The following is a 69,469-nucleotide window of genomic DNA, read 5'->3' on the forward strand; positions in this document are numbered from 1 at the left end:
CTCCCCTGTGTGGGGCCCAAAACCTGGTGTCTTAAGTCCCATTTCTCTGCTGCCCTGACACTTCTCCTGTGACTGTGGTAAAACATAAACACCATTTTCTTTCCCTGGATGATGAATGTCCTTTTACTGAGGGAAAGGGTTGCTGCAGCATGAGCTTCTAGCATGTGCTAGCAACAAGGGTATTTCTCCAGGGACCTGGAAGGTTCATACAGTGCTTAGTAGCATGCATGACATCGATGTGACCATTTATAATTTTGGCTTTCTGACACAATCCCATATCTGCTAGCTTATGCGTCATTGTATTCAGTAGGCAAGACATTCTTCCGTGGGCTGCTTGTGCATCATAGCAGCTACATGTGTCCTCTTCTTTGGACCAGTGTGAAATCTCATTCATAAAAAGAAAGGCCTCTTCCTAAACACACTATATTCTCCCCTAACAACACTTACATTTTATCTTGAGGAGATAAACAGTTGAGACAATAAAGCCAAACAAAACCACCAGCATCACACACAGCATCACCATCCAGGCGTTCACCCTTGGGAAAAAGGGATCTGAAAAACAGGATGACTGGGACTCGCAGTACTTTGCAACTGGTGATCAAAAGCAACTTATTTCCATGATAACACACAAACCAACCTGATATAAAAACTGCTGGTTCCTTCACTTGGTCCAGTAAGCTGTTCCTGATCCACCCGGACAAGTTCTGGTGCGAACGGTCATTTCTAATGAGCATTTTCTGTTTCAAACAGGCTGTTCTCCCTCTGGGATCTCGTTTCAGAAAGGGGTGATAAATCCTGTCCACTTTGGTCTCTCCACAGCACTCTGGGCTCAGGGACCAACTCAGCTAAAAAAAATTTGTCACGAGCACTTCACAAGCAGCGGGACCAGCTAAGGAAAGGTCGGAGCCCCTCTGTCAGCCTCACCTCCTCCTCCAGCCTCCGGTGCAGCGGCTCACTCCACCCCACATGGACAGTGGGAAAAAAAACTAAATTAGGACATTTAAATTTTGCAGTTTAAAAGCAGTGGGGCCAGCTGAGGAAGGCTGGAGCCCCTCTGCCATTGCAGGGTTGGACTGGGAAGTGGGGGAGGAGGCAGAGCGGGGTCGGACCCAAAAGGAGGGGAGCGGGGTTGAAATGAAGAGTGGGGAGGGAGGGGAGCAGGGCTGGACCTGAAGCAGGGGGGAGTTGGGGAGCGAGGTTGGCCTCAAAGGGCAGAGAGGAAATGGGGAAATGGGGTCGGACCCAAAGTGGGTCGGACATGGCGGGGGTGCGGGGTCGGACCCAAAGTGGCAGGTGGGGGAGGGGGGCGCAGCCCCTTTCCACGCTCCAGCCCCGTCATTCTTGATGGGCAATTTGCTGGTATATTTTACATTTCCTTTCTTTCCCTAGTTTGTTGCCTGAAATAAACATATTTTCTTGCTCTCCTTGATTTAACTTTAATTCTTACTTTCCACATTTCCAATTGCTGTATTTTTAGGGCTGCTCTTTCAGAGACAGGATATTCACTTTGCCCCTTTTCCACAGATGGTGACGTTGTCCCGCCTTGTCCGTGAAGCGGCAATAAGGGGGGCAGGAACAGCAGCAAGCAGTGGTTGAGGTGGAGCGGGCCCAGCCTGCGATAGTGGCAGGGGCTTTGTAGCCAAGCACGGCAGCAGCTGTGTCTGGTGCCTCCCAAGTCTGGGGTGGGGGGCACATTTTGTGGGCAGGCCCTGGCGTTGGCCAAAAGCTCTCCTGGGGGCCGGCCCGGTCCCCCATGCCGCAACTTAGTGCCCCCCCCAACATGCCACCACCTTGTGTGGCAAAACGGGCCCCCCAGTACTTTTGGGTGCCAATCCTGGGGGGGGCGCATGTCCCCCCTACCAGGTGCTTGGGCATAGCAGGGAGTTGGGAGACCAGGAGGAAGGCAGGCAGGACCTCGCAGACAGCTCTGCAGGAGGCAGGCAAAGCAGGGTCTGGAGGAGCAGGTGCAGTCCCATGCAGATCCAGTAGTGTCATGGGCTGCCACATCTCATGGTGTGCTTTGAAAATCATGAGGATGTGGGAGTCCTGCCCTGAGGAGTGACATCCCCACCCACTGCCAGACTGAGGGAAAAGAAGGATTGTATCGTGTGGGGCATGGACACACGTGACGCTTGGGGTAGAAGCACAGCCTCCACTCTACGGGGGTGCTTTGGCAGCTTGAGGGGTTTGAAGGGCCCAGTTCTCATCCCTTCAGGCCTCTGAGGGACCTGCCTGGTTTTCTTCACATATGGAAGGGCCTGGGGCACATCAGTGTCAGTGGGGAAAGCCGGTGTGTGTCCCGATGTGAAGGCATGAGACTCAGGGATTTCTGACTGCCTCATGCCTTCACTTCAAGATTGATGTGGCCCAAGGCCTCCACCCTGGGGCCCGTGCTGGGTCTACACTGACCCATGCCTCATGCAGAGGAGCAGACCAGTGTGCATCCCAGTGCAGGGGCACAGCAGCTGTAATCTCCGGTACCCCCTGCCCCCATGCCTGCACCGTGCTGAGCCACGCTGGAGACTGCTTCTCTCCTGAAGCCCCTCTCCCTCCACCACGCCCTGAACTGCGCCTCCACTTGAAACACAGGCCCGCGTGGGACCTGACAAGGGGGAGCAGGGAACCAGGGATTGCCTGGTGTCCGTGTCACCGCAGGACCTGATGTGGAGCAGGAGGGGACAGGGAGCACATTGCTATTGTCCCGAATCAGGCAGGAGACCCAATGTGGTGTAACAGGCAACGTGTGTCGCTCATTAAAGCGGATTAGTTCTGGTGTGACGTGCTAAAACCGATCCCCTTCAATCTGGCCAGTCATGGGAATTAACTAGTTAATTAACTAGTTAAAAAGTTAAACAAGTGGCTAACTTTTAACTAGTTAAATTAGTCAGCTGTCAACTTTTAACTATAATTAGTTAAAAAAGGTTAACCTTTTTAAAAGTATACAAGTATACTTTTTTTAAAGTGTAAGTTAAAAGTTAAAAAAAAAATTGAAATCCAGCTTTCCCAGAGTTTTTCCTGACACAGCCACTCTCTAGGACTTACATGGAACAATATTTCCTTATTGAAACTCTAGGACTTGTTTGAGAGACAGAGAGTAGTAGTGTGCCTTCCTATGAGCTATGGTGTTTTAAGAACTACAAGTCCCTGAGCTCCTCAGTTCAGACTGGCATTTTCTGTGCATTTGCAGAAGTCAACAGGGCAGCCAGCTGGCTGCAGGAAAGGAAACAATCACAAGCAAGCAGAGATATTGATCCCAGGAAGAGCGGGAGCAAGTCGTGAGGGGGAAGCAGATGATGAATTTTAATTTTAATGAAGATCTGAACCAGGGCGCAAGAAGTTGAGCATTACTTCTCATCTGTGCGAAACTTATCTGAGATGTCACCTAATATGAAACAACTATTCATCCGTTGTAACACAAGCATTCCCTCATCAGCACATGTAGAGTGACTGTTCAGTAGTGGGGCTTAGTTTTTGCAAGACAGAAGAGGACAATTATCAGATGTAAATTTGGAAATGCAACTTTTGCTAAAGTTCAAGAAGCACATTTAAACAGTTTCCGCTATGCAACTGAACAGTCTTTTTCTCATTTAAACTGATTTTCTCATTTCAGTCAAATTTTGATTTTCAGACACTTTCATTATTTCTAATTCTGATGTATTTCATACCCTTTTGTTACCTTTTGACCAATAAAAATTGGAACAAAAAAGGTTTTCTGGGGAAACAGCTTTCATTTGTCACCTGCCTATGAGTATCTCCTTTCTGTTATGCTGGTATACCTATATGATGCATTGGCTTTTACAAAGTACTTCACATGGAGAAGGTGAGAAGGATTTAATATTACATAGGTATTGGTAAATTGTTTTTCTGAAAACTGTACAACAAGTATAACATTGTTTTCAGGTAGAGCAGGGTGAGTTCTGAGTAAATCAGTGTGCTTTGGTGGGCTTATGGAAAAGAAACCCACTTGTTGCATTTGAAAATAAAAAATGCTAAGGGGCAAGTCACCATGTTTCACACACTTCTCACAAATCAACTTAACTTTTAACTAGTTACTCTCTTTTCAACTTACCTTTTAACTAGTTGAAAGTAGAAATATTTAACTTTTAACTTAACTCAAGTTAATTTTAAAGGCTACTAACTTTTAACTTTAACTAGTTACATTTTCCATAATTTTTTCCCATGACAGCCCATGCCCATACCTTCTTCCCACCCCAAGCCCAGGCTGACTTACCCCAGGATCAATCTCAGGTTTACCTGTGCCCGGGCTCGGCCTTCCAACCCTAGGCCCAAATAGGCTGCTCTCCACTAACATGTCTTCATGCCCCAGAGCGGTCTCCCCAGCCCTGGATCTATATAGGGCTTCCAGTCCCAGCCCCTCGTTTTCACACCCAGATTTTCCCCGTGCCTTCTCAGCCATATCACGAGTGGATCCCAACTTTCTGCTCTGTGCACGGAAGCACGGTCCTGGTGGAAAGACTTGGGGATGCTGGGGCAGAAACAACCTCCCTCAGCCTCCCAGGGGCCAGGCCAGCATTCATCCAGGGAAGGCACCATGGTGTGGGGCTGCAGCCCTTTAAACTCTGTGCGCAATACAGCAGGATCCTGCCCCAACCCAGCCCCTAACACCCTTCCCCTTGGATGCAGCGATCCTGCCCGTGATGGGTAAGGGCATGTGCAGACCAGGCTCATGCTCCTTTCCCCTTCTCCAGATTCATCGGCCACCCCTCCCGCAACCCCCGCAGCAAATGTCTGTCTTCGTTTCAAGGACATGGCCATGATCATCCAAATGTTTGGATTGTTTAGGAAACAAATGTTTTTTCCCCTCAAACACATTGTCTGTGCGCTGGTTTGAACCTCACCCAGTGGTGCTCTGCTACCTGCCCCAGCCCCAGCAACACTGGAGAAAGTTTGCAAGGGCCTCCATCATGACATTGCCAGGATGGTGATGGTGCTCGAAAGGCTCAGACCTGGGGGCCAGGCTAGTGTCTCGGCCTTGATCTCCTTGAAGGAGATGGGCAGAGGAGTGACACTGGGGTTATGAGGGCAGTTCCCTCCAACTCTACGAGCTGTCTCCAGAGAGCAACACGGTGACCAGGTCTGGCCCCTGCCACAGACTCTGCTCTGCAGTGCAAAGCGCAGGGGTCATTTCACTCCTGGGCTGTCTGGGTGGCCTGGGATCGCTGGGCTTTGGACTGGGGCCTGGCAGTGCAGAAGACTTTCTTGGGTCAGGTTTCTCACTCACTTGCACATGAGTAACCCTCTGCCCTTTCCTCCCTGTGCAGCGATTCCCAGCCCGGCTGGCAAGAAGCTGGAGGAAGAGGAGGATGAAGAGGAGGGGGAAGGTGGAAGGTCCCCAGAAGAAGCTGCCCTCCTCCTTGTAAAGAAACACTGCAGGACCCAGGGGAGGTATGAAACTCCACAGCGGAGCCGGCACCCAGTCAGTCCTGCGCTCCCCCGTGTGGCCCATGGGAGGCGGTCACCCCGGGACCGGGATGCACAAGGGGACGCACTCAGCTGCTCGATGTGGGTGTTTGTGAAGCCCCAGCTGGGGCCCTCCCTCCACGGACACTGCCCTGCTCTTTACAACACCTGCCCCGAGGAGATGCATCTCAGCACCGTGGGGTCAGAGGAGGCCGGAGTCCAGGAGGGAGTTTGGGGAGGAGCAGGAGGCCCCTGGCTAAGAGCCTGCTTTAGCCCTGGTCTCACTCCTGCTAGATGCTGGAGGGGAAGGACAGGCAGCGCTTCCTGCTGGCCATCGTTAGCCTGACCATCGCCGTGGACCAGAGCAGAGAGGTGGCCGTGGAGCTGGAGGGCCTGAAAGTGGCTGTGCTGGAGAGGATCGTGGTGAGTAGCACAGGATGGTGTGGGGAGAGGGAAGGGATGGAAATACAGTCTCATGAGGCTAGGAAGGAGGGGAGAGGTGGAGAGGGATGAGAGGGAGAAGGACAGGCGTGCCTGGGCCTGGGCGTTGGGCAGTCCTGCATGTGGAGGGCAGGGGAGGGTGGGATCAGGAGAGGTCTGAGTGCCATGCTTGCAAGGCCGTGGGAGGGAGAGGGCCAGCCCCGCTGGGTGGGTGGGAGGGGGTCGGTTGGGATCCTGCTGCCTGCGTCTGCAGCACTGCGTGGTCTCCCGTGGGGGATGTGGCTGTTCCTTACCTCCCCCTCCCCTTTGGGTCTCACAGGAGCTGATGGAGAACATCTCAGTGGTGGCCAACTGAAAACACATCCTGGTGTACAGCATTGACGCCATCCGCTGCCTCCGGTACTGGGACCTCTGCCCGCAAAGCTCAGTCTGATGCAGGCTCCTCTCTCCTCACAGCAACCTGAAGCTCAGCTGGAGCCAGCACTGGAGTCGCACCTCCTGCGGGCTGCCGTGGAGACGCGCTTCCTGGCCATATGGCGTGAGACCCATCGCAACCAGGTAGGTCCCCCTGCCACTGCCATGTCCCACAAGCCACCCCCTGGCAGGAGTGGCCCCAGACTCAGTAGCGCTGACCCTCGGGTCTGCCTCCCCTTCCAGGTCATGTAGTGGCTGTACGAGGAGTACCTGGAGGGCCTGCTGTGCTGCGTCTTGTCCAGAGCCCCCAGCCTGGGCAAGCTCTGCTCCATCTGGGAGGTGAGCACCATGCAGAGGGGCTGGGCTCATGCCGGGACAGCTCCTGGCCTGTGCACTGCAGCAAGCCGCTCTCAAAACGTAAGGTCGAGCTTGAAACCCAGGCCCTGAGGAGGAGGATGCCAAGGCTGCTGGGTTCTGCAGGGCACATTACCGTTGATCTTAACATCTTCCTCCCACAGCACTTTACATTGTGTATTGAGGCACCAGATGCCCAGCACCATGCACCGGGCATGAAGATCATCACCAGCGTCATTGCCTTTGCTGTGCATCTCCTCCCATAATTTGAGGTCAGTGACCCTCAGCCCCAGTGTCCTGGTCCCCTGCCATTGCCAGGGCCCTCCTGGGAGAGTGGGGTCACAGCTGGACAAGGAGCTTCACTCCAGGGCCTCAGTGGTGCCTCTGGCTCTTTACGGGTCTCTTTTCCATGGCCTGCTCTGGGCATGGTCAGCCCTGGACATGGGGCCTTACTAGCCCTGCAGCATGAGGCACAGGAGCCTGGAGCAGGACCCTGAGCTCCAGTTCCCATGGGAAGAGAGGGGTGTCATGCTCTGACACTGTGGTCTCTGTCTCCCTGCCCTCTGCTAGGTAAGGGTGGGGAGGTGGAGAGAGACAACTAGGCCTGGGGAATGTATTGGGGAGGGAAGGTGGGACATGCATGGACTCCCTGCTCCTCTCCCCCTGCTTAGGGCTCTCTGGACATACCAGAGGTGGGGACATGGCAGCCTACCTAGGTCTGATGATCAGTGACTCAGAGGAGACCATCAGCTACAAGGCGAGGGTGGGCATGTTTTGCCTTGCTCAAATCCTACTTCACCAGAGGGGTAAGGAGACCCAGCTGAAGTACAAGGCTCCAATGCCAATGGTGTCCCTCCAAAAGCCTGGTCCCAGGTGCTCAACCAGATGCTGTGTCCCCCTCTGTCCATTTGCAACCTGGGAACAGCTCAGGGTGTTGGCATAATAACCTTGTCCTTTCCACCTCAGCGCCCAACTGTTGCCCAGCTGCCTGTGCTAATGCACCAGTCCTGGGTGTCCCATGGGGGCACCAGGGAGCCCATCCCCAAGCCCCCAGCCCAGACTGGTCCCAGGACGCCTGGTCCTAATTGGCTCCTGCTGAACGATGCTGAACTGCTGAGGCCCTGCCCTTTACGGTGCCAGAAGGGCAGCTAGAGCCCCCCTGGGCGGATGCTGAGCACCAAAGCCAGGATGGCAGCTCAGACCCAAGTCTCTCCACTTCTCCTAGGCCAAGACATGCAAGGGGCAGAGGAGCTGCGGTGCAAGTGCCAGATGGAGCAGAGCCAGGTCCAGATCTACAGGCACATGGCAAGAGTGGGAAAGGTGAGGATGGTGTGACGAAGGGGTGCGGAGAAAGGCCTCATGCTTGTCCCAATGCATGGATCTAATCTTTTGCTGCTTTGTCTTATGCTGTGTAGCAACACCTGGAAACCACCTTGACCCAGACAGCACCTCCCTGAGTGAAGACGACTTCCCCAACCTCACCGGGAGCCCGGTGGCTACAGAGAAAAGCTGCAATAGCGCCGAAGCCACCACACACATCACTGACTGGGAAGTCATCATCCAGTCTGAGCTGTCCTCCACAGCCACGCCAGCCTCTGCAAAGAGAAGCAGCCTGAGAAACCTTCATGGTGAAGAACTGAACATCTTCTTCCAGCCTGGCCCTGCAAAGGGCTGGGGAATGACCAGGGCCCACAAGTTTATGATGCCCAGGTTGCCAAGTGGAGGACGCTCTTGTTGTGTGGACGGCATTATGTGACCCCTGCCTCAGGGCTTTGCCCGGTCGCCGTTTGGGGCCTGGAAGGAATTTTTTCCCCTTCATTTACAGAACCAACTTCTGGGGGTTTTTCGCTTTCCTCTGAGGCATTGGGACATAGTCAAACCATCCCGGCATCTGTTGTATTAGTAGCCCACCTGTGAATCCATCAAGGGTCATTCAGGTAGAGAAGAGAGCAAAAGCACAAACTATGTGTACTGTTGAACACAGATTTAGTGTAATATGTAATGTTGAACATAGATGTCATAGAAGTTAAAAGTAGATGTAGGATAATAAAGTTAAGCTTTAGTTTCCTTTTCTTATAAGAGTTGGTGTTCACCTCATATTCCTGTGTCAAATACAAGCTTATGACATGCAAGGAAAGAAAGAAGACAAGACAATGCACTGCTGTAGAAAACAGGGTCTGCAACACACAGGAGAAACCTGGTATTTTTAGCTCATAAGCTCAAGGTCAACCTGTCTGAGAAGCTGCTTATACTGTTCAGTGGGGAAACACCTTTGCTCATTAGTGAGTCAACCTTGCATGGTCAGGGAGGTGTTTCAAGAAAGTTGCAGCTGGAAAAGCTTTTTCTGCTCCAGGCTGCCAAGGTGCTTTGGGTAGATGTGATATCTCTTCGGAAATACAGTTGGAAAAAATGTTCTTTGCAATCTTTTGAGCACAAAGGCCCTCTGCCACAACAACCGTTCTCCATGTTGGTCCTTCTGTCAAGACCAGAGGGAGAAACAGAAGAGAGATGGGGAGCATGTAGCAAGAACAAAGACACTGTGGTGCTCAAGGCACTCCATGGGAAGGGAAGGGCCCAGCTGTGAATTGCTGCTAAAACGCAGGTTTCTCCGGAGTCTTTTCATTGGAATCAGTAGTGCCTTTGGGAATAAACCCACGTTTATTCCCTGGCACTCAGGACTAGGTCTGGCTTGCAGGGATCCACCCAGTATGGATCCAGACCCCCTCTCCCAGTCGTGGGGAGCAGTGGCACCCACAATCGGAGCAGACCGGTGTCAGCTCAAGGAGCCTCGGGGTGAACGCAGCCGTCATTTACTCCCCAGTGCTGGAGCGCATGTCCATGGCGGCTCCATACGCTGCAATTCAGTGGTGGTTGCTCACCCACTTGTCCCGCCCCAAATCCCTGGCCCCTCCAGGAGCCCTTTAGACCAGAGGACATGGCTCTGGGGACTCAGCTCACAGGCCATGCTGTTGGCATCCTGCTGGGAGCTGTTCTCACCAAGCTTTGACGTGCTGCTGTGCTTATTGGCACCTCTCTCCTCTTCCCCCCTTGTCCCACATGCGACCCCCAGACCTGGTTATGGCTCCTGACACTGCTCTCACCGACACTGCCCAAAAGACAACATCACTGCCCACCTCTGTTACTTTTACATCGTCCAACATCCCCAGGACATTTCCTCACAGCATCGCACTGGGAGCTCTTGGCTGGTTGTTTGGACCCCTGACCTCAAACACTTGTTCACAGTCACTGCTCTTATGTGACATGTGAGGAGCAGGGGTTCAGTGCCCACCCAGCCCTGTTCAGACCCAAGACCCAAAAAGAAGGGAATGGAAGAACTTGTGGTTGCTATCCAGGCCAATGCAAAATCTCTAGTATGCTGCTATTTTTTCCCAGCATATTTGCACTGGTCCAGACAGATGGTGAATGAGCACGGGGAACAGTCCTCTGCACCTGAGGCATTGCAGCAAATACAGGGCACACCGTGCACTGGTCTCCAGCATCGGAGACTGCAAACACTTTCTCATCTCCTCACTGCAGCAGCCTTGCCCTGGGCTCCCCGGCACTGTGGGTGTGAGCAGTGTTTGTGGGGGAGGAGGAGGACGTTGCTGAGGTTCTGCAATGTCTTGACACAGGAATTATATCTCTGGGCCCACATTCACCCCAGCCCCGTGGAGGGGCTCTGCCTGCCCCAGGGGTGTCCTAGTGCCCAGCCTGACACCTCGGGGCCACAAGGGATGTCCAACCAGCCCAGCTCAGCAGGGACTGACAGCGGCTCTCAGCCCGGCTAACAGAGGCTGGGCTCCCTGGACGTGACATGCGTGTTTTGGGGTCTCAGTCCCGGCTCTCCCAACACGGGGCACTCCCTGGCGCTGCACTGAATGGTCATGTGTGCCAGCGTGACACCGGCATCTAAACCTCTCATAAAACGCTGTGCTGAGGGGATGTGGAAGGGGAGACTGGAGCCTGAGACTCTTTTCCTCAGAGGAGCAAACAAGAAGGGCCCTGACAAAAGCTTGGCACGTGATGCACATGGGGCTGTGGCTACATGGCCCAGCCCTGCCCTAGGGGCCAGCGGTGCTGCTGAGTTTGGCGTTGCCCTGCACTGGGCAGCACTGGCTGCACGGGTTCTTCATTTCAGTCCCTGCAAAGAGGACTTCTATGGAGGAGCTGAGTCCCAGGGGTTGGATGTTACAAACAGCCCACAATTGGCCAAATCTGGGCATCCAACATCATTTTGCAACAAACAGTCTACGAGAAGCTGTATGGGGGTGGTCAAACACTGGAACCAGCTACCTAGAGAAACTGTGGGATCTCCATGCTTCGAAACTTTCAGAACATGCTAGACAGACACTTGGCTGGGATGGTTTAGTGAGGGGTGCTTCTGCCTTGAGACAGGGCTGGACTAGATGAGCTTGTGAAGTCCCTTCCAGTCCCGCTGTCCTATGATCCTAAGGGACTCGCCTATGACCAGTACTGAGCCCACTCCCCTCTCCCAGTCTCAGAGGGAGATATTTTAAACAGAAAAATGGGAAGGGGCTCTAATGGATGACTTTCCTAAGGTGAGAGTAAGTAGAGCCCTGCAGGCTTGTGCAGAACTGACCTGTGTAACAAGCTGCTCCTTTGGCGCTGTGGTGGGAGAAGTGTCTGTACCTGCTGGAGATGCATGGCCCGTGTCCCTGAAGAGCCGGGCGTGGAGGAATGGGGCTGCCGCCCAGGGGGTGCTGCCTGCCTGGTTTGCTTGATTTGGAAGTTGTGGTGCGACAAGGGAGGGGGGTTTCGTCTTGGAGGATCCATGCACTCGCTGTCAGAGAGCAGGTCCATCGGAGTTTGGATTTAGCGGGCCAACCCTGGGCACTGGAGCAGATACACTACCCCGCCAACAGTTGGACCAGGCACTGCCCATCTGCACTGTTGGGGAAAAAGATTGAGCACCACTGACTTGTGAGAATCAACAACAGTATGATTACAAACTACCTGAGGGTCCAACACTATACCAGGGAAGGAAATGGGTATTTTACCATTGGTTTCTCCATTTCCAACAGCAGACTATAAAAATATAGTGCAGAGGAGTCCAAAAGTCAGAACTGTGCACTCCTCTAGCCCCTTGTACTGCATCAGTTATCTAACCAGAGCTATTCCCATAAATAACTACAACCATACGAAGGACACTTGATGCTCAAAAGCTCACACAGTTATACTGTTGCTCCAGTAAGAGATACCACAAAATTTCAGGAATAACAATTTTCCCTACTATATGAAGTATGTGCTTCCTAGTGGTTAGAAGGAGTGTTTGGGGGTTACTTTGGTTACCACACAGTATTGCCCCCCACCCCACCCTTTCTAATGATATGACATGCAAGACATCCAGTAAATAACTTTCTTTCCAGCTAAAAAACTGTTTCCTTTCACAGGTTTCCTTTAGTATTATTTTAGTTAACAGCTATTTAAATCACACAGTCAGATTTTAAAGCAATTAGAAAGCGATGGAAGTTGGTGCATAAAATTATGGGAATGCATTTAGCTCCACACGCTCTGGGCATGTATGGTTTCAAAGCTGCATCTCTACTGCCTTCTTGCCAAAATCAAGCTGCGGCTGAGGAACAAGCCCACCAGCTCACTCCAGGAACGAGGCAGCAGAGAGACCTTCACCAGGCCTTAGCACGTACCCCTGGCAAATCCATTCTTCTGCTCTCTGTGAAAAACTGACACTTTCTACAGAAATATTTGATTTGATAGTAAACCCGATGTCTAAGAGTCTGGCAACGTTCAGACTACTCCTACAGCAGAGCTGCTCCAAGAGCAATGGATCGAGTTTAATCTGCTTTCTGCCAGCCCACATTTGAAAGCTTGGAAACATGAATTGGATTGTAGTTTGTAAAGCATTTTGAGAGGTGCCAATGAGTGGTATTACTATGATAGAGCTGGATAAACGTCTTACTGGAACAACGGAAGAGAACATGGGTTTCCATTGACTTTTACAGCCAGGCTGGGACTAAATGCTGTCCCAAAATGCAGACTTCAAGCAAAAGCTGGAGACAAGGGTGGAAAAAAGGGTCCTGGACATGTCTGCTTGTTCCCTTTGCTTGCCAGTTTCTCTGAGGTAACTCAGCAAAAGTCTGATTGATGCTGCACTGGAAGACCTGAACTACAGTCTAGGGCACCCTGCGTATTATACAAACTTCAAAAAGTTCAGGTGGGATCTCAAGCACTACACAACTTCCTACCGAAACCGTTCCTGCAACAATGCCCTGAAGTTGTGAAGTGATTGCTTATGCTCAGGAAACACCAGACAACTTGAATTTGAATGCAGGTGGCTGGCTCCTGAGTCAGAGCTACAAATTCCCTCCCCCAAAAGGAAAACAGATCCGTGTCCCAATAGCCAGGCATGGCCCTCTGCCAGACCACTCGCCCTCCCCCTCCTCTGCATTGTACACCCATTTCTAACGGGCAATCCGCGGTGATCAACACACTAATAAACGACTTGCGGAGAGCCACCGGGCTCGGCTTACTCGCAGGGAGGAACTCCTGCAGCCAAAGCCTGGCTTCTGCCCGGTTTCCGGGGCGGTTTGCTGTGACGTCCAGAAGCAGGAGTCCTGCAGCGCGAGCGACGCAGCCGCCTTGCGCCGGGACCGCGTCGGCCCCGGAGAAGCGGGCTCCGCCCGGGGACACTCGCCGAGAGCACCGCGCCGGCCCCGCGCTCCCCCGGCCCGAGCTGCCGCCGCGTCCGGGCGGGAAACGTCCCCCCGGCCGCCGGGCCTGAGGTGCCCGGCAGGGTCGGCTCCCCGGCGGGACGGACGGCACGGCAGGTCCCGGGAGCGGAGGGGCCCCGGCCCCAGCCCCGGCCCCGCTCCGCCTGCCCCCGGACTGCGGGACGCGGAGAAGCCGCAGGCGGAGCGGCCCGGGCCGACCCGCCTCCCTCGGGGCCTCGCGGAGGGCCGGGCCGGCCGCAGGGAGACAGCGGGGGCGGGGGCTGCAGGGCCAAGGCGCGGGCCAAGGCGCAGCCCCAATGTCGGCCCCCGCCCGCGCTGCGGACCCGGGGCCGCCTCCCCGGACACGTGGGGCCGGCAGGGCCGGGGCGTGTGGAGCGGCGGGGGCGGACAGCCCGGGTGGCGCCTCCCCGGGGCCAGCCCCGGCCTCCCTCCGCCGGGGAGACGCGCCCCGGCCCGGCACAGCCCTGAGCCGCCACCTGCCCCCCCAGCCCGGCCCTGCAGGCCCCGCCCGCCGGGTCTGAGCCAGCGCCGCACCCGCGGGGCACCGCCGCCGCACGGCCCGGGAGAAACCCGCGGAGCCCGGGCAGGAGGTTTCCGGGAGCGGAGCAGGGCTGACAGCGAAGCCGGTTTCCGGCAACCTTCAGTACAGGGACAAGGACAGCACAGGAATGTCATGCTTGTTTCAAGAAAACATGGCTACATCCCACAACAGATCGTGGGAGGCGCGTGGCCCTGCAGGCAGGGTCAGCACAAGTCGGGCAACGCTGTGAGGCAAGTGGGGACCCACTCTGCCCTTCACCTATTCCCCCTGTCCCCGCTTCCCACTGGGAACGGTCTTGGTCTGTATCTGGTGCCAAGATGCAGGCAGAAGAGCAGGTGCGAGACAGCAAACTTCGGTGTAACTTCCTAAGGAGACTGTTGTTAATCCAAGCCCATAAGATCGTGTGTAATAGCCAAGGGCCATATCCAAACCCCAAATAGACCTGCTCTCTGACAGTGAGTGCATGGACCATCCAGGAGGAAACCCCCCTCCCTGCTCACACCACAACTTCTAAATCAAGCAAACCCGGTGGGCAGCACCCCTAGGCGACAGCCCCATTCCTCCATGCCCAGCTCTGCAGGGACATGGGCCGTGTGTCTCCAGCAGATACAGACACTTCTCCCAGCACACTGCCAAAGTAGCAGCTCGTTACACAGGTCAGTTCTGCGCCTGGCCACAGGACTCGACTTACTCTCACCATAGGGAAGTTGTCCATAGGGGAGTGGGCTCAGTACAGGTCACAGGCAAGTCCCTTAGGACCACAGCAGAGCAAGACTGCAAGGGAATTCACACGCTCATCTAGTGCAGCCCCCTGCTCAAGGTAGGAGCACCCCTGATTAAAACATCCCAGCCAAGTGTCTGTCTAACCTGCTCTTGAAAGTTTCCAAGGATGGAGATCCCATAATTTCTCTAGGTAGCTGGTTCCAGTGTTTGCCCAGCCCCATAGGTCTTGTTGTACACTGTTGTAAAATGATGTTGGATGCCCAGTTTCAGCCAAATGTTGGCTATGTTTGTAACATCCAACCCCTGGGACTCAGCTCCTCCACAGAAATCCTCTTTGCAGGGACTGAAATGAAGAACCCGTGCAGCCAGTGCTGCCCAGTGCAGGGCAATGCCAAGCCCAGCAGCACCGCTGCCCCCAGGGCAGCGCTGGGCCACATAGCTGCCACCCCATGTGCATCAGGCTTTTGTCAGGGCCCTTCTTGTTTTTCTTCTCTGATGAAAAGGGTCTCAGGCTCCAGTCTCCCCTTCCACATCCCCTCAGCACAGTGTTTTATGGGAGTGTAACAGGAATAACTCGCTGGAGCCTTTCTGTTGGTGGCTCCGCCTTCCTGTCTTGGGCTAACTGCCTGCTTACTCATCTGCCATGCCTTGATCTTAATTGATTAAGTGATGTAATTAGCAGGAGGCTGCCCACTTTATATGCCTGGTGTCAGGGGGCGTTATTGCGGCTCCTTTTCCTCCCCTACTCTGCAGCCCAAGCCTTGCAAGATGGTACCTGACATGGTTTGCCCTGTGCCTTGGCCCTCTTCTTTACTTCTGGGGCCCCCCCCCACTGCCCCCTCCCACTCCAGGGCTCCCTGCTGCCCCCTCTCACTCCGGGGCTGGGGCCAATGCGCTCCCAAACAATGCTGCACCCTCTCCGGGGCCAGGAAACCCCACGTTACTGCGGCATCCCTATGAGGCATACAAGTCAGGTCGGAGGGACCTTGTAGATCTTCAAGTCCGACCCCCCGCCTGGGCGGGAGAAAAAGACTGGACTCAAATGAGTCCAGCCAGGTAGTCATCAAGCCTCTTCTTAAAGATCCCCAGGGTAGGAGCCAGCACCACTTCCCTAGGAAGTTGGTTCCAGCTCCTAGCCACCCTAACTGTGAAGTAGTTCTTGCGGATGTCTAATCTAAATCTACTCTCTAATAATTTGTGTCCCTTGTTCCTTGTCATGCCAGGGGTGCTCGGGGAAACAGTGTCTCCCCCAAACCCTTCTGGTCCCCCCTAGTGAGTTTATAGACAGTCACCAGGTCCCCCCTCAGCCTTCGCTTGTGAAGGCTGAACAGGCTTAGGTCCCTCAGTCTTTCATTGCAGGGTCTGCCCTGTAGTCCCCGGATCATGCGGGTGGCCCTCCGCTGGACCCTTTCAGTGTTGTCCACATCCCCCCTGAAGTGGGGCGCCCAGAACTGGATGCAGTACTCCAGCTGTGGCCTGACCAGCGTCACATAGAGGGGGAGGATCACCTCCCTGGCTCTACTTGAGATGCACCTGTGGATGCACGACAAGGTCCGGTTAGCCCTGCCAGCCGTGACCTTGCATTGTCGGCCCATGTTCATCTTGGAGTCAATAATGACTCCAAGATCCCTTTCTGCCTCTGTGCTCTCAAGAAGGGAGTTTCCCAGTCTGTAAGTGTGCTGCTAGTTTCTACTGCCCATGTGCAGCATCCTGCACTTGTCAGTATTGAAACGCATCCTGTTTATGTCAGCCCACTCCTGTAACCTATCCAGGTCTTGTTGCAGTCTTTCCCTCCCTACTAGCATGCTCACCTCACCCCAAATTTTGGTATCATCAGCAAATTTAAACAGGTTGCATTTCACCCCGTCATCCAAATCGCTGATGAAGAAATTGAACAGAGCAGGCCCCAGGACCAAGCCCTGGGGGACTCCGCTGCCCACTTCCCCCCAGGTCGAATATGACCCATCCACCACCACCCTCTGAGTACGACCCTTCAGCCAATCTGCAATCCATCTGACTGTGTAGGCATCAATGCCACAGTCACTTAGTTTTTTTAATGAGGATGGGGTGGGAGACAGTGTCAAAGGCCTTGCTGAAGTCCAGAAAGACTACGTCCACAGCAACACCTGCGTCCATTGCCTTTGTGACCTGATCCTTGACTTCAGAAAAGCCGACTTTGACAAGCTCAGGAGGCTTGTCGGTCAGGCCCTCAGGGACCATGACCCCAGGGAGATGGGAGTTCAAGAAGAGTGGTTGCTTCTCAAGCAAGCGATCCTCAGTGCACAAGCTAAATCTATTCCAACACGGAGGAAAGGCAGCAAGAAGGCACAGCAGCCCCCCTGGCTCTCCAGAGACCTAGCGGACCTACTGTGGCTAAAAAGGAAAGCCTACAAAGGATGGAGGGCGGGATTCACCTCCAAGGAGGATTACTCCACGCTGGTCCAGTCCTGCAGGGACCAAACCAGGAAAGCCAAGGCTGCAACTGAACTCCAACTAGCTTCAGGCATCAAGGACAACAAAAAGTCCTTTTTCAGATATGTGGGGAGCCAGAGGAAAAGCAAGGGCAACACTGGACCCCTGCTAAACCAGATGGGGCAACTGACAACTGACGCCCAGGAAAAAGCCAACCTATTAAATAGGTACTTTGCGTCAGTCTTTCATCAGTCACACAGGATGCCCATGCCTGCTATGGGACAGGGAAATCTGGGTGAGGGGGATCCCCTACCCTCCATCAATGCTGACCTCATGAAGGAACACCTTGAGAGGCTGGATACCTTCAAGTCAGCTGGCCCTGACAACCTGCACCCCAGGGTACGCAAGGAGCTGGCGAGCGTCATAGCCCAGCCCCTGGCACAGATCTTTGAAAACTCCTGGTGCTCTGGTGTAGTGCCCGAAGACTGGAAGAAGGCCAATGTGGTGCCGATCTTCAAGAAAGGGAGGAGAGTGGATCCGGCTAACTACAGGCCCATTAGCATGACTTCTATCCTGGGGAAGATCTTAGAAAAGTTTATTAAGGAGGCCATCCTTGAGGGACTGGCCCAGGCTAGCATCCTAAGGGATAGCCAGCACGGGTTTGTTGCGGGTAGGTCTTGTTTGACCAATCTCATTTCCTTCTATGACCAGGTGACCTATCACCTGGACGAGGGAGAAGAGATTGATGTCATATATCTTGACTTCAAAAAAGCTTTTGATCTGGTATCCCATGGTCACCTCTTGGCCAAACTGCCCAGTTGTGGCCTTGGCTCCACCACGATCCGCTGGCTGGGAAATTGGCTTCGTGGTCGGACCCAGAGGGTTGTGATTGATGGCAGTCACTCATCATGATGCCCTGTGACCAGTGGGGTCCCTCAAGGCTCTGTCCTGGGACCCATCCTGTTCAACATCTTCATTAACGATGTGGACATTGGAGTCAGGAGTGGACTGGCCAAGTTCGCCGATGACACCAAACTTTGGGGCAAAGCATCCACGCCAGAAGACAGCCGGGTGATCCAGGCTGACCTGGACAAGCTCAGCAAATGGGCAGATGAGAACCTGATGGTGTTTAACACCGAAAAATGCAAGGTTCTCCACCTTGGGAGGAAAAACCTGCAGCACCCTTATAGGCTCGGCAGTGCTACGTTGGTTAGCACTACAGAAGAAAGAGACTTGGGGGTCATCATTGACCACAAGATGAACATGAGCCTCCAATGCGATGCTGCGGCTAGTAAAGCGACCAAAATGCTGGCGTGCATCCATAGATGCTTCTCGAGCAAATCCCGGGACGTCATTCTCCCCTTGTACTCGGCCTTGGTGAGGCCGCAGCTGGAGTGCTGCGTCCAGTTTTGGGCTCCACAATTCAAAAAGGATGTGGAGAAGCTTGAGAGAGTCCAGAGGAGAGCCACGCATATGATCAGAGGTCAGGAAAACAGATCTTACGATGACAGGCTGAGAGCCATGGGACTCTTTAGCCTGGAAAAGTGCAGGCTCAGGGGTGATCTGATGGCCACCTATAAGTTTGTCAGGGGTGACCACCAGGATCTGGGGGAACGTCTGTTCACCAGAGCGCACCAAGGGATGACGAGGTCGAACGGTCACAAACTCCTGCAAGACCGTTTCAGGTTGGACATAAGGAAGAATTTCTTTACTGTCCGAGCCCCCAAGGTCTGGAACAGTCTGCCAGCGGAGGTGGTTCAAGCACCTACACTGAACACCTTCAAGAGCAAATTGGATGCTTATCTTGCTGGGATCCTATGACCCCAGCTGACTTCCTGCCCTTTGGGCAGGGGGCTGGACTCGATGATCTCCTGAGGTCCCTTCCAGCCCTAATGTCTATGAAATCTATGAAATGATCATAAAAGGCAATCAAGTTGGTCTGACATGACCTCCCCCTAATGAAACCATTATGGTTGCCCTTGAGCATCATCCCTGAAGCCGGCCCATCACAGATGTGCTCCTTGAGGATCTTCTCAAAGTTTCCCAAGGATAGAGGTAAGACTGACGGGCCTATAGTTGCCCGGGTCCTCCCTCTTCCCTTTTTTGAAGATGGGGACCACGTTAGCTATCTTTCGGTCATCTGGCACCTGGCCCGAGCACCTCGAGCGCTCATAGAGCCGTGCCAAGGGCCCTGCAATAACCCCAGCTAGTTCCCTCAACACCCTGGGGTAGAGAGCATCTGGACCCGCTGACTTGAACACGTCCAGCCCCTCCAGAAGCTCTCTAACCCGGTCCTCCCCAACCTGAGGTCTGGAGGCGTCCGCCTCCAGAACGTCTGGCATCACAGCAGGGAAGTCCCGGTCCCTGCACAAGAACACGGACGTGAAGAATTGGTTAAAGAGTTTCGTTTTCTTCTCACCCGGTTCTCCGGTAAAATAGTAAACACAAAACACAAAGCCCTTGGACTATAACGTAAACTAAACCGCCCTGTCAAAAACATGTTCTGTCCCCACCAGGAAAATACTCCAACTCAGCCGCAACCAGGGGATGCTCCTGCAGTCTAGCTTCCCCTTTCTCTCCGCACTGGCCGAGTTCCCCCCTCCTTGGCCACCAGAGAGGACCTGCTCTCCTGGCCTTATGCTTGGGCTTAAGAAGGGGCCAAGCCCTGCCCCTTCCTGTCAGCTGATCCCCTTGGTTCCCCTAGCAACCAGCACCGTGGTGCCCCGGTGACTGGCAGTTGAGCCTCCCCCTTCTCACCACTAGGGGTCTCTCCTGAGCCGTTTCTGCCTTTAGGCGGGGGGCACCCCAGTGCTCTGCGACAAGGAGGTTCAGATGCCGGTGTCACGCTGGCACACACGGCCATTCAGTGCAGCGCTAGGGAGTGCCCCGTGTTGGGAGAGCCAGGACTGAGACCCCAAGACGCACATGTCACATCCAGCGAGCCCAGCCTCTGTTAGCTGGGCTGAGAGCTGCCGTCAGCCCCTGCTGAGCTGGGCTGGTTGGACATCACTTGTGGCCCCGAGGTGTTAGGCTGGGCACTAGCTCACCCCTGGGTTCGGGGTAAATATGCACCCAGGGATATAATTCCTGCGTCAGGACATTGCAGAACCTCAGCGACGTCCTCCTCCTCCCCACACTCACACCCGCAGTGCCGGGGAGCCCAGGGTAAGGCTGCTGCGGCGCGGGAGGCTAGTGTGCTGTGGATTTGCTGAAGTGCCTCAGATGCAGAGGACTGTTCCCCGTGCTCATTCACCACCTGTCTGGACCAGTGCAAATGTGCTGGGAAAACATAGCAGCATACCAGAGATTTTGCACTGGCCTGGATACCAACTTGCTCTTTTCTTCCCTTCTTTTGGGTGTCTTGAGTCTGAATAGGGCTGGGTGGGCATTGAAACCCTGCTCCTTACATGTCACATAAGGTCAGTGACTGGAATGAAGAGTTAGGGGTCAGAGAGGGCAAACAATTAGCCATGAGCTCTCAAGATGAAGCTGTGAGGAAATATCCCAGGGATATCCAAAGATGTAAAAGCAATAGAGTTGGGCAGTGATGTGGTATTTTGTGTAGCGTTGGTGAGAGCATCTCTCTTCTGTTTCTCCCTCTGCTCTTGACAAAAAGACCAACTGGAGAACGGTTGTTGGTTGTGGCAGAGGGCATTTGTGCCCACAAACTTGCAGAGAACATTTTTTCCAACTATTCAATTGCTATCCTAAGAGATCTCACTCCCCCCCAAAGCACCTTCCTAACCTAAAGCAGAGAAAGCTTTTCCTGCTGCAACATTCTTGAAACACCTCCCTGACCACCCAAGGATGACTCACTGATGAGCAAAACTCTTTCCCCATTGACCAGTATTAGCAGCGTCTCAGACACCTCAGCCTTGACTTTCTGAGCTAACAATGCCAGGTTTCTCCCGTGTGTTGTAGACCCTGTTTTCTACAGCAGTGCATTGTCTTGTCTTCTTTCTTTCCTTGCATGTCATGAGCTTGTATTTGACACAGGAATATGAGATGAACACCAAGTCTTATAAGAACAGGAAACTAAAGCTTAACTTTATTATCCTACATCTAGTCTTAACTTCTATGACATCTATGTTCAACTTTACATTTTACACTAAATCCATGTTCAACATTACACATTATGTGTGCCTTTGCTGTCTTCTCCCTGAATGGCCCATGAAGGACTTGAAGGCAGGCTACTAACACAACAGATGCCAGGATGGTGTGACTATGTCCCGATGCCTCAGAGGAAGGCAAACCCCCCCCAGAAGTTGGTTCTGTAAATGAAGAGGAAAAAATTCCTTCCTGGCCCCAAACGGCGACTGGCCAAAGCCCTGAGGCAGGGGTCACAAATGCCATCCACACAACAATAGCATCCTCCACTTGGCAACCTGGGCTGGAAGAAGATGTTCACATTCTTCACCATGAGGGTTTCTCAGGCTGCTTCTCTGTGCAGAGGCTGGCGTGGCTGTGGAGGATGGCTCAGGCTGGATGATGACTTCCCAGTCATGACATGTGTGGTGGCTTCGGTGCTGTTGCAGCTTTTCCCTGTAGCCACCGGGCTCCCGGTGAGGTTGGGGAGGTCGTCTTTGCTCAGGGAGGTGCTGTCCAGGTCAAGGTGGTTTGCAGGTGTTGCTACGCAGCAGAAGACAAAGCAGCACAAGATTAGATCCATGCATTGGGACCACGATACAAGGGTGTGATGTGAGGAAGTGCGGACAGAGCGTTCCCAGGCCACAAAGGCCTGAACATTTGAATGAGGGAAAACACAATAGACGTTGCTTAGCCTCCTTCATGGAAGAAGCTGAACGTCTTTAGGCATCACAGCCCAGCCATGTTCAAGATGACGTAGCTGCTCTGAATGGACAACCCCAGCCCCAAAAAGCCATGGCTGAGAGAAATACAAGCAAGGGAAAGCAGGTCTCCGACTGTGTGAGCCACAGCAGCATTTAACAGGAGGCAGAGGGTCCCGCCTGTCCTGGGCTTGCTCAGGCGCGTGGGAGAGCTCCCAGGGCTCCTTCATGAAAGATGGTAACACCCTGCAGGCCCACCCATGCCACCCGGGCAGAGGGGAGGTTTCCTCAGGGGCAGCAGGGTACGAGGAAAGGCTCGTGCCAGTGAGAGGAGGAGAAAGGAAAGGCCTGCGGTAGGCCGGCGCTAGGACAGGACTCTCTAGGGCAGAGGGGAGAATTGCCCACACATGGCAGAGACCAGGTTTGTGTTAGTGCCAAGAGCATCCCCCTCCCTGCCCACTGATTCCTGCTCCCCAGGGGCAGAGGGGACAGGACAGTACCTGCAGGAGCAAGTGTGGGCGGCTGGAGAGAGGCGAGGGCGCCGGAGGAGGTGACCAGCACGCTGTGCCCTTGCAGATCTTTAGGCAGCTCTTTCAAGCAGGTGATGATAAACAGCTTATTCAAGACCCTGATGGGGATTTCTTTCTCCTGCAAGGGCACAAGAGCCAGTTAGAGCCTCTGCTGCCCCAGGGAAGGACGGGATGTGCGGAGGGATCCTGTGGCAGGGACTGGACTGAAACCAAGGGGTTTTGGCAACAGCCCAGGGAAATGGGGACAGGTTCCCGGAGGGACCTTTTTCTGAGAGTCATGGTGAAGATGGGCGTGGTGGCCCAGGGCAATGGGGCAGATCAGCAGTGCCAAGTGCCTGAATCCTCCCTTCTCCCTAAAGCAGGTGTAGACTCGGGGGCAGCAGGAGAAATGTAGCCGTGTGGGGCTCTGGGAGCTCCTAAGGACTCCTGGCCAGAGGCTGGGAAGGGGAAGCTTGTCCGGAGTGGACACACACTATATCTTAAGGCCTGGCCAGAGACCTTGACCCTCAGGGGCATGACTTGTGTAAGGGACAGGCTGGTGCCATCCTGCCCAGGCAGATTAACTCATTCCTTTCTCCAAGGCACTTGGCAGGGCTCCTGTTCTCCTCAAGGCCAGTTTCCGCTGAAGGCAGGGGAGATTTGCACCTTACAGACAGGGGCAGGTCATTAATTGAGTCTGTGAGGTGCAAATGGACCCCGCCATGAACTAGAGCTCAGACTGCAGTGTGTAGTGACCTCTCTCTGCTCCATGCCGTCCCCAGGCAACAGGTGGTGATGGGACGACAGTGACTTTACGTGGCAGAGGCAAGGAGCCCTGAGCTTACTCTCCTCCCTCCCCTCACTCCCCAGCGTGGCTGCTGACCTTGTGCCCCATCAAACGGCCGGCTTCCCCCAGGATGGCATACAGGAAGACCAGCCCAGCTTAGCTGATGTGCATTGGTCCATTGTGAACTGCATGAAGGGCCCTCTGCAGGAAAGATCTCCTTCGCTCCTCCAGCAAGATCTTTCTTAGCACCTGCAACAAGAGCACACAAGGCTTGGCACATCCCACAGACAGGCTCCATCTCTGGGGCTGGCACCACATCCCCCTGGACACTTGCAAGGTTGTCACCCACCGCAGGAAGACCCCTGTGAGCTGGAGACAAGCATCAGGCCTTTCTCCGCACCCCTTTACCACAGCATCCTCACCTCTCCCACTCTCGCCGGGTCCCTGTAGATCTGGACCTGGCTCTGCTCCATCTGGCGCTTCCACTGCAGCTCCTCTGCCCCTGGCATGTCTTGGCCTAGGAGAAGTAGAGACACTTGGGTCTGAGCTGCCATCCTAGCTTTGGTGCTCAATGTCTGCGCAGTCGGGCTCTGGCTGCCCTTCTGGCACCGTGAAGGCCAGGGCCCCAGCAGGGAGGGCATCGTTCTGTGGGAGCCAATTGGGACCAGGCCTCCTGGAACCAGTCTGGGCTGGAGGCTTGGGGATGTGCTCCTTAGTGTCCCCATGGTGGACTGGTGCATAAGCACAGGCTGCAGGGCCACATCTGGGCACTGAGGTGGAAAGGACAAGGTCATTATGTCAACACAATGAGTTGTTTCCAGGTTGGGAACAGACAGAGGGAGACACAGCGTCTAGCCCAGCACCTGGGATCAGGCTTTTGGAGGGAAACCGTTGGCATGGGAGCCTTGTACTCCAGCTGGGTCTCCTTACCCCTCTGATGAAGGAGGATTTGAGCAAGCAAATACATGCCTGCCATGGCCTTGCAGCTGATGGTCTCCTCTGGGTCGTTGACCCAGGCGGGCTGCCATGTCCCCCACCTCCAGTATGTCAGGGGAGCCCTAAGCAGGGGGAGAGGAGCAGGGAGTCCATGCATGTCCCACCTTCCCTCCCCAATACATTCCCCAGGCCCAGTTGTCTCTCTCCACCTCCCCCACATACCCAGCAGGAGGGCGGGGAGACAGAGACCACAGTGTCAGAGCATGACACCCCTCTCTTCCCATGGGAACCTGGAGCACAGGGTCCTGCTCCAGGCTCCTGTGCCTCATGCTGCAGGGCTAGGAAGGCCCCATGTCCAGGGCTGACCATGCCCAGAGCAGGCCATGGAAAAGAGACCTGTAAAGAGCCAGGGGGCATCACTGAGGCAGCAGCAGAGAGCCTGGAGTGAAGCTCCTTGTCCAGCTGTGACCCCGCTCTCCCAGGAGGGCCCTGGCAATGGCAGGGGACCAGGACACTGGGGCTGAGGCTCACTGATCTCAAATTGTGGGAGGAGATGCACAGCAAAGGCAATGATGCTGGTGATGATCTTCATGCCCAGTGCACGGTGCTGGGCATCCGGAGCCTCAATCCGTGATGTAAAGTTCTGTGGGAGGAAGATGTTAAGATCAATGGGCACATGCCCTGCCGAACCCAGCAGCATTGGCAGCATCCTCCTCAGGGCCTGGGTTTTGAGCTGGGGCATGACCATCTGCCTTGCTGCAGTGCACAGGCCAGGAGCTGTCCCGGCCCGAGCCCAGCCCCTCTGCATGCTGCTCACCTCCCAGATGAAGCAGAGCTTGCCCAGGCTGGGGGCGCTGGACAAGACGCAGCACAGCAGGCCCTCCAGGTACTCCTCATACAGCCGCTGCATGACCTGGAAGGGGAGGCAGACCCGAGGGTCAGCGCCACAGAGCCTGGGGCCACTCCTTCCAGGGGGTGGCTTGTAGGACATGGAAGTGGCAGGGGGACCTACCTGGTTGCGATGGGTCTCACACCGTATGGGCAGGAAGCTCTCTTCCACGGCGGCCCGCAGGAGGCACGACTCCAGCGCTGGCTCCAGGCTGAGCTTCAGGTCGCTGTGAAGAGAGAGGAGCCTGCGTCAGATTGAGCTTTGCGGGACGGGGGTGGCACTGGGGGGGCAGGAGACAGCCTGGAAAGCTGGGCTTGAGCAGCAAGATCCCCCTGGCCCATGGTAGAGCGAGGACAGTCAGGCAGAGGTCCCCGTACCTGAGATAACGGATAGCATCTATGCCGTACACCAGGATGTGTTTTCGGTCGGCCACCACTGAGATGTTCTCCATCAGGTCCTGTGAGACCCAAAGGGGAGGGGGAGGTAAGGAACAGCCACATCCCCCACGGGAGACCACGCAGTGCTGCAGACGCAGGCAGCAGGATCCCAACCGGCCCCCTCCCACCCACCCAGCGGGGCTGGCCCTCTCCCTCCCACGGCCTTGCAAGCGTGGCACTCAAACCTCTCTTGATCCCACCCTCCCCTGCCCTCCCGATGCAGGACTGCCCAACGCCCAGGCCCATGTGCGCCTGCCCTTCTCCCTGTCATCCCACTCCACCTCTCCCCTCCTTCCTGGCCTCACGAGACCGTATTTCCATCCCTTCCCTCTCCCCACACCATCCTGTGCTACTCACCACGATTCTCTCCAGCACGGCCGCTGTCAGATGGGGCACAGCCACCTCCTTGCCCTGCCAGTGGTGCTTGAAACCCTTCCCATTCCCTGACCCCCCAAGCTTGGGTTGCCCGAGCTGCCTCCAGCCAGGTGACCAAAACATCTTCAATGCACAAAGCTGGGGCAAACCCCTGAACCCCATCACTGTACCCGTATTCAGGTCCATGTATTTAGCACAGTAGCAGGGGTGCTATCAGTTGGCAGCCTGGTTGGCCCAAGAAGTATTTCTATCTATAATCCTAGCCCAAATTCCTGCTCCTAATTCAAACCCATATACTTAGCACCGTGGCTGGGGTGGTTGTCAGTTGGCAGCCTGGCACAGTCAAACCGTGTTTTGGGCCGGGCAAGACTCTGGTCAGAGATGTCCAGGAGAGTCCCACAATACCATAGTCTCACGGTTTTGGGTGGACCAAGAAGTATTTCCATCTCTGATCCCAGCCCAGAAACCAGTTCTTAATTCAAGTCCATATACTTAGTACAGTGGTTGTGGGGGGATCGTCAGTTGGCAGCCTGGCACGGCCAAAGCATGCTTTGGGCTGGGCAAGACTCTGGTCAGATATGTCCAGGAAAGTCCCCTTGTGTCACAGAGCCATGGTGTGGGGTGGCCTAAATGGGTTTTCATCCAGAATCCCAGCCCAAAAGCCGGTTCCTTATTCGAGCCATCACACTTAGTAAAATGGGCACAGTCAAACCACGCTTTGGGCTGGGTAGGACTGTGCTCAGGCTCTTTGAGACATTTCCCACATGGCATTGAGAGGAAGTTTGGGGTGGCCCAAGAAGTATTTTGCCCCATAATCCCACCCTAATCTGGCCATCATTTAGGGCTCTGTACTTGATGTGGGATATTATTTTACATATTAATTAGTACATAAGCATAGGTAATGAAATTCTCTCTCTTTAGGATGTGTAATTCATTAATAACAAGGTTTTATTGGGTCTAGATTAGTTTTGAAAAAGGAACCGGCAACCAGGAATAAGGAACTGGGTAATAAGCAACCAACTTCAGCCTCATCTGAGATCAGAGGGAGCATCTCCCTCCTTGGGTCTGGGATCCCCAGCTCTTTTGCAGGGAAGTGGTCTGTCCTCCCTGCATGGAACACCTTGGATGGGCAGGAGTGGGGTGTCCTGAATGGGAGAGTCTCGTTGCAATTGTCAGCATCAGTTTCTCCCTTTTTGCATCTCTGGGATCTTGCAAAGGACAATGCCCGAAGTGAGCTTCAGCCCAGGAAAGCTTGTGCTTTACTTATAGCTTAGTTAGCCTACAAGGTGCACGTCTACCCTGCCCGGCGAGCTGGACTCCAGGCAGGAACAAAGAGCTCCTGCAGGGCAGGAGAAACACTTCCTGCTGCAGGGGACAGGTTTGGATGTGACACTGCCTGTGTGTGCCGGAAACCCTGCAGTTTTCTGTAGCTAAGGGGCAGGGGGCTGGCGTGGGGCTGGGGCGGGCTGGCACAGTGATGCTGCCCTGCGGCCTGCGGGTGCCAGTCGCTCACATCCAGACTTCTGTGGCTCTTGTGCCCGGGGAAGCCAGGCTCCTCCTGTCCCTCTGTTTTTCTTCCTGGGTCAAACACTGCTGCCTCCTCCATTGTGATCTGGGAGCCGGGGCTGAGCAGCTGCTGGGGAGAGCGCTGCCTCGTGGCCAGCCGCTGTGCCCAGCCTGGGGGCACTTTTTCTGGCAACCCCAGACCCTGCCAACACCAGCTGCTGAGCCAGAGGCTCCAGGTAATGGAGAGAGACCTGGGGGAAAGTGCTGGGGGTAGGCAGGACAGGGACTTTCAGCACACGCGGCAGGCCCAGCTGTAGCAGCACTTAGAAATCTGTTGGGATTGCAGCTGTGGGTGTTTTAGGACTAGTCCTCATGTAGCTAAGGGGCAGCCCCTGGTGCAGTTCCTGGGCATGCACCTTGAGGGGCTAGTGCTGCATGAAGCAGATGCTCTGACTTTGCCAGCAGTTGTGCCAGGGGCTGCTCCATCAGCCAGACCAAGGTATTCGAGCAAGGAAATGGGGAAAGGGAAGATGGACTTCAGGTGGGGCCTGAATATGACCCAGTGGGGTTTTCCCCTTTGCCTCAATTGTCAGGAAAGGAGGGGGATAAAAATAAGAGAGATGGCGGAAGAGAGAAAGGGGAGGACAGAGAAGGTGACATGGAAAGGAGGGGAATATGAGTTTGTGTTTAGGGTTATTCTTCATTTAAAGCATGTTATTCTGTATCATGATATAAATCAGTGGTGGGAAGGAGGTATCCTTTTGATTTAATCAGAAAGGGGTAAGACTTGGGTGGCGTCGATCCACGAGACAGATCTGCTGTGGAGGGACAACCTAAGACAGGGTCCTGGAATACAGTACATCCTTAATTATCCTAACCCCTCTGCTGAAGAGCCATTGGGATCGCTGAAATCATTCAGATAAATCAAAACTGCAGCAGCATGTGAAAACCTGCTTGTGCTAGCTTCGGATGCACAATGCAAAACCATCCCAAACTCACCAGTATAGATGTTAAACACAGGAAAGCTTAAAAAGAGAACAGCAGCGTATAAAATAACAGCAGTTACAAGTTACAGAAATACAGTTGCCATTCAGATAAATCAAGGTTCAGATAACTTTGGTGTACTGTAATATAAAGTGTAGTGTGCAACACTGTCCCTAGAGACTAGATCCTAATGTATGTGTGCACAAGTATCACGAATAAGCTGTCCAGAGACATGTGAGTTAGTGCAGCTTAAGTATGTGTGCCTGATGGAACCACCCAGCAGCATTTTATAGGTTTTGTGAGTTATAAGGCTATCTAAATTCCTCCAGATTTTGCAGCTATTCCATATCATTTTCTAATATGGCAACATAATCGCCATCAGTTATGCCCCTTTTCTTTACAGTAGTCAAATACTGCTCTCAATTGTTCCTTTGATTTGATTTGGATCAATTTAGACTTGTAGAATATTAATTTATTATTTGTGCATAGTGTACTTTCTATGAATACCCACTTTTGATATAAAGCTACCTTAGATGTTGCCTTTTTTATTATTACTAGCCACATTGGGTAAATCTCAGTGTCCTCATTTTTTCTCTCTCTTATGAAACAATTGCATATCACCTAAAAAATTCACCCATTTCTCAACTCCATTAACCATTAAAATATTTCCTCAGTTTTACAGGAGAATGATTGCCTTAAATTGCCGAGTTGATTCTGGGATTCACATATTGGGTAATAAAAGGCTGTCTAATCTGTTGAAGGAAAAAAGCATAACAAAAACCAGCAGCTGGAAACTAAGCCAGACAAATGCAAATTAGAAGTAAGCTTTCCATTTTTAACACAGGAGGGTGAGACGCTTTTGGAAGAAACCGGCAGAGGAAGTGGTGGCTTCTTTGTTTCTCAATATCTTCGGATCAAGGCTTGCAGGAAGACAGGCTGTAGTCATACACAGGTGAGTGAATGCTGGGACGAGCAGGTGTCGTTCTCTTGCCCGTGTGACGCAGGAGGCCAGACTAGAAGAGTAGATACGCCCTTCTGGGTACTAGATAGGGGAAGGGGATTAAACACAAAGTTTTCTTCCTGACAATTGAGAATCAAAGAGTTTCCTCCATATATCATAGCTTACCCCATTGGAGGGAACGGTATCTCTCAGCTGTTAAGGGAAGAATCAGCCAGTTTTGGTCGGGCAAGGCTGGATGGAGGGGTTGGGGGACAAGTCCCCTGTTCAGCTTTGCTGATGCTGCCCTGTGCATAACAAGCTTCCTTCTCCTCCAAGCAAAATCCAGGTTACCTAAACCACCTCCGCAAAAAACCCTCCATCCCTTACCACAATGCTACAGCAGTAACTAGCCCTCAGCAAAGGGGTTCTCCCCAGACGGTCCTTACAACCACTGACAAATGGCCCATGTGGTGGCCACTTTCCCTGCCTTGAGTGTCAGCTGTTCTTGGCGTGAAAATGGGGCCACGGTTTTCTGCCAACAGCAGAGCAGCACAGCAAAACCATGGGTGAGGAAGGGAAGGAAAATCTCTAAACTAAGATTTCCAGCCATACATTATCCCAGGGTTGCTCAACCCTTAAGCCCATGGGTCGGATCTCTCCTCTGGCAATGTATCATCTGATCTGTAGGACTTCCCATACATCGCTGGGGAACCCCATGGGCCATGGCCCTGTGCTGGGCCCATCCCTGGCGTTTGGGGGCTGAGCCAAGGCAATGCAGGACCCTGGAGCCTGATCCCAGCACGCATGACCTGGGCAGAGCTGGTGTGGGTCTTTGGGGCCGGATCTTAGCCAGGCAGGGGTAGCTTGGGGCCACAGGGCCTGATCCCAACATAAAGGGGTAATGTGAGTCCTGATCCAGCCCATGGACCAGATCCACACTATTCTGTCTGGCCCGTGGAGCCCAAACTGTGAGCACGGCTGCTTTACCCCATCCCATGTACTGCCCAGGCAAGCTTTCTGCACCAGTCCACTGCCCTCCATTGCCGCTGCCCCCTCCCGAGCACCTCAGATCCCTCCACTTTCCTGCCTGTCTCACAGCAATGCTGATCAGGGCTCCCTACTGCCCCAGTCAATGGGAGGGATGCAGCTGAGGAGAAACAGGGAAGGGAGGGAAGATATTGGGGCGAGGAGACCTGGAGAGAGACCATAAATGTGAGGGGAGGATGGGCAGGGAAGTGGGGAGATGGGAGAATGATACAGGGCAGGAGGGTGTTGCAGCTTCCCTGTACTAGGGGGTGGGAGAGGGTGTGGAGCACCCAGCAGCTAGAAGGGAGTTTTGGTGCCAGCAGTGCTCCAATATGCATTGGTGGTGGTTGGGTACACGACCTCCTCCTGAAGTCACACAGGTGAGAAGTCAAATCGTCCCTGTCCTCCCAGTTTGCTGAATGTTTGAGATTGACAATACTGCTCCTGGAGTTACCCTCCTGGGACATCTTTCTGTGTCAGATCTGTATCTAATGTCACCAGCACCAGTTCACCATCACTGTAAGCGGCACAGAGGAATGACCCTGGTGGGAAGCAAATGAGATCAGTAGCTATCTTTCCATCCTGAAGGGTTGCCAAAGGTATGGTGGAGTTTGTTTCTTTAGCTGCTCCCTTCCGATGGCTCTGGTTATTTCTAAGAGGAAGTTGCTTGCTTTCTTTTTACTCAAGGCACTACCTAGCCCTCTTGGATGGAGCTTCCTAGATTAACCAGGTGCTGTCTCTTCTGTCGTGCTCTGGAAGCCCTGAACAATTGTTGGGTTGCTCTTGGTCTTCCTTCCACAATACTCGGCACAGGGAATGACTTGCACTCAGCCTTTACCTCTTTATTTCAGCAGATGAGGAGGCCATGAGTGACAGTGAAGAGAAGACTCCAGAGCAGGAAGGCACCAAGCAAATGGAAACACAAGGAATGCTGTTGGGAAGATCAAAAGGGAATGTTTCCCAGACTTATAGGTCAGGAAAAGTCTGGGGGAATCGGTATAGCCCAGAGAGGCCTCTGGGATCACCTACAGTAGAGGAATCCAGGCTTTGTGGAGGGAGAGGTAAAGATCTCCATGGAACCACAGCCCAGCAGAGAGGCCACGTGGAAGAGAGAAAATACGCATGTGCAGAGTGCGGAAAAAGCTTTAATTGGAGCTCGCACCTGATTAGGCACCAGAGAACTCACACGGGGGAGAGCCCGTATGAATGTCTTGACTGCGGGAAAAGCTTCAATCGGAGCTCAAACCTTCTCAGACACCAGAGAACCCACACGGGGGAGAAACCCTACAAGTGCTTTGACTGCGGGAAGAGGTTTATTCAGAGCTCCGAGCTCATCACACACCGGAGAATCCACACGAGAGACAAGCCCTACAAATGCCCCGACTGTGGGAAAAGCTTCAGCCACAGCTCCAACCTCATTAAGCATCGGAGGATCCACACAGGGGAGAAACCCTACAAATGTCTCGAATGTGGGGAGAGTTTCAATCACAGCTCAAACCTGACTAAGCATCGGCGAATCCACACAGGCCAGAAGCCCTATAAATGCCTCGACTGCGGGAAAAGCTTCAGTCAGAGCTCAGAGCTGATGATGCATCAGAAACTTCACATAGGGAAGAAATCCTACAAATGCACTGAGTGTGAGAAAAGTTTCAATCACAGCTCAAATCTTATCAAACACCAGCGTATCCACACGGGACAGAGACCCTATGAATGCTCTGACTGTGGGAAGAGTTTCATTCAGAGCTCCAACCTCATTAAACATCAGAGGATCCACACAGGGGAGAGACCTTACAAATGCCTCATCTGTGGGAAGAGCTTCATCCAAAGCTCAGACCTTATTTCACATGAGAGAACCCACTTGGGAGACAGACCATGAATGTGGGAGAAGCTCCTAATTGGATGAGGCATCGTCAAGGGCATGTGGCTTCATGCTTAACATTATCCTGTGTAATGCCTTCCATGCAGAGCATACTGCAGGAGGAGATCACCTGTGAGACTGCATCATGAGCCGAAATCCTACTGAGGGCTTGGTCAAAGTTAAAAACAAATGCATTTCCTAACTGCGCCACACACCTGTGGCACTTGTTTCCCAAGCACCTCTGGGTTGAGGATACAGCAGCATCTGATCCTGAGCTGATCAGTGACCCTCCTGCTCCCCTTGGGATGAGCAAACCCCAGGCAGAGAAGGACAAACCCTGATAAGTACCTGTTGCTGCCCTGACTGCTCAACTAATTTTTTCTGCCTTCTAAGGATACCCCCCTCCTACTGCTTCTTTCTGCCTTCCTGTGCACACTTCCTCTTCCATGGTGGCTGGGACACATGGACCAGGCCTCTAGATACCTGTTGTCATCTCTACCAGCTCCTGAGCTTGACCTTGTCCACTTATCCGGAGCTGCTCCCTGCTGGGTGAGTGTCCCTGACAGCTGATAATCCTTTCCCAACACTGCCTTCCCCAAATCCCCTTGCAGACAGGGTCATGGCAGGATCAAATGCTAGAGGACCAGAAGGCAGGGAACTGGGGGACTGAATGTTTGGGGTGCTGGAGAGGGACAGCCAGAGAAAGAAAGTTACAGGGATTATTGAGCATTTGGGGATTATGGCATAGGAAAGGACAAAGTTATGGTGGCTGTGTCCCCTTCCCAGCTCTCATTAAGTCTATCTTAATGATACATTGAGAAAGCACCACTAAAACAAGACAAAGGTGTAGAAAGGCCAGGGAGCCTAGAAATTCCACTTCAGCCCCAGCCCCTGAGGACTTGCCTGGATCAGGAAGAATGATGGGCATCAGCTAACATATTCCCCCTACCCACTACTCTGGATACCCACCATTTTTCCTAGTCTAGGATGACCCAGAGTATTGTTATCTGGATATTCCCTTTGTTAGTAGAGGGATTTTTGAGCTGTTGTGTCCCCACTTTGGGTTCCCATTGCTCTGGATAGCACTGAAGGCCACTTATTTTTGTCCCTCTTTTCTTTTATAAAGCATGGTGACAAAGACAGTAAAAAAGCTGGGGTATTTCTGAGTTTCTTTGTTACCTGAGGTTTTTAGCATGGATGAGAAGGTTTTTCCCTGAATTTCCTCCTCCCATACGTTCCCAGGCAGAAGCATCTCCATGGCCTGAAAAGCCTTCCCAGGGGGTCATGTGACCAGGTAGGGAGTCATATGACCAGGTAGACTCAGTTCTTTATGTTTCGGAATCATGCTTTTAATTTATTTGATCCTATATCAGACTCGTGAGGATCATAGCTGTGCAGTAGGATTTTGAATACATCACAAACGCAGGGTATGTTCACACATGCACTTGATGCAGGACCAGTTTACTTGTGAGTAAACTACTAATAAGTAAATGCTCCCAGGCAGGTGTCTACATGTGCAGAAATGTGAGAGCAGATTTGCTGTTCCCAGTAGCAAACTGTTGTCATGACCTGTGCCCCTGCGATGGGCCTCTGTCACCACCAGGGGCAGTGCAAGACAGAAAGAAGCAGCTGGCAGCCATCTTTAAAAGCCAGCCCCACTCCCTGCTCCCTGGCCAGCCACTTTCCTGGCCACGAACAGTATGCATAACACAGGGGCAGCATATGGCAGCTCTTTCCTTGCTGCCTCTGCCTCCCCTCACCATGGCTGCTCTGGCCCCTGCCCCTGGCAGTGATGACCAGTACCCTGAGCTACTGCTGGCCTGCTGCACCGACCTCTGGCTAGCCCACAGCCATCTGGCCTCTTCTAAATCCCCGATGTGCAGTGACTGCCTGCTGCACCACTGCACATTGTCCTAAGGCCTCCACAACCATGCACCAGCCATCTGGATCCCATCCAGCTGGCTGGACCCTGGCAGGGATGAGGATGATGCACTCCATGATGCTGCCTCTGGGGCTACCTCACCCTCCTGGGCCTCCACCTTTGCTGCCTCTAGGCCCGCTGGGTCAGCCAGGACTGATGGCTGCACGTCGTTCAGCACACCTGGGAAGTTGAGCAGTGGCTGGCAGCATTCAGGATGACTCAAGTCACCTTCCAGGACCTCCTGGGGCAGCTCCACCTGCATCTGGAGCAGGCCACCTATTTGGTGTGGACAGTGGGGAGGCCATCCTGGAGAGGTGCAGCACCTTCCAGGATGTGCTGGGGCACACGGTGCTCTGGGTACACAACCCCTTTGTGGTGGTGGTAGGGTTCCATGCCCTGGGATTCCCCCAGTGCATGGGGCCCTGAACGGAACCCACATCCCTGTCACCTGCCCGCCACAAGGTGACCAGCCCTGCTAAAGCTGGAGGGACTTTCACTTGGTGGTGCTGCAGGTCGTCGTGCACCACCGTGGCACCTTCACCAATGTGAGCATCAGCTGGGTGAGTAGTGCCCATGATGCATGCGTGTTTCACAACTCTGCCCTGCCAGTGCTGGTGCAGAGAGGCCGGTTCATGTTGGGGGTGCTAGACCTGCAGCTGGGTGGTCCTGCCCCTCCTCATCAGGAACCCGGCCTACCCGCTCCTCCCCTGGCTCATGTGGGCCTACACTGGCCAGCTGGACCCCTCCCAGGCACACTTTAACTGATGCCTGGCCAGACCTGGACCCTGGTGGAGTGTGCCTTCAGCCATCTCAAGGGACTGCCGCAGCCTCACCGGCCACCTTGTTCACTGAAGACAACCTCCCCTGGGTCATCATTGCAGCCTGCGTGCTGCATAACATCTGCAAGGCCTGGGGGGAGCTGTTTCGCCTGGCCTGGGTGGAGGAGGTGCAGTGAGTAGAGGAGGCCTGGCAGCGGGAGCACCAGTTGCAGTGGCAGCAATAGCGGCAGCCACCCCCCTGCTGAGGCCCTGGGACAGCCACACACCTGCCAGCAGGGGCCAGGGCACCGGGTGCAGAAGGTGCTGTCTGACTTTCTCCAGCACTCCCTGCTGTAGCCTGGTTAAACAGCCACCTACAAACCCCCCCAAACTCCCCTGCCCACCCCCAGCACCACGCTCACTGAATACACATTTCCAAACAGCAGTTTTTATTTCCCTGGCAGCAAACAAACCCCCCTCCCTGCCCCCTCCCCAACAAACAGAGCCCCCTCCCCCTTCTTCTTCCCCTCCTTCTCTAACAACACAGCTCCTCCACCACCCATCCCACCCACCAGCAATAAAACACCCTTTTCCCTGTGCAAGCTATTTACAAGTGGAGTGCTGTGGTGTGTCTGTGTGCCTTGCTGGCATGGGTTGCTGTGGGATGGGGTGCCTCGGGGCAGAGCCCAGGGACAGATGCACCCCAGCATCTCTCTGTTCCCCCATGGGTACACATGCCACGGCGAGTCCAGTGGGTAGGAATCCTCGCCCAGGGACGACAGCTGCTGCTGGTCCCCTGGCACGGGCAGCTGCTTCTCCAGCAGCCAATGGCCAGGGCCATCAGGGCTGGCATGTGGTCCTGGCCCTGCTGAAGGCAGCTTCAGCTCCAGCTCCATGCCTGTGTGGGGCTGGGGCAAGTGGCAGGCCTGGGCCCAGGCATGGGTGCTGGGTGGCAGTGGACCTGGGACGGGCCGGGACAGGGGTCCTGGCTGTTGGAGGTGGTGCTGGACCTCTGCCCAGGCCCTCGGGAAAGCCCGCTGCTTGGTGGTGTTTGACTGCCAGGGGGCAGGCGGGGCTAGGGCTGGGGCTGGGGCTGGGGCCGGGCCCGGGGCCGGTCAGCAGGAGGCACGAGGGCGACTGCCAGGGCCATCAGGGTGTCCAGCACCCTGCGGTTATCCTCCATGGCCTGCACTGCCCTGCCCAGGATTGCACTCTGCTCCCGCAGGGCCTCCACCCACTCACGCTCCAGGGTGAGGAACTGCGCCCGAAACTCCCGTTCTGCCTGGTCCCGCGCCTCCTCACGCCGGTCCCGCACCTCCTCGCGCCGGTCCCGTGCGTCCTGGCGGGCCACATCTTCTGCCCGCCACCTGTCCTGGCGAACCACATCTTCTGCCCGCCACCTCTCCTGGCGGGCCACATCCTCCACCCGCCAGGCCCGTGTGTCCACCAGACGGTCCTCTGATGCCGTAACCAGCCGGTCCAGGCGGAGGGTCCTGTCCTGGGACCTCCTTTGGCGGAGCCGGCGCATCCGCAGGGCCCCGGCTGTGGGCGGTGGTGACTCTGAACCCACATCCTGGTTGCCACGTGCGGCCTCTCCGCCACATGCAGCTGCAGGGCCTGCAGAGCCATGAGAAAGAAGCTGTTTGAGAGATTTTGTAGCATTTATGAGATAAAATGCTCTGTACCAGGGGCCATGTAGTGCCCAGCCTCAGAACAGGGGCCGGCCGTGCATAGGTGCCCAGAGATGATGATAAGTTGGGCAGGCAGACCCGGACCCAGGTGATCACCAGCTAAGCCCTCCATCCCCACTCAGTCCCTTGAGGTCTGTGGCCTGCTTGATGCTGGCTGGAGGCAGCTGCTTCCCCCACCACCCCTTCCCAGGGTGAGTCAGGCCAGGCTCTGGCAGCACCTGCTGCTGTGGCTCCAGACCCCGCTGTCCACCCCCCTGTCCTGCAAGCCAGCTGTTCTGTGCTGCTGTCCAGGACTTGGCACCCAGGCTCGGGGGGTGCAGGGCTCCTGGACGACTGGCACGACGAGCTGCCCCCACCCCTGCCCTCCCTGCAGGGGACTTCCCTAGGGAGTTGCCCCGGGGCCAGCTCTCCCCCGCTCCCACACTGGTACTGTGCCCCAAGAGTGCCTCTGTTGTGTGTATCCTGGCTGCTGTATGGGGAGCTGTTTGTGTGGACCACGGGGTGCCCAACCCACTATACCCTGCTGCTGATGATTGCCATGCTGCCCTGGGCAAACCTGCACACTTGGCACGGGGCCCTGAGTTTCAACAGTGCGGGGGGCAAGCCCGGCTGCCCCGCAACCTCCGCCACTGCCTGGAGGGCTACCTGCAGTTCTGCTACTCGTCCCTGTCCCCTGCTGCAGAAGAGGACATCACCGCTGGCATCGACCCCTTTCTCCGTGTGTGAGAAGCCTGTGCCTGCCTAGCTGCGGGTGGGGGCACGGGCTGCTCAATAAAGTTTTGCTGCATGCTGTGGTGGGGGAAACCTGGGGGCCAGGGAAGCGTGGGTGGGCTGGCTGGGAAGGGGGAGCAGGGCAGGGGCCAGGGCAGGGAGGGCCGCCCCCCAGCGCAGGGCTTACCACGTGGCCGGGGCTGGGGTACCCGACGGCTCGGCTGGATCCTGGCTGGCAGCAACAGCGTGAGGCTTCCGGCAGACTCGTCAGATGGTGGGGCGCAGAGTACAGGCGCCTGGATAGGGGCCCCTCCCGGGGAGGAGCTGGCACTGCTGATGGCCAGTGGTGACATGGCTGGCTGTGCCTCCTGGCTGGGGCTGAGGCTGTGGAGCTGTTGGGGCAGGCACTGGCCCAGGCTCCCCGAACTGCTGGTGGAGGCTGCAGCTGGGGAGCTCGGCTGGACAAGCTGCTGGCGCCCCGAGGGGCCCTCCCCTGGTGACACCTCACCACGGATGCCAGCCTGGGGTGGGGGCTCGGCCAGGCTACCTGTGTTGTGCGCATGGATGCAGCTTGGGTCCCGGGGCGTGAGGATGGCGTCCAGTTGCCGCATAAAGGGCATGGTTTTACGGGCACTCCCCGACCGACGATTGTGGTCAGAGATGGAAACCCACTGTGCCCGCAAGGCCTTCACCTTTATGCGGCACTGCTGCGCTGTCCGGTCGTAGCCGCGCTCCCGCATCCGGCACGCCAGCCCCTCATAGACGTGGACGTTGGAGCGCCCGCCCAGTGCAAACTGCCGCTGCACGTCCTCCTCGCCCCACAGTGCCACGAGGTCTCCCGTCTCCTCCATGGACCAGTTGGCGCCCCGGGTGGCGGGGAGTAGCGTAGGCGACGACGAGGCCATCGGGGCTCCCACGTTGGCTCTCCGGGCCTCCACGCGGCTGTCCCTGTGCTGTCGAGCCCAGGCAGCCGCCTGCAGTGCCCAGCGCAGGGGTCTGGCAGCGATGCGGCGAGGCAATGTCCCACAGGACCTGCAGGCTCCGGGCAGGCTGCTGGGAGAAGCTGCGGTGGCCAGGAGGTGGCTGCAGCTGGGCCTGGGTGCTGCAGGCGTGGAGGGTGCAAGCCTGGCAGCCGCGCTGCACTGCAGTGCCAGGCAGGGTGCTGGGCTGCAGGCAGGCAGGCTGATGCAGGGGCAGCAGAGGCCAACAGTCCTCCCAGGCTCCCAGGCGCTGTGTCCCAGGGCACAAAGTGCCTGCAGGCTGTTAAGGACCTGAGGCTGGGGCTGGAGAGTCTCCCAGCCCCGGGGCCCTGGGGCTCAGCTCGGCCGGCTCCGTCGTCGCAGGGCTGACTGGGAGTGACGTCTAACACGAGCGTTACTGGGCACGTCCGCACAAGACGCTACGTCGCCGTAGCAATGACCTACTGTGCCATAGGTCGTTGCTACGACGACGTAGCGTCGCCCAGCTTGAGCCGTCACGGGAACGGAACTGCGCAGTAGCAACGAGCGCTGCGCCTAGCAACCGGCTGCTGTGTGCTCGCTCGTTGCTACGGCGACATAGTGTCTAAAAATAACCATGCGGTGGCGGGACCGTGCAGTAACGCCGGAACGGCGTCAGTCTCGGGGGTGGCTCAACGTCTGCCGGAAGAGCATTTGGCCAAAAAACCAAATCTGCAACAGGGCCTGTGTTTGACTTGACCCCTTTGAAAGGCCTGGTGAATCGCTAAGCGATACCTGCCTGTCTGTCACTGCAGCGCAGCGGGGTGGGAGATGGTCCCTGCTTCTTGTCTCATGCACTGCGGTTCCCTGCTGTGAGCAGGGCTGGAGACCCAAAGGCCAACGTCTGCAGCACGCTTCCCGGTGCAGGGGTGAGCATGGGTCTGCCTGGACCCCTGCTTTTGGGCTCCCAGGGGCTGCGGGGTATGATGAGGCCAAGTCGGGCTTTATGGTTTCTCTAACGGCTTTGAAGTCCCCTTGTTTTGCTGCTCTGAATAGGGAAATCCTCTGCCAGGGAAAAATGTACAGGCTGCCCCTCCTCCTCTGAGACAGCGCTGCATTGCTAGCGGCATGCTGGGGAGGGGCAGGCAAGAGAGGGCTGGAGCAGAGCCTCCCCTCCAGCTCATGCTCAGATACACTCTGTGTATCTCATCTCAGATGAGAGATGCACAGAAAGGTCCAAATGTTGCACAGGAAAATTCAAAATGATTCAACATTTTCTTTCTTTCTTTCTTACAAATTAAACTAAATACAACACTATTTGAACCTTCTTTAGAAATATATGCAGGTACTTATGTGGGGGTGTGTGATTGGAGAGTGGCATGGGGTGTGCATGTGGGAGGGATTTGTGGGTGGGTGTGGGGGAGTTGTGAAAGTATGGGGGGTGTCTGTATGGGTGGGTATGGATATGGGAGAGGGTGGGGTTTGTATGTGGGGGCCCATGCACAGCTCCCCCACCATGTGCCACCCCCCAGCACAGCCCCCATAGCCACATGCCCCCCTGCGCACAGCCCTTGCCACCACACAGCAGGCCCTCTGGGCACTCCTGGCTGCAGCAGGCAGAGCCCCCCCAGCCGCGTATGGCTCCAGTGAATCCTGGGGGCTGCATGGAGCCAGTCTAGTCCAGCCCCATGTGCTGGTGCATGCCTTTGGGCCATGCCAGGCTGCCTCTGTGCCAGCAGTGGGGCTCATGGCAGTGCAGGCAGGAGCAAATGTACCCCCCCGGGGTTTCACTGGAGCTGCACACTACCAGGGGCTGTGCCTGCTGCAGCCGGGACCACTCCACCGGTGGTGGGGGCTGTGTACCATGGGGTGCAGATCATGTGGCGGGGAGGTCCACACCCACCCACAATCCCCACCCCATGCCTACCCTCCCCTCTTGCAGGAAGGACATCCTCTTCCCACTCACCAGCTACACCCCGGGGAATTACACAATAGCACGCAATGCAGTCATACATTTTACATGCAAAATTACGTGGATGCAAAATTGTGTAATTCCCTGGGGTGTACTCAGGGTGCTGCAACTCATGTTGTGTGTTACCGCTGGCATCTGGGGCTTCAGCACCCAGCTCAGTTGAGTTTTTCCCTCTTTCAGAAAATGGAGCAAAGCATCTGAGCCCTGGGCCACAGATGGGGATGGCTACCCCACTGCCTGAGGCCAGGGTGCCCAGAGCAAGGAGCACAAACTCTGCAGGGAGCTCCAGGTGCCTCTGCAGTTTCTGCATCCCATCATTGCCAAAGTAGCTGGCGTGAAGAACCAGGATGCTGCTCACTGCTGCTCTTAGCTCACCTGTTGCTTCCTGAGAGGGAGAGAGAGATGGAGGCCACGGACATGCCACGTTTGCTTTGGAGTTAATGAACTTTGCTGCATTGTAAAAGTGGAGGGGACATGGGTTGCACAGCCTTGCACCAGTATGAGCCATGCCACTCTGGGATAAAGGTGCCCTTCAGAAATTGAGGAGTAACTTTGCATTGGGGTAAGTGACACCCACATACCAGTCCTGTGCCCCACTCCCTAACTGCATCCTGAAGCTCAAGGGAAACTGGTTTCCCTGCCAGCTGGTGACCAGCAGCTGTAATAGCCTTGCCTCATGGAGCAACAGCCTGTCCTGCATGCAGTGAAACTCTGTCCATGATCTGTGCAGGGGCATGGCTCGCTGCCTCAGCCCCCTATGCTGGGTATGAGACAGGAGGGTGGCAAGGGGTGACAGCTGTGATGGGCAGGAGACCAGAGGGGACGGCCCCACCAGTCCCACCTGTTCTCGCTGCCTGAAGTGGGTGGAAGGGCTAATCCGTCCTGTAACCCTGAACTCCTCTGAGAGTCTCCTGGGACAGAAAAGGCTCTGAGACACCTGGGAGGTCAGAAACAGCTGAGCCAGCCTTGCCTTCTCCCTCAGGGAGGAGTTGCCTATATTGAGTCCCTATTGAGGTAGTGCAGATCCACTTGCCCACATCGACAATTCCCTAGCTGGCTGGTGCTGGCATGGGCCTGCTCCACCCCCAGAATTTGTCTCTCCTAGAGAGTTTCACCTCCTCAACGAGAAAACAGCAGCCGCCCAGGGAAGACTTCCCACCCTGCCCTCCTGTAGGGAGAAGGGGACTGATCGGTCCATCTTGTGATCCCTCTCCCCACACCCTCTCTTCAGCTGGGCCAGGACCATCCCAAGGGTCCCTGCCCAGGCCTGACTCTGCTGTACAGCTGCCATGTGCTTTGCTTTTCTGAAGGCAAGAAGAGATTTCCTGTAAGCAGACTGGAGATCATTGTACCAGAGCTGTGGTCTTAGAGCCAGCTCTTTGTCCACTCTCAAAGGCATCTCAGTGCAATCCTCTGACCCTGCTCAAGTCCCCCCCCAGACCATTAACACAAAGGGTGAGGAGGTTCCCCCAAAAACTGCCTACTGCTTTGGGTGACTTAATTTTTTGAGTGAGATGGTGGCAACTTACAGAAGTGGAGGAGTTAATGGTTTTTAGGGGCTGAAGGAAGGTAGAATGGGATCCTACTTAGATGCCCATATCCACTCAGGTGCTTGATATATAGGAAAGGATTTGGTGGTTCATTTGCCACCTCTCCTCAATTCTTGGACCAACAACCACAAACCAGGATGTGGCATTTCTGACTGGCTCTAGATTTCTGTAGCCTGCAATTCAACATTGTGTCCTGTTTCCAAAGAAAAGTTGCACGTATCATTGCAAAAGACAAGACAGGAATTCATATGAGGTGACGGCTGCACCAAACTACACAAATCAAGGTCTTAGGGCAGGAGCTGGGAACTGTGGCCTGTAAGCTGGATTTGGCCTGAAGAGACATTTTATTTCAACCCACAGAAGGGGAAGGGGTGTGGGGGGCACGTTAGCAGGGTTTTTGTAGCAGGGGCTTTGCCTGGGTAGCAGGGAAAATAGCATCAACACTTGTGACTCCGGCTCCAGCTCCAGTTCTGGCTGCGTGGGACCAGGGCTTAGTTCAGGGGTTTAGGCTCCTGGCCCAAGGTCAATCCTGCTGGGGATAGAAAGGTCCTGCTGAGCCTTGTATGGCAGTCCTATACTGTTCCCAGCTGGAAGTCTTCTTTACCTTGCAGCAGGGTCCATGTTTGTGGGGAGAGGGACTCATATGCACCTCCGCTTCCTCCTCGCAGAGGCCCCCAGCCTCACCCTATGCTGAGCGTGGCCTGACTTTTCCCTTTCTCCTCCAGGTTCTGAGTTGACCGGTGAGTCCTGGGCTGCCGCCTCCCCCAGCATACATTATTCAACTCTCCCCACCTCTCCTGGCCAGGCCGTGCTACCCTTTCCTAATAAAACAATTGTTTCTTGAGTCTCAGGCATTTTCTTTCAAGCCATGGGATTTAGAGGTGAAATCACATCCAGTTCAGAGCTCAAGCCTGTGCCTGAGTTCCAGCCCCTTAGGTCACATCTCAGGAGCCAGTGATTATCATGCCTTCAGGCGAGGTGTCTCTGCCACAGCCTCAGGGACTGGCTCAAGGGTTGACCAGTATGGCCTCCCCAGTCAGCAAGCTTGACCTCCAGCAAGTGGGTACCTTTGCTTTGCAACTGAATTGTGCTTGTTCCTCGTAATGGTAGGCTGCCCAGAGAAATATTAACTCAGAAAAGCCTCACTTTGGCACCTTGGCCCTCTCACCACCTTCACATTTCTCAAGGAATAAGGCAGAGCACTTCAGACTCACCCTCCCAGTAACGTGCTTTAACTTTTCATGGATTTTCCTGGGTGACTCCTCAGCACACCACCCCAAACCTGGGTCATTAGTAGGGACCTGCTTAAAGTGCGGTTTCATGTGGGGTGTGGGGTGATCAAGACAAGCTTGGTCTTGTGGTTATTGCAGCAAGGACTGAGCAGAGGCCCAAGGTTGGAGGGCCTCCAACACATGATCCTTTTGCATGGGCCTGCTGCCAACCTAGGCCCAAATGAACCAAGGCACCCGGTGGTGGGTGAAGTTTTCTTAGAGGCCTGCTTCCAAAGCTCACTCCCCACAATGACTCCATCTTCTTGGGCTTTGTTCTCAGGGAAAGTAATTCCCCTGACTTGGTGGCTTGATAAAGTGCCACATTTCCCACCTTCTTTGCTCCCAACACCCTCCTCCCACATGTTCGTGGAGTTGCACCCTCTAGAAGTTTCTGCAAGTCACAGCTTAGCAAGAGGGAGTAGTGTGGGGGGTTGCACTCTGGTTTTCCTGACAAAACATAAAGCTTTTCTGTATCTGGATCTCTACCAAGGGAAGAGGCTGCTTGGGGGAAAGAGGGGAAGGGTGTCTCTATTTCTGTCAGACAAACCTTGCTTTGGATAGCACAGATCCCTTCCCCAGGCCAGAATTTGGTGGTGGTTGAGGGGGGGAGGATGTTGATCCTTTCCCTGAAGCATTATTTTGATGTGGAAAAAGTGCTTCATAAAGCTCTGTGTAGCCATATGATTTCCCCGATACCTGGTGAAGCACCTAGGTCATGGGCCTCAATTCTTGGAGGCTGGAGGCAGCTGGAAGGAGCCTGTAGCTGGAAGTACTTTTCCTTAGAAAACTATTTTCAAGGAGCACACAACTGCATGGTGATGAGAGCCTTCCCTGTCCGCTCTTAAGATCCAGGCTGCAATCCTGATCCCGGAGGTCCTCAGATGCTTGAAAGTCTGCGGCTGCCATTAGACACCTGGTTCCATTCTTCGAAATCACAGGAAGCAAATTGAGAACAGAGGAGTTAGTAAAGCTCATTCCCCCTTACACTCAGATAGTTACTCATTCCTACTTGAACCCGCTGTGATCTCTCTGCATCTCCAGTTCAACTAATCCGCTTTCATCTTGACGCGGAGACTGCTGGATTTGGACATTCCTTGAGCTGAATTTTCTGAAACATGGAGTGAGGACGGGTTGTGTGATTTGTTTCTTTTATTGTCATGTAAAAACGTACATCGTTTTCTTTCCCTTCTCTCTTTCTCTCTCTCTCTCTGAATTAAAAATGCCTACTCTCAGCAGGGCAAAGAGGTCTTGAGGCTTGAAAAGCATTACATAGATCTAAAAATCTCAGATGACAGATGAGATCCTGGCAGCTGTCTGGGGTACTTTCCCTTAGGATGATATTTGATGCTCTCACATGGCCAAGAGACAGGAAAAAAAAGCTTGCTTTTCTTGGCTTGGTGAGAAGGAAATTGTAAATCAAATAGCCACGTGGTGGTGCCATAAGCTAAGGAATGAAGATGAAGCTTCAGCATTGTACAAAACTGAGAGCTAGTTTAACTCCCTTCCGTGTGACCGAAGAGATCCCTCTTTCTTGCACAGTCATGTTGTGAAATCACATGGAGCAAGCAGGATTCAAGCACCTTGATCATAGCATATGAATACAGTCATGGCTCCAGTAGGGCTGTTGACACTGGCTCCCGAAGCATTTACATTAGACTGGAGCCGTTGCGGCAACACTACCTGGCTGGTTCATAGAAGAAACTGGTGAACTTTATTTACCCAGAAAGAAAGAGAGAATCAGCACAGCCCTCAATGGGGCAATGGAAACACCAGAAGCAGCTCTGGCACAGTGTCAGATGGACACCCCCACGTCTCAGTGCCGCCAGTGCCTCTTGAAACACCAGGCTCTGGGCCTTTTTTCGCGAAGAGAGGATGTTCCTCATAAAGATCTTCTGTGGCTCAAAGACAGAGAATTTGTATGGGGGAAGGGGAAATACTCATACCACTTCTCTCTGGGTCATATGCGCCACTTTTCCCTGACCGTGGAATTATGACTCGGATTGAAGCTGGCAGCTGCTTCTGGGCAGGAGCTCAGAAGAGGAGCATCGTTATTTGTTCCCACGTGTGCCCCTCAGAAAAGCAACTTGTTCCAAGTGGATTGGTGGAGTAGCAGAGCTGGAGTCATGGTGCTCTGGGGCAGTTGATTGCTTGTCAATACAGCAGGGTGGATGAACAAAGTTTATTTTGTTTTGTCTCAAACGGGAATAAGGGCAGTAGCAGTAGGAAGAGGAAAGAATCAATCGACTGAAGTCAAGCAGGTTGTGACAAGAGCCGGGTGTCTTAAGAGGCAAACGTCTTGAGAAAGACAGCAAACCTCTGGCATGTGTCAGACCCAGACACACGCATGGGTGAACCAGGTGGCCACTCAGGGCCGGACAGAAGGGGGGCCTGAAAATAGAAAAAAAAAATGACAATGGCAAAAACCAGTTGTAATATTGCTCATATACAGGACTGGCAATGTTATCAATTGAGAGTGAACTATTTAAAGACATCGATACCACAGCTGCGATAACGAATTTTGCAACAAAATTATCTCTGGCAAAGGGGGGCCGATATTAAAAGTTTGCCCCGGGGCTGCGAGGAGTGTAGGTGCAGCACTGGCATATGTTTCAGCTGTATTGTCCTCAACATCCTGCCCTCTGCTCCACGAGATGTTTGACCTGTCCTCTCCTGTCATGGGGAGAATGCAGAGAACTCACAAGTAGAGCTGGTTCTTGGTGCTTCTTACTCCTTTTATATTACAACAGAAATGAAATTAGGACAAAGGGCAATGAAGCAAAGGAAATGACAAAAAAAGGTACAGAGCAAATCGTATTTCATACAAAGGAGAAAGCAATGATCGCGGTGGAAGCAAAAAACTCTCTGCCTCACCGCCAACAGGGGCACACTGTGTGCATTCACAATACGCCCCAGGCTGTGCCTTGAGCAAGAGTAGCTGATGTGGCACATGGAGCATATTGCATTCACCTTATATATGGATTTGTGAGGCAAGGTTATAATTTTTTTATTGGAACAAGAGCAATAGCTGGGACAGGTATCTGACCAGACATCCAGCACCCTTCATCGGGTCTGCTGCTCTTCTGTGGGTGGATCTTTCCAGCTACGCCCCGAGCCCTGCTGCCTGACACCATTCAGCTCAGTGCTAGTTGTAAAGTTTCAGTAACTCCCAGGGGTGGAATTAGGAAGGAAGCACAGCAGGAGGTTTGTAGCAGAGGATTTTAGGATTTTATTTTTGTATTTGACAAAGAGGCCGGGGTTCCTCTGATATTTAGTTGCTGGGTTCAAAGGCCATCACACTGTTCAACCTGACCCACGGCACTTGGTTTTGACAGGACACTAGGAAGTAACACAGAAGAAGCAAGTTTGGAAGAAATTATCCTGGGAGTTGTAGGAGCAGGACTCAGGCAAAGATATGAAGAGGAAACTGTCTGGACTCTCCTGAACTTGCATCAACAGATACTGGGACTTGGAGACCGGAGGTATGCAAGGAATCCTTTCTGTCGTGGTGCCTCTGTCAGGTCAGAGGCCCTGCAGTAACTAAAGTAGCCAAGAGGATTTCAGGCTATTTCTTTGATCACCATCTCCTCACCCTTGGGGGAAATAAAACAGCAGGAGGAGGAGGAGGGGGAGGTAAGAGAATAGCTCCAGTGTCAACTCCACTGGTACAGTCCTATCCAGCAGCTCCAGGCTTTACCTTGCACCCTGCCTGGGAACTGGGGTCTCAGGTTTGCGCAGAGCCTGAAACAGCCGCAGCATCCAAGTATCCATTCACCTCCCTGCCTCTTTGGAGGAAATCCCCTGATCTCCCAGTCCAGGGAGAGGAAGCAACTTTGCATTCAACCCCTGGGGCAGGGGGGAAGTTCTCGTTCTGTGGGGCTGTTCTGAGTTTGGAGCTTGTGTCTCTAGGCCTCATTTTCTCCAGTTCATACAGAGGCATGCAGACCACACCCTCCCCATCTGTGTTTCAGGAGGCCCTGCACTAGTCCAGTGGTAGCTGGAGAGGAGGCTGCATTTTTAGAGTGAAGAGCTCAAGCACACCTTAGTCCTGCCATCTCTGCAACCCTCTGCTCCCCCAGCCCTGGCTCCTGCTGAACCACAGGGGTGGACTGCGGGCACTCTTGGTTCCTAGCACTGACCTCCAGGGTGGGTGGAAGTTGTGAGCTGCCCCAGACACCTTGCACTGGAAAGTCTACTCCCTCCGCTACCCACAGGAGAGAGAGAGAGAGAGAGAGAGAAGCCTCCTGTGAATGAAAGCCTAGCCCTCAGTTGCAGTTGAACTAGGAACCCAGCAAGACCCCATAGGACAAGACTGTCCCTACCGAGGTGTGTTGCAGAAGGAAGTTCAGCTTTCCTTAATCCTTCTTGGGAGTTGCTTTACAGTAGATGTGGGACCCTGCAGAGGCGAGATTGAGCGGTAACCTGATGTTCGTAGACTTGAGGGAGACTCCTTTGGGACTAAGCCATGGTCCAGAAAGCACCGCAAGAGAGTCTGAGAGGTCCAAAAAGAAAGCAGAGTGAGCCAGTGCATTGGAAGGGGTCTTACACTCTGCGAACAGAGCTAGCTGGGATAGCCATTTGGTAGAGTGTGAAACCCTTAATCTCAGGTGGCTGTTTCTCCTTGTCTGTGGGACGTTTCACTTCATGCCTAGGGGAAGGGATATGTCCCTTCTGCTCCCCGCAGGGAGGCTCCCCCTGGCCCTCCCCAGCATATTGGTTTGCTGTCAGCACTGGGCCTCAGCCTAGGCCCTGCACTAGTCTGTGATGCAGAAGAGGTGTGGGCACAGTCCACCCGCTCGGATCAGGGCTGTTCTGGGAATGGGGCCCTTTGGCTGCCAGAAGCATTTGCAGAGGCTGACTGCCAGGCTGTGCGAGCCTGTAGGGGGGAGCCTGGATTGAGATGTTTAGGAAACTGGGGGGAAAAGGGCTACTCTGTCTGCAGCTCAAATTTAGGACCATCAGATTATGAAACTGACACACTATCTGCTATGCAAAGAAGGAATTTATAAGATTAAAAGTCACCAGGGACCTGTTAAAGAGACCCTGTCCTGCCACTTACCCAGAGGATAGACATGGGTGTTGTTGGGGGTGCTCCCTCCTCTGTACTGGGGCTGTCCAGAGGCTGAGAGGGAGGACAGTCCCTGTGTCTATGGCTGCTCCTCTGGGGATCTGAATGCCAGTGATGGGAGTCACTATTCCCTGTCCCCCACCTCACACCGGCTCCTGGAGCATGGCGGGAGTGTGAGGGACAATCAAGGCTGAAAAGCGGAACCACATGTGGGGCTGCCCATGGGAGAGCAAGCTGCTCGGGGTGCACAGGCAGTCAGGGCATGGGGCTGATTTGATTTCCATGTGGCTGTTTGATTTCCTTTCTCTGATTTATCCAGGAACAGCAAGTCTCTTGTCTGTCTTTTGGAAGTGGAAGATAAACCTCCCCCCACATGGAAAGATAGCGAATTCCCAGACTGTAGTAGCTTTGTTCTTTTAGAAAGCCAGAAAAATCAACCTTTTCTTCTTAGGCAATGCCAAAACAGGGTGACACCGTTGTGTTCACTAAAGACATTTTGTCTTTACAGCAGCTTGTAAGAATGCATCACCCATTGCTCTAAATAACAGAAAGAGGCAAATTCAGAACAGAGTTAATTAGTAACACTAATGTCCGCTAACAGTCGGAAGGTTACACATTTCTACAAAACCACTGTGACCTTTCTCCAGCTCCACTTTAACTAATCTGCATTCATCCTGCCATCAGAACTGCTGGATTTTGACCTTTCCAGAGTTGACTTTTCTGAACAAAAGAATGGCAACAACAAACCGTCCTCGAAAACACAAGTGCGTCTTGTGTGATTTGAGGCTTTTATTTTGTCATATAAAAACAAGTGATTTCCTCTTCTTTTACTGAACTAATAACAGCAGCAGCAGCAACAACAGCTTTCATATTAATAGTAACAGCAGCACCAGGTCTTCTCTCAGCCAGTAAATGATGTCTTCTTGGTGTGTGTGCGCACTGATAACAAATACATGCATGTGTGTGCGAGCCCGTGGTGGTGGTCGGTGTGAGTGTGCGCACGCATGTGCATTGAGGAACAGGCATGTGCATATTCCTGCCTCAGGGATGGTGTGGTGCAGCCAGTGCATTTGTTGTGGGGCCAAGCAGAGCATGGTGGGGCGGAGTAATTCCTTGGGCTGCGCGATCCAGACAGCTTGGAATAGCGGTTATTGAAGGAGACACCAGGAACCTGCCAGGAAGCTCCATGGGCTCAGGCAACGGGTACAGCAGGCCTGAGCACAATGTGCCACGTGGATAGAAGTGGCACTCAAGAAAGATTCCGGACCAAGAGCCCAAATGTAGTCCTTCTGTTACTGCAGAGCTGTGTGCACACAACATGTATGATATTGATGATAGGCACACAATTTCCCCAAGACACTGGCCCAGATTCCCTACCTTGTGCTTTAACTACTGAGACCCACTCCCCTCCCGGTACTAGGACAGGACCCAGGAGCCCTGGCTCTCCCCTCCCAGCCCACTAGACCACCCTGCCAGAGTGTGTAAAGTCTAAAAGGCAGGGAGGGGGATGCAGAGGAGGATGAGGGCTGGGGGAGAAGAACAGCAGCTCCTGGCCCCAGCAGCCCGCTTTGTGGTTGTTACCTTTCACCCCCACCCAGCACCAAGGTCTTCTCTCAGCCAGTAAATGATGAAGCAAAATGCTTCTGGGTCCTGCAAAGTGTTACACGGCTCTAAACCTCTGAGATGAAAGACCAGATCTCGGCAGTTGCCTGTGGTTCTTTCCATTGCAGGAGAAGTTACATTAGTATGTCATGCCCTTATTCAGCCAAAAGACAGAGAGTTTGCTGTTCCTACACTGATGAGAAGGAAATTGTAATTCTGTGCCCAAAGGAGAAGGGAAATCAAACGGGGAAGTGACACATGGCAGTGCTACAATGTAAGGGGTGAAGATGATGCAAAACTGTGCAATATTTTGACTCCCTTCATCTGTGGTGTGATGAAAGAGATCCATCATTCCTCCATGGAGATGTCAGGATTAGTTTATTGTGGCTCAAATTGAGCCGGAGTATATTTGGTTGCGTTAATTGCACGTGTAGACATGCCCAGTGAAGCCAAAGCTGTGAGAACTGCAAACGCAGACCACAGACAGCCGGCCTGGGTCCCAACCCCAAGAAGTGTGTGCAATCAGAGTGTAGGCAATCTGAGGGAGGAGGCAGGACTGGTGGCCGTGGCTTCACGTTGGAGAGTGAAGCTGATCAGGATGTGACGCACAGAACCCGCAAACCAGCAGAGGCAATGCTGGGAGCACAACATCTCACGAAAAAGGAGCAGCCTGCTCTTGCCCAGAGAGGGGTATATGTGACATCTCCTATGAGGAGAAACAACCCAAGCCTTGGGGGCCACTGCAGCACAGGCAGGCCTGGCCTTCGCTGGGTAGGTAAACAGTGAGGTCTCAAAGGAACATCTCAGCTTGAGGAGTGACTGAAATAAAAAGCGGTTGTGACTGCAGAGTGGCCAATGTGAGCCCCTTACCAAGGAGGGATGAAACTCCTATTTTACTTCAGGCACAGAGGACAATGTCTGAACTGCTCCTGAGCTTGTCAGGCCACACAAAACAGCAACCAGACCGCACTGGCAACTGGATGACTGAGGACACGACCCAACCCCACCGCTGCACCAGCCCGGGGAGCCACTAGGATCTGGTTTGTCAGCCCTAGAACAGGCTTGGACTTTGGCTGCATGTGGCAAAGTGACCTTCACCAGAGAGGACAATTAGACAACTTTTCAGGCACCCTTTTCCACTAAAAAAGACTTGCGAAAATAAAAGTGGCAATTTTCAGGGGAGTCAGAGCCAACTGAAGGAGCATGCCTGTAGCTCCATCATTCCCTCTCTGCAGCCGATTGTGGGGAGCCTGCGGCAGGCCTGGAGCAACAGATTCACAAAGCAGACAAGCACTTTGCGGCATGATTCACATCCCAATCCTCACGCCAGGCAGGGGAGCTGAAGACAGATTCGGAAACCTGGGTGTTGCTTTTGGCTCTGAAAAAGAACTGCATGCATTGACTGTGTTGACTTGTCCAGGACCCAGAGCCCCCAGGAGCCGGGGCAGCCCCAGGTTGTCACAGACACGCAGCCCCTCTCCTCTACAGAGTGACACTGCTGGTGTTTGCACGACTGCTTCTGACGCTTTCAGTTTTCAAGGACCAGAAAATTCTCCCAGCCTCCCGCATCCAGGCCAGCAGCCTCTGGTCTTGCCCTTCAGAAAAGCCCATTCTGCCATGGCCCCAAAGAGACGGCGAACCTCTCAAAGCTAGCATTTTCCAGGGGGTGAGGGGTGCCTTGAGTGCAACGAGAGGGTCTTGAGTCCAGCACTGGGAAAGGCTAGCCATGGAGCTGTCAGCCTAGGTTAATATACCCTGTTACAGATTCTGCTCCGTGTCTGAGTCCTCACTCAGCTCTTGCCTCCCCGGGGAGACCCCAGGGAGGGCAGAGGGGTTTGGGAATCATTTCCTCCGACAGTGGATGTAGCAGTCCCTGGTGACTGGGAAACTTGATTGTTCTTGCCCCAGATGGGAACAAAGAGGCCAGTTTGTATGTATACCAAACAACCAAGCAAACAAACCCCGTGAGAAGAGACCAGCACACACCTGTGGTTTCAAGATAATGCCCCCAATTAATTCACTCTTTAGCCTTCCGATTTTTACTAAGACTTTTCTGTTTGCAGATACAAAGTGCGTTTGAAAAGTCAGGCATAAATAACATCACTTTTCATCTTAAACAGGTGGAAATGGGGGATCGCCACCCTTTCACAGCTTCTTGATTTCTTTTTTTTTTTTTCCAGCAGGGACTCAATCATCTGTATCCACACAAAATCTTTCAAGTTTTAAAAATCATTTTAATTAATTAACTCAATCTAAATGTGTTCCCACTGCTCAGTCCCGACGCCATCTGCAGGGGCTGCCCCGTGCCTCCAGATGTGGGAACTTTTCTGATGGTTGTCTTGGTGGAGTCCGGTTCCCAGGTTGGTTCGGAGCAGTCAGCCTGGAGCAGGAGAAATCCCCAGGGGGTGTCAGGAGGGAGGGGAGTGAGGGCAGCAGCGGACAATGCGAGGCAAATGTATTTCTGCAAGCAGCCCAGCTCCCCAAATCCTTTGGGGGCTGCAGTGGGGGCTGTGCAGACCTGTAGGGGATGAAAGTCCCTTAAAGGGAGGGACTCGGAGAGAGATGTAGTGTAAAGGGAGGGCCCGAGTGAGCCTGTGAGAAGAGGGATGCCCAGGATGAGGAGAAGGCGTGAGGGGCCACAGAGGGGGAGGGAAGGAGTATCCCAGGCAGGGAGAGACTCAAGGCTCCCTGCTGTCAGAGCCAGCCCTGCCGAGCCCCTCCCTGGACCCTTGTGGCTGGTTGTTACAGTCCTGCCCAGGACCATACAGACCTGATTGGGGGCAGCCCCTTATCCCACTCCCGCTTCTCTTGCCAGGGCTCCCTCCTCGTGATTGTCTGCTGAAGCAGGTTGATTGCTTGGTGATAGCTCTTTATCTCCCCCACCAGCCACAACTTCTGTGGGATGGAGGAGAGAGCAAAGGAAGCATCAGGACAGGGAGCACCAAGCAGCTGTCTGGGACAAGGCCCCGTGGACACACTGGCTGCACCACATCGCCCCTGATTCAGAGACACGCACAGGCCAGTCCCCAGAGCACATGTGCATGTACACACACTGGCTACCCCCACAGGTTCACACACACAATCCTTGTCGACACCACATGCACATGCATGCACTTGTCACCAGTGCACACACTGCCGAACAGACACACCTGCACACACACTCATCCCAGGGCACACGTGCAGACCACGTTCCCAACCACATACTCACATGTGGACAAAACCCACCAGACAGACACACGGCCTCACACACACAATAACACTCACCGAGGCCAACAGCCCCACGCCCCGCCCCTCAGCAGACCCGGCCACCCCACAGAAGGGCGGGGGCTGGGAGGGATGGTGGGCCATGGTCCTACCATCCTCATCATGTCCTGCAGCTGAAGTAAAATGTCCCCGTTTGGCTTCTGCCGCAGCAATACAGCCTCCTGCTCCTCCAGCTCTTTGGTCAGAGCACGACTTCTTCGGAGGAGCTCTTTATACTGCTTGCACTGTTCCTCGTGCTTCGCAAAATCCGTGCTACCCTGCAAGGGAACACATTGTAGTGCCCTGAGCACAGCGACGTGGCAGCTGCATGGAGGGGGCCTCATCATCCCACGTGGGGATGCCGAGGTGCTGGGGAGCCCCTGCCATCCTCCACATCATCTGCAGAAGCCCCCTGACTCCCAGGGCCCTGGCGGGCACCTCAGGCTCTGTCCTGTGCTGCCCAGAAGGGCTCACACCAGGCCCTCCTGAATGCAGCCTGTCACAAGGGCAGACCTGGGGCACCATTAGATCCTAGGCACTAGTCCTAGGCCACATGCGTCTCCTGCTCCCAGCACATGCCTGGGGGCAAAACTGCCAGGCTTCATTCCTGGTTCTGCCATTCACTCCCTGGGTGATCTTGGGCAAGTCCTCCACACAACCTTGCCTCAGTTTTCCCAACTATAAATCACAGCCTATAGCCCCCCAGCAGGCTCAAGTGCTGGGTGGTGCCCCGAGATGCTGCAAACGGAGGAGTCCTAGCTTGGCCTCTCGGGGCTCCTGGGTGTGCACAGACTGTTCTGCCTTCCGGTGCAAGCATTTCAGGCTATTCGGCCAGCTCAGGGCCCAGGGGAGTGTAGGACAGGGACCGCAACCTGCCAAGACAGGAACAGATCCATCTCTGCCAGCGCCTCACAGCCACTCACCTGCTGTCTGCTCCCAAGCCCTCCAAACATGTCCTGCTCTGAAGGGATCCAGACCCTGGGGGCTCTCCTGCTTGCCTTGGGCTGGGCAGGTGGCGGCGTTGGTGTGCCGTGTCCAGCCGTGCGGCTCGCCTCCACCTGGGGGAGCTGAACACGGACAGCGGATGTTTAGCAGAAGTCATCCTGGGGCCCAGGCACCAAGGGTGGCAAAATGGCCAGGCACTCCTCTCCAAGCCAGGCATGTTGTTATTCTAGCTGGGCAGATTCCCACAGTGGAGATCACACTGTGATTTCAGTGCAAGTCCCCAAGCTAGCGAACAGGCTGCAGGAAGACATAGACCTAGACCCGGAAACAACGGCCAGCTTGCACCAAGCTGCGGTGATCCTGGCTGCAGGATGCAGCTACGCTAGCTGGGCCAAGAAGCAGGAGAAGCAGCTGGTGCGAGAAATGGACAAAAACAAGGAGAAAAACAGGCCAAAGAGACTCCATCAATGGGACTGCAATAGGCTGTAAGGGACAGGAAGTGCATGAGGGGTGGGAACATGGCCATATCTCTCATTAGAAAAACCCCTCCATCAGAGAGAAAGAGAGCCAGTTTGCAGGGACTGGCAACCAAGAAGAGCAGAAGTGAACAAGAACACCCCGCAGTCCACTTACCCGCACAGGCTGGGAGCGTCTCCTTCCCTCCATGTCCCTGTAGGCAATATAGCTATAAGTTAGGGGGATTCTTAACCCTAAGGGCTACTATTTCCTAATAAGCCTAAGAACTAACACTGCTAAAACTAGCTACTAAGTCTACTAGTTACAAAGAATATGAATACTAATTCCTACTAATGCTAATGCTATTGACTAAGAACAGTAATACTAATTATTATTAATACAAAGAATTGAACACTTGATAAAAGCTCTAACTGCTACTAGAATAAAACCTTGCAGTCCGCTAAGTCTCTCGACAATCACTACTGGTCCCTTCAGGTCAACCCAGAGAGTGAGCAGAAAAAAATCTTTGCTCTGCTTTTTTCCCACTGGTCTCCATGGTGAGGTGATGGCACAGAGGAGATGCATCACAAAGCAGCCTGTGTCAGGCCCTGGACAAACACGGCTGAGGGAGAGACACTGGGCCAGATCCTGCACTCCCTCTTAGGCATCTCTGCGTGTTTAGGGGTCTGTTCCACATATGCCGCCCGGTGCTATTCCACCCTACGCCACTAGCACCACAGAGGGGTGGGTCCTCCTCCTCCTCGCTGCTTTATCATCATTTAGTTGGCAGGCCAGGATGAGTAATACTGACATATTGAGGGTTTTACAGGGCCTTGAGCAGGCTGCAATAGGACTGAATTTCGATGTCTGAGTGCTGCAAAGAACGGGTTGAAGCCCATGCTGGCTGAGCCAGGGGCTTGGCCGGCACAGGGTGATAAGAAAGGATTGACATCCCTCAGACCTGCAGGTTTTTGTAGACCGGGTCCACTGGAGAACGTCCGCCCTCAGCAGTGAGCAACCCGGGGGCACAGGGGCTGCCTGCAAGGGGGACGGGTGGAGTTGTGGTTCCCTTTCTGGGTCTAAATGATAGCCTGTCACTGAGATGCCCCCACGAATCCTAAAAGGCCCCACAGGGAGGGACAGCAGGAAAAGTTACGCTGCAGTTGGACTTGCCTGCCTGTGAGGCTTGCTGGGCGCTCTCTCTCACTTCTGCTGCTCTGGGTTGCCACCTCTTGCAGCGCAGAGTGTATTTCTCACGTGGGACATTGTCTGGGTCTGTGCGTGTTTCCCTACCTCATGCACTTTGTCTCCCTTGCAGTCTTCTTGGTGTGTGGGCGCACTGATAACGAATACATGCATGTGTGTGCGAGCCCGTGGTGGTGGTCGGTGTGAGTGTGCGCACGCATGTGCATTGAGGAACAGGCATGTGCATATTCCTGCCTCAGGGATGGTGTGGTGCAGCCAGTGCATTTGTTGTGGGGCCAAGCAGAGCATGGTGGGGCGGAATAATTCCTTGGGCTGCGCGATCCAGACAGCTTGGAATAGCAGTTATTGAAGGAGACACCAGGAACCTGCCAGGAAGCTCCATGGGCTCAGGCAACGGGTACAGCAGGCCTGAGCACAATGTGCCACGTGGATAGAAGTGGCACTCAAGAAAGATTCCGGACCAAGAGCCCAAATGTAGTCCTTCTGTTACTGCAGAGCTGTGTGCACACAACATGTATGATATTGATGATAGGCACACAATTTCCCCAAGACACTGGCCCAGATTCCCTACCTTGTGCTTTAACTACTGAGACCCACTCCCCTCCCGGTACTAGGACAGGACCCAGGAGCCCTGGCTCTCCCCTCCCAGCCCACTAGACCACCCTGCCAGAGTGTGTAAAGTCTAAAAGGCAGGGAGGGGGATGCAGAGGATGAGGGCTGGGGGAGAAGAATAGCAGCTCCTGGCACCAGCAGCCCACTTTGTGGTTGTTACCTTTCACCCCCGCCCTGCAATCTCTGGACTCTCTGAGGCAGTCCTCTGCAAAGTGGACCTGAGTCACACAAGCTTTAAATAACAAATTACTATGGTTTTCCCTGAAGGATTTGGCATTTTATCCCAGAGGCCTGTTTGTGGGCTGGGACCCATCTCGCCTTACTTCTCTCAGAGCAAGCCGCAGGTGTTTAGCCTGGCTCCAAACAGCTCATAAACAATTAACTTTGTTCTAAATCAGAGACATTGGTGCAGAGGTTTGTCTTCACCTCTCCAGCATTCCCGTCTGCTATTAACAATTAATAGCATGAACAGCATTGTAAATAAGCTGACTCTATTATTTTTATCAGTTCAATTCATCAGCCGTACTATGATCCCTGCCTCTGTAATGAAGCTGCCCTTGAACTGACGTTTCCATTTCAGGGAAGACTCCACTGTTTTGAAATATGGTTTTGAAATTTTTCCTGTGGGCCACTCAGAAAGTCCCATTTCAGTTCAGTGAAAACCTTGGGCTCTGCTGTTCATCTGTCATAGAATAGGTCCTCATTCAATTAATGAAAGTAGCTTGCAACAGGAAAGTTGCCTTAAAATGAAAAGTCAAGCTGGAAGACGATCCAAATGCTTCCTCTTCAAGTTACTTTTTTTTTTTTCAAATGTGTCCAAATAGCCAAATTCTCATGAAAATGTTGGTATCTAACCCAACAGCATTTTCCCACATTGTGTTGGAAAGTTTTGGACCTGCAGAATCACTGGATGGGTAGAGCCAAACTGCTGGGCCATCTGCCCAGGGGCTGGAATGGAGATTTGAAAGGTAGATCACACAGCGGCATGCTGAGGGTTATAGCACAGGGATGGGAGCCAGGATTCGTGGGTGCTGTTAGGAGCCTAGGACTAAAAGACACTTCCTGGGCCTTTGAGCTCAGACTCCTGCGGGCAGCGGGGGACCTATACATGCTGCCACAGACATGTGCACCCAAGCAGTTGGGTGCAGAAGATGGTGTAACAGCTTTGCTCCTAGCTGGGATACTAGGATGGCCATCACAGAGGACAGTCCAGTTGTCCTCTGTCCTCTGTTGGTACAAAACCAGAAGGCTTTATGCCCTTTATTTTTCTCTTGAAGAGAAAAATAGAGGACATAAAGGTGTTGGGTTTCGTAACAACAGAGGACAGAGTAGCAGAAAACTGGAATGTCCTCTATGATGGCCATTATATGGGACGTGCATGGACAAGGAGCAGGGGCTGCTCCTGGCAGCAAGGGACACTCGCATGCAGTACCAGAGAACTCACTCCCTGCAGGGAACTGTGGTGGTGAGGGAGTCTGCAGAGACACCCCCTGCCCTCTGCATCTGAACTCATGTTTTAGAGCTCTCAGAGTGGCCACCTTCAACCACAAAGTCATGTTCAAGCAGGACTCTAACAGAGGTGCTGCTCTGCTCTCTTGGGGAGCTTGTCCACGTTACACCTCTGCTGTTTCCACTTTACACTTTCCCTGTGTCCACATGACAAAAGTTGCCTTTAAGCTGACTAAATCACGCCTGCAGCTCCATGTTATCAGCCAATTTTATTGTTTTAGGGTTTTTTTCATGGTAATTTAAAACATCTCTGACATGTTTTATTTTTAGCTCTGACATATTTTATTTTTAGCTTGCTTTCTTCCATGAAGGTTATTTATATAATTTTAAATTTGCAACATGGATTTGATTTATGCCCCAAAACGTGATTTTCCCTGCTTTGCAACCACCAGGTGCCACTTGGGTTCACATGTAAATCCACAAAAATCCATTGAAGTCCATCTTATTTTTCCTGCACTGATTCAACCAGACTCCTGGTACTAATAATTTTTTACTGATTATTTTATTGCTTATTTGAGATTAAAGAAAAATAAAATTTCCAGAAAAACATGTTCTGTCTTTTTGCATGCACCTCGCTTCTGGCTGTCCTTTACCCTGCTATGCTGCTGCTTATCACAGCGAGCTGGCCAGGCAGCCAACCCCAGCCTCTTTCCACCTGGACCCCCAAACTTTTTTTCCCCAAACCCCCACAGGCCGGCCAGCCTTAGCCACTGCTATTTAATTCTGCTGCCAATTTTAGTGGGTAAACACCAATTACATTAACAAGCGCTCTTGCTGCATGCTCCTGGAAGTATGGGCTGGGAAGCATGTGCCATGTAACACAATCCCTGTCCCTGTGTTGCCTTCTCAGCCCCTTCCCTTTCTCTGTGTCCCCAAATGGTGCCTTAATCACCTCTTCCAACAGAGGCAGTAGCCCCCAGTATCTCCCACTCAGAGCAGCCCATAGAGCACTTAGAGCAGGAACCCACATATTCATTTCCAGCAGCCCAATCTTCAGCCAGCTCCAGGGGCCTCAGGGTCACAGGCATTTTGCCCCAAGAGAGTTCTTTCCAAAGCTTAGTAGCCTCTGCCATGCAGGGAGAGCACTTAGTCACTATATGACAACACAGACCAGCCCTCTCTGTGAAACTGAAGTCACTGAGGCATTTTTGTCCTAATGAAAAACTGCCTTGACTGATCCCTCCAGCATTGTCCCCTAAGGCAGCTCATTCCCTCAGCAGTAGAGGGACCAGGCAGGGGCAGGGATAGGTTTTCTCTCTCTGCTCCTCACCTTGGTCACAGGAAAGTGACTCTGCCCAGGGGGGCTGCAGGGTTGGAGTCAGTCACCTCTCTGCCTACTGACTGTTCCTACTGTCTCTCCCAGCCTCAGTGTCCCTTTCTCTGTCCTCTGTGGGTGGGAGATTTGGCCCATAAACACTCCCCAGGCACAAGGCGCTGCTCTGGGTGGGCAGCAAGCTGCACTGGAAGGAATGCAGCTGTGCATACACTGCGCTTGGGGCAAGCTACTTAGCACTGGGGGAGTCACTGTCCCATTCTTGGGGCTGTCTGCCAACCTGTCACAAAATCAGCTCCTGCCAGTGCTACCAGGAGCCAGAGACTGTGTGTGTTAGCAAGGGCAGAAGCTTCTTGGACTTGCAGAGGTGGGTACAGAAAGGCTGTGTGTGTAGGGAGCCCCTGTCTTGCCCCTCCCCAGTGCTTTCCCAGAGGTCTTTCTCCATTATCTAGAATCTCTGGCTTAGCAGTTGGTGACAGCAGAACTGCGGACTGCCCCAGGGGGCTGGTTCCACTCACTGGAAAAAGTCTCCCCTGGGCTGGGCACAGAAAGGCTGTAAATGAAAAGCTCTCACAAATTGGAGTAGAGAGAGAGGCATAGTGTGAGCAAGGGCCAAAATGTGCTAGGAAGAGGGTCAGATGGATGGGGCAGGAGATGGTGTCAGATGGGTGACATTGCAGACAGAAGGCAGGAGCTGGGGTTAAAAAATGGGTAGTGGCAGAGGCAGAAGAGGAAACCCTGGGGATGGGAGGAGTAGAGAAGCTAAAAGTCACTCCCACTGTGGGCAGCCACTTCCAGGGTGAAACCAGACTATGATGTGGGTATCAGAGGGGCTGTTGCTCCTCACTGGTTGATCCATCTCAGCACCACCTCAGGGCAAAGCAGCTCCTTTTTGGCTGGCCTGATGCACTGAGCTGCCAGAGGGGATGGGGACAGCACTGGACCTCTCTGGATAAGGAACAGGTAACAGGCAAGTGGACTGGCAGGTGGCTGGGGACTGGTGGCTGATGAGCAAGCTTACAGATAGCTTTGGTGCTGGGCAGAGGATGCCAGTGGGGCATCGCAGGATGAACTCGCCTGTGTGCCTGAGATGGCCAGTGCTGGCTGAATAACTACAATGTGCCCGGCCTGACCTCATGCCATACGTGTCAAATGTGAGGAGGCCAGCAGCTCTGACCATTGAGAAATAGGTAGCAATCACATGGTGGGAGCTGTCCCCCATGGTAGGAGCCAACTCCGTGCTGAGGAGTCAATGGCTGGGGAAGCCATGATCAAGGGTGACTGATAGAGCTATGCTGAGACATGTTCAGAGTGCATCTCCTGGATCAAACCCCTCAGGGGGAGGAAATTGAGGAATGACTCATTCCTGAATCCCATGGGGCTCAGGCGTGAGCCTGGCACCAACCTGCTTCTGGGTGTGAGCTGCAGCAGAAGTTCGGGCACCTGATGAGACTTTACAGTCCAATGCCAAGACACCTGAGGAGGGGAGGACCCTGCAGGGGGAAGCAGCAGCTCAGTGAAGAGTTTTAGGATCCTCTACACACCACATTAGGTCCCTATACAGATCTAGCCCTTCTTGTCTGTCTGCCTCAATTTTCCACCTGTAGAACAACAGCAACAAGAGCACCTCCCTGTCTGACAGAGTTGCCATGCGCACACAAATCCTTACCCCTTGCCTGAGGAGGTAGTCAGGATTTGGAACTTGTTGAGCTGTGTATGTGAGCTAGAGAAATACATTTTGGAGGCCAGTCTGTTTTGATGCTTTCCTGTTTATTTGCAAGGACAGGCAATGGTCTGCTTCCCCTGAACATGGGAGGAGGCAGCTTCCTTTTCCCAAAACCCAAGTCTGCCTTCCAGCTGGGCCTGCGCCCTAAGAATTTCTGTGTCTGCTTCTTGTCAGGGCCATGTTGCCAGTGCTGCTCTGGTTGTCGCACTGCCTCCCAGCTCCTTTCACATGCTGACAGACAGCTGCTACCAGGTCATGGACTCAGTTCCTGAGCTTGCACCCAAGTCCCAGGGAAACTTCTCAGGCAGCTTGTCCCCAGGCCTGGCCAGACTACTCATAGCCTTGGGCAGTGACTTCAGTTATATCAGCCAATACTAAACGAAATGTAGGGGCATTTCACAGACCCTGAACACCATTATTGACTGCTGATAGAAAGGAAAGCCACAGAGACCTGAGTGGGGAATCAAGGTATCCTGAGCTCTGGCCAAGCAGAGACAAAGGCAACCCCAGCCCAGAGGAGTTTGCAACTGGAAGCAGAAAACAAGTCAAGGGAAAAGGAGAGATGGAGAAGCAGCCTGTCTGGCTGAAGGGGCTCTCATGAAGGAGTCTAGGGTAGGAGAAAGTAGTAGCCAGCTGGGTGTTATCAGGGAGTTTGTGCCAGGTGAATGGAGCACCGTGGAGAAATACTGAAGAAAGAGGTCACCTGGTTGGTCACTCCACTGGTTATGAGCATGTTGAAGGATCCCCGGGTTGGAACATGACATGACCCAGAGCCCACCCATGCCTGTGGAAATTCTCCCAGCAATGTCTTTGGGTGTCAGCCAAGCCCTCAGTTCATAGTGGGCTGCGGGGGGCACAGGCTCAGGGATGTCCCCACAGACCAGACCCAGAAGAATGGGCAGACTTTCCCAGAGAAGGAAGCAGTAAAGGCATGGATGGGGGCCATGGTGTCAGCATCATAGAAACCCACAACCCCACTGTCACAATCCAGGTACACACGGATCTTCCTAGGTCTCTGCGGCAGGTCCAGCAGGCTCCATTCTGCATTGACTGCCCGGTACTGGCCCATGGAGAGCTGGATGGCCCAGGTGCCCTGCTCAGGGCTGAAATCAAACCACCCCTTCCTGTTGGCAGACTCCCTGGTGACACCCAGAGCCCAGCCCTGCTTGTCTCCCACCTCCACATCCCAGTAGTGTGTCCCCGACATGTAGCTATCAGTGCCCAAAACACAGGAGTACACACTGAATCTCCCAGGCCTGTTAGGTAGAGACTGCGGCATGTCTGTGGCTGTCACGCTTCTCCGGTCTGCAGACAGGACCAGGCTGGGATGAGCTGTGTCGCGATCCAGAGTCACATCCTCTAGGAAAGACAGAAAGGCAGAGAGAGAAACATCCCAGCAGCTTAGCCCACAGTGTGCAGCAGGGGCAGGGAAAACTGCTACAGGTGGTCCAGAACAGCAATAGCCAGGCTCTGGCTCCTGCCTGCCCATCCTTGTCCTCATCCATGAAGTGCAGAAGAGCAGGGAGGGCCTGCGCAGTGGTGCCCCATGAAAAATGTGAGACAGGAGGGATTATCAGTGCTCAGAGAAAGGACAGACCACACTGTGCATGAAACCATCTGAAGCAGTTGGGAGGGCTGGAGGGAGGGGATAGCTGTGCTATAATATGGGAAGTGGGGGGTACAGAATATGAGAGGAAGTGGGGAGGGGCTGGCTGTACTATACAATGGGCGTGGCAAGGTGGAAGAAGTTAAGGGGTTGTGGGGGTCTGTGCTGTGTAATAGGCATGGGGTCAGGGGTGTAACAGGGTTGCAGGTGGCTTCTGCCTGTCTCCTGGGTTGGGAGTGTGGGCACATGACTCTTGGGGGGTGTGGTATGCAGGAGTCTGTCTCCTCCATCACTGACTGAAGTTTGACTGGAGCACTGACCTTTTTCCCTGTAAACCTTCATTTTGGGATATGCTGGGGGAGCAGTAGAGTCCATGGGTGCAGGGCAGGGCAGCCAGTCTTGAGGGACACAGGACCTGCAAGGAAAATCCGGCCTTAGGTTTAGCGGGAGGCTGAGATCCTGAGCCACTCTTGGGGCTGCTAGGGGAGGGGTAAAACTTTGGGGCTTGTGCTGGGGCAGAGGCTGCTCTGAGGAGGCTCAGGGGCTCCAAGGTTCCTCCTGGGGTCATTGCCGCCCACCCCACACACGAATAGCATCCCTATAGTGGGTGGCAGGGGCTGTCTCTGCCCCCATTGCTAGAATACTGGAGTCTCTTCACCAAGATTTGGTCTCATGGGGTTCCTCCTTAAGAGCATGGGACCATGAAACCCATGTTACAGAAAGGAAACTGAGGTACAGGTAGAGTAGCTGAGATTAAGGCCACAGGAGATACCCAACTCTGGGCTGCCTCTGCTCTAGCTTAGTGGACCCAGTTTCCTTTCAGCAAGAAAGAACCCCGGTGTTCTGACTCCCTGCCATATCCTACTGGACCCCACTTCTCTCCCAGAGCTCAGGAATCCCACCCTCCTGTAACCACAGGATTCCAGTCCCCTCCCAGACCTGGGAAAGAACCCAGGAGTCCTGGAGGCTGATCCCCAGGACTATGCTGGGCCATGAGACAGAATAATCACAGCTATGGTCCACTGATCTGCACTAGCTTTCCACATGCTCACTGCCTGTGCAGATCACACTGGCCTCCCTCCTCCCAGAGAGAGGGCGCCCCTTCTTGGTGCTCAGCACAGGCTGCTGTCCACACCCTCTGCATCATGGGCAGCTGGTTTCCACCCCCCCCCGCCCCAGTCTCTTCCTTCACAGGGACTTACGTGCTGTGCCTGGGGAACAGCTCCAAGTAAGTGCAGCAAGACACAGGAGAGTGAACTTTCATCCCAGCCACAGGGCACTGTCTAATCACCCCTGTGTCCCTGCACCAGGAGAGAGAGAACCTGGTATCACTGAGCACTGCCTACAGGCAGCTGGCCTGGCTGTGCAGAGCAGCAGGAGAGCATGAAGCTGGGAGCCAGGACTCCCGGGCTCTATTTCTGCCCGTGGGAGAAGCACTGGATGGAGTGAGGGAAAGCAGGGAAGCCAGCTGTCAGGACTCTTGGATTCTGTCCTCAGCTCTGGAAGATGACTGGGGTCCTGTGGGTTAGAGTGGAGGGGCTGGTAATCAGAACTCCTGTGTTCTCCCGCAGCTCTGGCAGTGGAGCAGTGTCTATGGGTCAGAGCAGGGGGTTCTGGAGTTCTTACCTCCCAGCAGGGGCCTAACCATTGGGTCAGGCTGACAGCATCCTCCACACTTCTGGTGAGGGCAAGAGGGACAGAAGGGGAATGAGCAAGAGGGAGTGTGGCTCTGTGGCTAGTGATTAGGGGAGGGAGCCCTGGGACCTAGTTATTTTAATATAGATACACAGCAGGAAGCAAGGGCCAGAACCTATATTCTCTCCCTCTAAGCTGGGTGTTCTAAAGGCCATGCACAGCCAGCCCAGTGCCCCTGCCCCCACTATATTTGTACAGGGCCTGGCACCAGCTACTGACTTGTGCCCTTCTGGTGCCCTGACTGTGGGAGAGGCTTTGGCTACAGCTTCAACCTGGTCCAGCACTAGTGCATGAACACACAGGTGCCCCTACTAGTGCTGGGACTGTGGGAAAAACTTCATGAAGAGCTTGAAGGCTCCACACTGGGCAGAGCTCCCACTAGTCTGCTGTCACCAGATGGGCAGATGGAGCATACAGAAGCCTTGGCAGCTGGCCTCAGATTGCCTGGGGCTCCGGGACCTCCCCACCCACCTGTCCAAGTCAGGGACAGCATCAGCCCCTGGCTAGCATGGCTCTGAATGATGCTTTTGTTATTCATATTAACATCTGATTTCTACACTCTGTTAGGCTCCCAGCCTCAGCTGTTTCTTTTTTCTGTTCATGGTGGTCTGAGTTCCCTGATGTCATGTGGGGTCTTTTCTCTGGGGGAAGGTGGTAGAGGTCTGAGTTATTAGTGAATTTAAATGCTGGTAAGAATGTAAAGAGATAATAATACCAATATAACACACTTCCTCAGTTACAAGTGCAGCCTTTTGCAGGTTCTGTCACTTGGGAACCTTATTTAAACTAAACTGCAGCCAAAAAAAAAGTGTTTTTATACACAAATAAATGTGTCCACATGGAGGCTGTCTCGGTACATGCTCCTGACGGTGTGAAGCTTGCTTGGTTTTTCATGCATTGTGCAGTAGTCAGCCCTATCTGTTCAGGAAGTGGAAAGGCATAAACATCTCACTGAGTTCACACAGTCCTCAGCAATTAAAATGATCCAACCCCCTTTGCTATTCCTTCCCAAATATCCCTGTAGCCAAGAGTGGAAATAATTCAGATAGATCACAGTTCCCAGTGAGTCTCTGTCCTCGAACATCAGCTGCTTTTTATGTTGAAAGCCAAACTCATGACACTTTGGTTTTCTACCCTTATTTGTTTCTCTTCTCTCTCATTTTTTATTGGAGGTTAGGAGAACAGATTATTTCTGCTCTAGGGGCGAATGGAACCTGCTTATACTGTTTTAATGGTTCTTAACCATTTCTAATTGTCCTCACTCTTCTACTTGGAACTATGCTGTTACAACAGAAAAAAATACACTCCCCAGAAGTGCCTATTTACCCCCAGCTGGTTCCAGTAAGATGTGGTGTTGCCTGCTACATAGTCAGGAACTGCCATACAGCTCTAGCAGGAAAATTATTTTATAGTAATAAAATGTATTTCTGTGCTAGCTGTCACCCCGACAAATAATGCGTGTGCTTGCTTAAAAGAGAACTATCAATAATGGAGAAAGACCAAAGGACTGAAATATTGCTGTATTGTGGCTGTATTTAGAGAGGGCAAATGGGATGTGCAGAACAGCAGAGATTTCTACGCCTGAAGAAGGGTGATTACACCCAAAAGCTTGCAAAGAACTTTTTTCCCAACTACTCAGTTGGTTTCATAAAAGATATAGTATCTACTCAAAGAACCTTCCCTGCAAATGGGATGTTCACCTTATGCTGATCCCAGAAAAGTGACCGGAATGGCTGAAAGGGGACTCAATCAATACACATCTAAAGGATGGCATAATCAACATGGTTTTATGAAAAATAGGTCCTGTGAAGTGAACTTGATATATTGGTGATGAAATTGTAAGTTTAATTTAAAGATTAGCCTTATTTAAAAAAAAATAAAAAAAGTCAGCAGAGGTATATAGTAAATAGATTAAGAATTGGGTAAATGTTAAACTGCAAAAAAAGGAAGTTGCTAAAGGGAACCCACCACTGAATCTAGGTGTTCCCGATGTTGTCCTATAAAAACTGATTCTCTGTTTAAAACTATTGACTAGTGTAATGCTATCTGAAAGAAAATACACAATTATTGCTGATGAAGTTTAGGAAGGACACACCAACTGGTGGAGTAGTTGATAATGATGAGAGGAGAGGCATTTTTAAAGAGCAATTTGAATCTTTTGGTCAGCTGGATGCAATCCACCACATGTGCCATGCCTCTGAGGGCAGGGTTGCACCTTGCAAAGAAGTTTCCCTGAAACACTTGGGGGTTATGGCAGAAGCCAACTAAATGTGAGCTTCTGGGGTGACACTGTCTGAAGGAGTTAACATGAAACTTGAATGTAGAAGCAGCAAAGTGCAAAGTAGAGAGGTAACTTTACCTCTGCACAGGTGTTTGTGAGGCTGTTACTGGAGAGTAGCTCCTGTTTTTGTGTCTATACTGCACTTGGGAACAGGTAGCAGCAGGACAGGGATAGGTGCTTATTTAGGAGTTAGTACAATGGGGTTGCTTTAAAAGCCAGAGACATTTCAGTTATGCAGGCCCTGGTAGGGAGCAGCAAAGATCTGTCAGAGTTTAGCTAACTCTTAACAGCTGAGAAATGCCATTTTACAAATGAGGGAAGCCTGGTTCAATGTTTGTTCACTTTACTTTGCAAAAATCTGAGTTTTAGTGGACTTAATAAGGGAAACATGAATCTTAAACGAGGGAGAAAGTAGATTATTGAGGTATTTAAACCACCCCCATTCACCTGGAATACAACTCATAGCAACTGTCCTTCAAAATAAGGAATAGATTGAGGACAGTTGACCATTAGAAGGAAACGGGGGCAAATCAGAATTGATTTTTCTGGAGCTGTTGACTCAATAACTAAACTGGAATCTTAATTCCAGTCTTTAGCTAACTACATGTCTCCAGTCAGGGATTACAGGTTTAAAAAAACCCCAAACCCCTCGATTTAAATGTATAAGGAAAAACAGGCCGGTCTTGTTTGCAACATTTTTAACTGCTATAAACTGACTAGTTTTTAAAAGCTCTTTTAGGGATGTTAAGACATTTAAGAACATAATTTTTTAATGAAATTAGATTTTTAAAAAGGCTTTTGAAATTACTATAAAGAAGAAAAAAGGATTCACAAAGTGAATTTCCTTATCTTTTGCAGGTTAACTTTTAAAATCCTCATTGGTTTGTCAGAATTAAAGCATCTTCCATTGTCATGATAAGGGTAAAGGCAACAGCATTTGGCTAAAGATATGTGCCTGGTAAATGTCTAATCACTCTGAGAAATCACAGTTTGATTATACCAATAAAGAAAATGCTGATGAGGTGGTAATGTGCAACTAAATGACTGGGAAAAACCTGTGCTTTCAAGAAAGGCTGAATAGATGTGGATTGTTTATGTTAGAAAGGAGATAATTAATTAAGGAACTGATAAAAGTATATAGAAGAATGAATGGACTAGACCAAGTAGATCAGGAATTTCATAACAAAACAAGGGGACATTTGTTGAAATTCAAAGGGATGCAAATTCAATATGCAAATACTTTTTTGCATGATGTGTAAATTGACTTGCTTGCCACAGAAAAGAGTTGAGGCCAAGAACTTAGTGAGATTTAAAAAGAGATTCCTTTGTGAAGGATCTGTGGGATTATAATTAATGGTCACGGACTCTTTCGAAGGGGTATAAAACCACATGCCTTGGGACCTATGAACTGACAAAAAGACTTAATGTGGAAGGTAGATTTTATGACATTTTCCTCTGCAACAATCCTTCCTAGTCCCTGGTCTCCAATTCTTCTATTACTTGTCTGAGCACCGGAAGGTAGAGGAAGGAGCTACAGGAAGGTTTCAGCCAGGCTTGGCAGGATGGCCTGATGTCTTGAAGCTATATCTACTGTGGCCAATCTGAACCCAGTGAGAAGATGCACAACTTGTTCAGTAGTTTTCAGTTGTTTGAATTCCTCACATTTGCAGGCACCTCTTGGAATTTCCCTTTGCACAAAACCTGGGGTTGCCAGGATCCACAATTCTTCTTAGTTACCAAGGATGTCACAGACTGAGTTCAAAATCCTGCTAAAGGGAATTAAGGAGTGTGTTATCAGATTTAGTCACACACCAGGCACCAATGAGGACCTTGCTAAAGCTACAGATTGAGTAGTAGTAAGTACCTGTTTTCGTACTCAAACTTGGAAAGGATGACAGGACATGAGAAGCAGAAGTTGACACATTCTTATTTAGCTGAGAGCAAACAATTACGGAAATTAGGGCTAAATGGTACCTTGAGAGTACATCTAGTCCATCTCACTGCAGGACTATCTCTATATAAACCATTACTGACTAATATTTGTCCAACACAGGGGTCAGCAATCTAGAGCCCACAGGCCAGATATGGCTCGCAAAAGGGATTGGATCCTGAAGACATGTGATGGAAAGTTTATGACAGAGGTTGTATATATATAACTCTACATATAGAAATATATTTTAATTAAAAAAAGTCTGATTCAGTCCATGTTTTACTAAGAACAGATCCATGTTTTACTAATAGCATGCCCATCCTCTGAAGCAGCTCTAACCAGCTATTACAGCCTACTTGGAGGGCTGTTGTTCCTCATTGCACTCTCTGCTTACCGGTACTGGAGTAACCAGAAAGAAATAGTAGCCAGCGGCTTTACACCAGTTGCAAGCTGCAGCCTGTGTTTGCAAAAGGTTGCTGACCCCTGGGCTAGCCTGTTTTTAAATACCTTCTACACAGGGAAATTCCACCAACTGCCTGGCTAATCTCTTCTGTAGAGAGATGTGCCTAATGTCTAACTTGAATCTCCCTTGCAGTAATTTAGGCCTGCTATTTCTTGTCCTTATCCCCACTAGAGATGAAAACAAATATTATTACAATTCCTCCTTACCCCACCTTTGTAGGTAGGCGGAGAGTGTTATAACATCTACCCCTTAGGACAATACTGTAGCTTTCAGGCTATAAACATTCTCTCTTTAGGACTGAAAACAGCTGCCAGAAGCCACTGGCTGTCCTGTGATAACCTGTGGTAGAGCTTGGGCAAATCACAGTTCTTCCTGCAGAATGAAGAGATCAGGGAATTTCTACTGTCTCCCAAATAACAGGTTCCTAAAAAAACCAGGCTTTACTCTATGTATGACACTGCAAGTCTTTTCTGCTAATTTTTCTCATTAACATTTGGCTCTATCACTGTTCCAGTTATTCCTCAACAATCCTCTGACTGAGGCAGCTTCCCCGTAATTTCTTTTCCAGTCCCATGGTAGGAGGCAGAGCAAATCCTGGTTATTATTCTATAGCCTGTCAGGGCAAGGAGGGAAGATTTAGACCTGGCTCTTGCCTATGTCACATCCCATTTCTTCTCTGAAAGAAGTTCTTGACTTTTCCATGCTTGAGAAAACAGGGTTATAGCACAGACCCATTTCCCCCTCACTACAATTAGATCCACCCAAACATTAGAAAATCACCTATAGTAACAGAGCTGTTGATTGAAATGCTATATGTAAGCAGAATCTAAGCAATCCCTTTGGAAGATTCTCCCATATTGTTCCCCTTTCCTCAGCAATGGAAAGGAGGGAAAGGGACTGGCTTGTCCTCTCTTCTCTTCATTTGTTCACAGGACAGCTGTGCTCTGCAAAGCTGCAGTTGGTGTGCCTGACTATGACTCTCATGATTTCTTGTA

The 69,469-nt window shown here is 52.9% G+C and overlaps 3 protein-coding genes and 1 long non-coding RNA gene across 6 annotated transcripts in view; 2 read left to right on the forward strand and 2 right to left on the reverse strand.

Annotated features, from left to right (window-relative positions):
* Window positions 1-27,116: 27,116 nt before the first annotated feature.
* LOC149852519 (uncharacterized) lies at window positions 27,117-35,776 on the forward strand. 2 transcript variants are annotated; one of them, XM_090030105.1, is made up of 3 exons: window positions 27,117-27,478; window positions 29,071-29,178; window positions 31,044-35,776. In XM_090030105.1, exon 3 carries the CDS (start codon window positions 31,058-31,060, stop codon window positions 32,066-32,068), a length of 1,011 nt encoding a protein of 336 aa, XP_089886231.1. In that variant the 5' UTR covers window positions 27,117-27,478; window positions 29,071-29,178; window positions 31,044-31,057; the 3' UTR covers window positions 32,069-35,776. The 2 variants fall into 2 exon arrangements, with proteins under 2 accessions (XP_089886231.1, XP_089886230.1); XM_090030104.1 differs by having other exon boundaries at window positions 27,119-27,478; window positions 31,047-35,775.
* A 20-nt stretch (window positions 35,777-35,796) lies between these two features.
* Window positions 35,797-38,599, reverse strand: LOC149852520 (uncharacterized). The gene is made up of 2 exons (XM_090030072.1): window positions 37,319-38,599; window positions 35,797-36,346 (listed from the first exon to the last, which is right to left on the reverse strand). The coding sequence occupies exons 1-2, from the start codon at window positions 38,034-38,036 to the stop codon at window positions 35,805-35,807; spliced, it is 1,260 nt and encodes a 419-aa protein (XP_089886198.1). The 5' UTR covers window positions 38,037-38,599; the 3' UTR covers window positions 35,797-35,804.
* A 165-nt stretch (window positions 38,600-38,764) lies between these two features.
* On the forward strand, window positions 38,765-42,436 carry LOC149852521 (uncharacterized). The gene is made up of 3 exons (XR_016439470.1): window positions 38,765-38,998; window positions 40,222-40,603; window positions 42,317-42,436. It is a non-coding gene; the product is annotated as an uncharacterized LOC149852521 (long non-coding RNA).
* Window positions 42,437-48,858: 6,422 nt separating this feature from the next.
* LOC149852522 (butyrophilin subfamily 1 member A1-like) overlaps window positions 48,859-69,469 on the reverse strand; it is a 30,597-nt gene continuing 9,986 nt past the window's right edge. The window contains exons 2-8 of one of the 2 annotated variants that reach the window (XM_090030134.1): window positions 62,426-62,520; window positions 61,742-61,858; window positions 54,351-54,387; window positions 53,696-53,839; window positions 52,886-53,045; window positions 52,300-52,424; window positions 48,859-51,909 (exon numbers count right to left, since the gene is read on the reverse strand). In XM_090030134.1, the coding sequence (XP_089886260.1) occupies window positions 51,801-51,909; window positions 52,300-52,424; window positions 52,886-53,045; window positions 53,696-53,839; window positions 54,351-54,387; window positions 61,742-61,858; window positions 62,426-62,520 (787 nt within the window). In that variant the 3' untranslated portion in view covers window positions 48,859-51,800. Of the gene's footprint in view, window positions 51,910-52,299; window positions 52,425-52,885; window positions 53,046-53,695; window positions 53,840-54,350; window positions 54,388-60,286; window positions 61,859-62,425; window positions 62,521-63,307; window positions 63,759-69,469 lie in introns of those variants that run through there. The other variant, XM_090030135.1, reaches the window with a different exon arrangement.

The sequence above is a fragment of the Crocodylus siamensis genome, chromosome 15 (genome assembly GCF_052110815.1).
Source record: "Crocodylus siamensis isolate JL-2025a chromosome 15, ASM5211081v1, whole genome shotgun sequence".
NCBI classification, from domain to species: Eukaryota; Metazoa; Chordata; order Crocodylia; family Crocodylidae; genus Crocodylus; species Crocodylus siamensis.

Bases quoted from the DNA above. Each gene is read 5' to 3' on its own strand.
- LOC149852519 (XM_090030105.1), top strand. From the start codon at position 31,058: ATGAGTGACAGTGAAGAGAAGACTCCAGAGCAGGAAGGCACCAAGCAA.
- LOC149852520 (XM_090030072.1), bottom strand. From the start codon at position 38,036: ATGGCCTCGTCGTCGCCTACGCTACTCCCCGCCACCCGGGGCGCCAAC. The intron at 36,347-37,318 runs GTAAGCCCTGCG...ATGGCTCTGCAG, and splicing joins ACCCCAGCCCCGGCCACGTG to GCCCTGCAGCTGCATGTGGC.